This window comes from Castor canadensis, chromosome 1 (assembly GCF_047511655.1).
Source record: "Castor canadensis chromosome 1, mCasCan1.hap1v2, whole genome shotgun sequence".
Classification (NCBI taxonomy): domain Eukaryota; kingdom Metazoa; phylum Chordata; class Mammalia; order Rodentia; family Castoridae; genus Castor; species Castor canadensis.
The window spans coordinates 30,958,686-31,030,774 of record NC_133386.1 but is presented as its reverse complement, the minus strand read 5'-3'; the positions used below and the strand labels follow the sequence as shown (position 1 = coordinate 31,030,774).

The 72,089-nt window shown below is 37.3% G+C and overlaps 4 protein-coding genes and 4 pseudogenes across 4 annotated transcripts; 4 read left to right on the top strand and 4 right to left on the bottom strand.

The window, feature by feature from the left end:
* Positions 1-1,273: 1,273 nt before the first annotated feature.
* Positions 1,274-2,305, bottom strand: LOC109686899 (trace amine-associated receptor 7a-like). The gene has a single exon (XM_020164455.2). The coding sequence runs from the start codon at positions 2,303-2,305 to the stop codon at positions 1,274-1,276; it is 1,032 nt and encodes a 343-aa protein (XP_020020044.2).
* Positions 2,306-5,494: 3,189 nt separating this feature from the next.
* Positions 5,495-6,529, bottom strand: LOC109686898 (trace amine-associated receptor 8b). Its single transcript, XM_020164454.2, has one exon. It carries the CDS (start codon positions 6,527-6,529, stop codon positions 5,495-5,497), a length of 1,035 nt encoding a protein of 344 aa, XP_020020043.2.
* A 3,862-nt stretch (positions 6,530-10,391) lies between these two features.
* LOC109687525 (trace amine-associated receptor 6-like) lies at positions 10,392-14,265 on the bottom strand (annotated as a pseudogene).
* Positions 14,266-16,104: 1,839 nt separating this feature from the next.
* LOC109687512 (trace amine-associated receptor 7a-like) lies at positions 16,105-17,447 on the bottom strand (annotated as a pseudogene).
* Positions 17,448-25,335: 7,888 nt separating this feature from the next.
* Positions 25,336-39,477, top strand: LOC109687524 (trace amine-associated receptor 6-like; annotated as a pseudogene).
* Positions 39,478-45,308: 5,831 nt separating this feature from the next.
* On the top strand, positions 45,309-46,689 carry LOC109687511 (trace amine-associated receptor 7a-like). The gene has a single exon (XM_020165417.2). The coding sequence runs from the start codon at positions 45,309-45,311 to the stop codon at positions 46,338-46,340; it is 1,032 nt and encodes a 343-aa protein (XP_020021006.2). The 3' UTR covers positions 46,341-46,689.
* Positions 46,690-48,528: 1,839 nt separating this feature from the next.
* LOC109687523 (trace amine-associated receptor 6-like) lies at positions 48,529-52,402 on the top strand (annotated as a pseudogene).
* Positions 52,403-56,142: 3,740 nt separating this feature from the next.
* Positions 56,143-57,298, top strand: LOC109687510 (trace amine-associated receptor 8b). Its single transcript, XM_020165416.2, has one exon. It carries the CDS (start codon positions 56,264-56,266, stop codon positions 57,296-57,298), a length of 1,035 nt encoding a protein of 344 aa, XP_020021005.2. The 5' UTR covers positions 56,143-56,263.
* The last annotated feature ends 14,791 nt before the right edge of the window (positions 57,299-72,089 follow it).

The window sequence follows — 72,089 nt, the reverse complement described above, 5'->3', positions numbered from 1 at the left end:
AGCACACCACCTGCCTCAGCTGCCCTGTAAGATACAGGAGCTACTAAAAGTGCAACTATTCAAAATCATGATAATGTTACTATTCATAGTAATTAACTGGCATCCATGGAAAAAAGCAGAGTGCAATTGGCAATCTCAAAAATGTTTCAGTGAATGAGTGAATTTGAATTGCCTTCTCTTGTAGGGAATGGCTCAAAGGAACGAAGCCGTGAAATAGAATAAAATAACAAGATCACAGTTTTGCTGGGTACGTGGACCAATCCTGCCTTAGCAGTTAAAATGTAGTTTATCTGAATGACCCTGTGATCCTCAAGAGAAAAACTTGCACAAAAAAAGCACTATTTTTAATGAAGAAGTATATGGATGAGTGGGAATTTTTAGAATAATATTGAATCATACCAAATCCATTATTCTCTCCCACATCTACATCTCCCTAAAGAATGTTATTTATACTTTTATTTAGGACAATTGTATTGTTCCTCTGAAATAACATATTAAAATTCGTGTTCTAAATATCTCTAAGCAACTAGACGGCAGTGACTGGGCCTCATTCTCCTTTGTAAGGGGAGGAATATTTAGGGGTAATCTCACTTACTCTCTGATTGTCACGGTGTGGATACCCATTCCATGATTAGTAAATATGTGACTGGGTGTTGTTTTTCATTCCCAGTGCAAATAATCAATCTGATATTATAGTTAATATACACATATTTCTTCATTTATTTTTATGAAATTGAAATTACACTTTGGGACCCAGAAATCTGAATGCAGTACAGACTCTCTCTGGCCCCCTCTGAACAAAGAATCATCATGTCTCTAAGTTTCTGATAGTTCTTTTGCATTTTTAAGAAAGATATCAGAGAAAAATTAACATATGATATTTCCAGGGACTGAAGTATCATAAAGAAATAAATACCAGGATTTAGAATTTAAAAGGACTACACTGTAAGTGAGAAAATTCCCTTGAATTTTCTCAAAGATACTATAAGAAAAGGTTTACCAAGCAGACAAATAGAAGGAAGCTCAAGGAAAACAAATCAGTCCAGGAGCACAGTGATAAATGCTAAGTTGGTACTGGAATCTGTTTTCATTATAACTGGATTTTAATGTGATATTTACCAAAGTAATTTGCACCTGAATTTAAGTGTCTGATTCAAAGTTTCAGTATAATTCATTCTTTTACATTAGGATATCTTGCACATGTAGGATTTATTCTATTCCCACTGATATGTCCTTATGGCCTTTTTCATTTACCCCAATGTAACACAAGAAACTACTCAGGAAACAAGTTTATTGATGAGGAGTTATCGCTCAAGATTTTGCCAGTGACAATCAGTTTGATGGCCTTTCGAAACCAAGGGTAAAAGAAAGCATAGATCAAGGGGTTCATTGCTGAGTTGTAGTAAGCAATCCAAACTAAGATTTCATACACGCGTGGGGGTGTGATGAAACCCAGGAAGGCATCAACGATGGAATCAATGAAGTACGGCAGCTGTGAAATGAAAAACGCCACCACCGCAATTCCCAGCGTTTGTGCTGCTTTCCTCTCCCTCTTGGCTACTCTGTCTTTGTGGCTGTCTGATGACTTTGCAGTCTTATTGCTCAGACTTTCAATTTTCCTAGCCTGTTTTTTGGCGATGAGGAAAATCTTGGAGTAAACAGTTATCATCACAAGAGTGGGAATGAGAAATATTAGGAAATTTACCAAGACCCAACTTTGATTCACCGCAATTTGACAGCCCCCCACACAGGTGAGGGCACTCACCAGTTCCTCCAGCCCAGCTTCATTTGCCCCAGTGTAAAGGAGGGAAAAGCTATAGGTAATGGAAAGGAGCCAGGAGAAGGCGATGCAGGTGGCAGAAGCAGAGGCAGTGAGCCTGGTTGGGTAGATCAGGGGGACAGTGACAGCCATGTATCTGTCGATGGAGATGAAGCACAAGTGGTAGATGGAAGCACAACAAAATGACCCTTCAAAACAAGAGTGAAATTTACAGTAGCTCACCCCAAAGTACCAGCAGCTCTCCACAGACATGACCATGCTGAAGGGCATCACTGTCGCCCCCACCAAGAAGTCAGCACAGGCCAGAGAGGCGATGAGGGAGTTGGCTGGAGAACGCAGCTGCTTGAAGTGGAGGATGGAGGTCATCACCAGGAGGTTTCCAAACACTGCCAGCACAGCCCCAAAGCCAAACACTGCATAGAGCAGCAGGCGGGGGCCTGAGGAGTAGGAGGTTTTGACACAGGATCCATTCAGGTTCTTGTAGCACAGTTGGACAGCAGCAGGAGAGGTCAGATCACCACTCATGATTCTCTGATTTGATTGTTGAGAAAACTGTCATTCTCTGTGGTCTAATATATTATTCCTCTTTTCAAAAATCCTGAGAAAAGATACAAAATATGTTAGTAATTGGTACCACAACTTGTACCTTTGCTTTCATTCCTATATTTAGAATCTTATCCATAGCCTCAGTGTATCTGGGGTGCTCATGTTTAAGAAAGACTATCTTGAAAGATGTGGAATACTGCAATCTCCTATCTTCTCTCTTTTACGTAAAGTTCAACATATACACAACATGTTCCAAACAAACGCTCTATTTAGAATTCCACTGGAGTTTTGGGGCATTATTCATAACAAAGTATTTTGCTTGCCTACATGATAAATTTCAAAATCTTTTTATTTACCTTTGTGCTGTAATATTCACAATTTAACTTATCAACAGTTCAATTCTAGAGGACATTTATTGAATGGGACTCTTACCCATCTCTTGCACTTAGTACTTTTGTTTCTACTACATACTTTAAAGATAGAGAGTATGATATCCTTTTCTTAATCCACCAGATCTATTGAATAGAGGTGATAGTATAAAAATTACTTATTGTCATGCTATTAACATACTCATTGCTTATACTTTGCCAGGCTCAATCTTCCACTTATGAAAATTAAGTTTGGAACTCTAAACATGCTTCTAGACTCATCAAAAACCTTTCTACTCAAAAAGCTTCCTTTAAGTTCTTCTTAGACCCCTGGGCCAGGGGGCCACATGTGGGTGAAAGGACAGTGTTACAGAAGTGACCAGCATGAGGTTCCAGCCTTACAGGTGTAATTGGGCCTCTGCTCATAGCACTTGACATCCAGACATTTTTATGGCCTTCTTTGATACAATTTTGAGTGTTTGTCCATATTTCCCTTTAAATTATTTTTGTTAAAGAAAACAGCAAATTTAATAACTTTTTTATCCTTAGCCTTTCCTGTCACAGTTAATTACACATAATTATATTCAAAATTTTTTAGCAAAGAATTAAGAGCCTAATTGGAAACCAATGAGAAAAAAAATTACTCAATAATTTCAATTAGGGACTCCACAGATAAACATAATTTTTAAAAAAGGGAAAAATTTATCTGTAACTACTGCAGCACAATTTTTTTCACTATACAAAATATTCTAAATTCCAAGATGACTTTCACTGAATCAACAGTATAAAATATTCCAGAAAGCAAAATGTACAATTATAATATGATGTTTGTACTGTTTTCTATTAATACAGTGCAAATTTTTTTTTATAGAATTGACAGAATTTTACAGCCTATAACATTCTGGGAAAATAAAAATTCAGTAGTTACTCCACCCCTACGCCTCACCCATGTTTTACATTTTTCAGTTTCAATTAACAACTGCAAACTTCAGTCATAAAATATTAAATGAAAAATTCCAGAAATAAAAAAAGTCATGTTTGAAATTGAGCACCATCATGAGCAACATGAGTCATCCCCTGTCCTCCGTGTACACAGTGTATACTTTACATCCCCATTAGGCATTTCAAAGCCAACTTGGCTTTCAGACCTGCTTGTGTTAGCACAGTACTTGTGTTCAAATAACCTTTATTTCCTTAATAATGGTGCCCGGGCATATGAGCAGTGATGCTGGCAATTTGGGCATGCCAAAGAGGACACTTGAAGTACTTCCTTTAAATAAAAAGGTAAAAGTTCTCCACTTTATGAGGAAAGAAAAAAAATTGTATGCTGAAGATACTTAAATCTATGGTAACTGTAAACCTATGAAGTTGTGAAAGAAAAAGAAATTTGTTCTGGCTTTGTTGTTCTTCAGACTCCAAAAGTTACATCCACAGTGCCTGATAAGTGCTTATTTATTCATATCTCTTTATCTCTTCACATAGGTGTGGCATGATCTTGCATAATCACAAGAAAAAAAGTGAATAGATTACAATAAGGTATTTTGAGAGACAAAGTATATTCACATAACTTTTATTACACTATATTTCTATAATTTTTAGCTTGTTATTAGTAATTGCTTTTAATTTCTTACCATGCCTAATTTACAAATCAAACTTTCTCATGGGACCATGTGTATAGGAAAAACACAACATACGCAGGGTTCAGTATCATGCTTGATTTTGGACATCTACTGGGTGTCATGGGTGCATTTCTAAGGATCAGAGGGAATTATGGTGCACACTATTTTTAGGCAAGAAAAACTGTTGAGAAAAATTGCAGATGTGAATGAATTATGCACTTAAGGTGATAACAGTTGGTGTGGGATGACCAGTCTTTTTTGTGGCAGGTTTTCCACTTCCAAAATTTCTGGGCAATGTCAGTAGTTACTATGTGATCCCAAGGCTGAATTGCTGATCCCACAATATTGTAAGGGAACATTCCAAGATTCTGACCTCCCATTAGGCACAAAAGCTTAGTCTGCAGCCCCCAAAACACCTGGGAGGTACAAAAATTGAAGGAGGGGACAGGAATAGTCATAGAAGAACAGCAATAAACAGCCTCCTTGGGAGTGTTACAGGTTGCATAGTGTAAGCCAAATTTATATGTTAAGGTGATAAACCCCAGTGTTTAAAGAAGTCAGTTTAAATGAAGTATCTGAGGAGTGCTGTAATCCAATATGACAGCTGTTTTTGTAAAAAGAAAAAACCAGGACTAGACACATACAGATGAAGGATATGTGAAAAAAAAAAGCCACCTGCCAGTCTAGGAGAGAGTCCCTCAAAAGAAAGCAATGCTAAAGTCTCTTGTGTAATTTGCAGCCTCTTAGAATTGTGAGGAAGTAGGTTTCTCTTGTGTAACCCACCTGGTGTGTGTTAGCTTCCTATGGCAGCCCTACCAAACTAATGAATTATTGCCAAAGACAGGAAAGTCATTTGAAGGTAAAAGAGAGTTGAGCCTAAAAGAGAAGATGAGTAGAGATTTCACATAAAAAAATGAGATTTAGAATTCAGGAAACTGGAAAATAAGTGCATGAGGCAAAAACATGCACAAAGCATTTATACAAGTGACATAAGTAAAAAATTTTGTTCTTTTTTTTTTACTACAGTATGTCGCTTTACAACATTTAATTTTCCTAAAATTTTTTCCTAATTTTAAAAATACTGTGGTTCCACAGTTTTGACAGGTTGTATTCATTTCTTCCATTTAATCATAAATTCTTAAATTTAAAAATGTCAAAACTTCTCAACTTAGTGCTTCCACTTATTCTGAAAATAAACTCATAGTAGATGAACTATTCTTGAAAACTTCCCCACTTAAAATAAGTTTCATGGCTTTCCTAAACCAAGGATAAAATAAAGCATAAATCAATGGATTCATGGCTGAGTTATAATAGGCAATCCAGCAACAAATTTCATAAATATAAGCAGGGGTGATAAATCCCATAAAAGCATCAACTAATGAATCAATGGTATAAGGTAACCATGAGGCCATAAATGCTACCACTGTGACTCCCAGGGTCTTAGCTGCTTTTCTCTCTCTTTTGGCCACCCTGGCTTTGTAACTCTCTGAGGATGATTCTGTTTTCCTACTCCCTGTAGTAGTTTCAATTTTTATAGCTTGCTGTTTAGCTACTAAGAAAATCTTACTATAAAGAATGATCATAACAAGAGTAGGTATGAAGAATAATAGGAAATCTACCAAAACCCAATCTCGATTGACAACTATTTGACAGCCACCTACACAATTGAGGGCAATTACTAAGTTTTCCATCCCATCATCACTGATACCTGTGGAGAACACAGCAGCGCTGTACACCAGGGGCAGGATCCAGGAGATGCCAATGCAAATTCCTGACACAGACACCGTGAGCTTGGTGGGATAGACCAGAGGGTCAGTGACAGCAATGTACCTGTCAATGGAGATGAAGCACAGGTGGAAGAGAGAAGAGTAGCAAAATGCTGCATCACAGCAACTGTGAATGGTGCAAAATATAGCTCCAAAGTACCAGCAGCTCTCCACAGACCTGACCATACTGAAGGGCATCACTGTCACTCCCACACAGAAGTCAGCACAAGCCAGAGAGGCGATGAGAAAATTGGCGGGAGAATGCAACTGCTTGAAATGCAGGATGGAGATCATCACCAGGAGGTTCCCACACACAGCCAGCACAGCCCCAAAGCCAAACACCATGTACAGGACCACCCGGGGCCCAGGGGAGTAAGGAGTTTTAATACATGATCCATTCACATTCTCATAGCAAAGCTGCAAAATTGGCTGGGAGAAGTTGCTGGTCATGGTTCTGCTGTGCAATCCTTGATCTATTTCTGTACTTCTTTGTGGTAGGCAATAATGATATTGAGTTCTGAAAATAAAAAAAAATTGTACTACATATCTGAGCAACTACTTTTAAATGTTTCCTGAATCATACCCATTTTCTATTTTAGTCATTTAAAAACTTAAAAGAAACTTAAATCCTCAGAAAACCATTCTCCCTTTTTTAACCAAATAATTATTTCTATAATTACATCTAAGCCTCAAGTAAATGTACTGACTTTTCATCATCCCAGGGATCACATTACCTGAATAACTGAAGAAATTTTATTTAAATTCCTGGTTCTTTTCAACTGTGACGTTCTTCCTTGCAAAGGATGACTTATAAGTAAGTATTGAGGGGTTGTGTTTTAATAGGCTCTTGCCTGCTTGTATGTTTTAGGAAGCCAGCCAATCCATTTCACCCATTATAAATTCCTCACAAGGAATCCCTACAGCATGAGGTATGAATCATGGAAGGAAAGTTACTTTTCATAATTACAATTAATGAGCTCTATCCAAAATATGTTTCTCTGTGCTCTGCTACTTTGTAGAATCACTCATGCTTTTTATAAAAAGACATTTCCTTAAATTCAACTGTGCTGGAATAACCTAGTCCAATATTTGACAATTATATTACCTATTCCCTATCTATAAGACTGCCTACATAATTTACAAGGCCCAACACAAAATTAAAATGAGCAAGAGATGGGACCCTTGTTCAAAAATGTAGGGAAAAAATCATCATGAAAGGTTTTACAGTACAAAGTTTCTCTTTTGTTTTACAGTCTCTCCCTTAATCTATTGTGGACATTATTACATGAGGTTTCACTTCTTGGGTCAAAGGTTTTCACAGGGCAAGTGAAGACAGTCCCATGTTGTCTGCGTGCTCTTCTCTGAAGCTCAGTATTCATGTGGCCCACCCATTGCTAGGTTCCCCTCCTGCAAGCTGCTGGATCGGTAATCCCTAGATGATGACAAGGAAGCTGACCCAGACACCTGCCCTAGTCATAGGCCTGTTGCCTCAACCAAAGGTGGACAGGAGAACTCCAAGGGATTATAGCCTCTACCCCAGGAGGCACTTGATACCTGGAATGGGGATTTGGAGGCTTGACTCACCATGTAGCTCACTGATATGCTGTGACTTCACCAGCCTGGGATGAGGACAACAAGTTATGCCCAGACCTGAGGGAATGTAATACAGACATTTTCAAGGGCAGGAAGACAATGGCAGGTGTTCAGGATGGGAGGGGAAGTTTGGATGGGGTCCAAGGCATTAGAAAGTGAGGAAGCTGGTGGCTGACCTGTGAGGAAGAAGTACATGAGGTGTAATCTAGAATGACAAGTAATTCAAGGTTTCAAACAGCTAGTATATATTCCATTGACCCTTTGGGCTCATTTAACAGAAGTTAACTTCAAAGGTAAAATCATCAAGAAATTTACGGCAACAGCTATAGGTGTCAAACCCCAATGCAAGCCCATAGATCAACCTGGCCTTTTGCTCACAGAATTTAGCATCGCTGAAATTTTTCAGACTTCAATAATATAATTTGAAATGCATTGTCCATATGCCCCTCAAAATTTTTTTTCTTTAAGGAAAATACTATATAATGCTCAACTATTCCTGAAACAGGTACATGCAGATAATTGTGATGAAATTTTCTTTGAAAAAATTAAAAAGACTCATTGTGAACAAGGTGCAAAAAGTATATCAATATTTCAATGAATGATTCTACAGATAAATCTACAAAAAAATAAGTTTTTATACCACTACTCCACTATGATTTAGCTTTCTTAAACAAAATATCCTAGATATGAATTCCAAAATGACTTTATTGTGCAAAATGTTCTAGAGACAAAAATGCAAAATTATAGCACATATCATTTATACTCCTAATGCAGGATTCAGTTTGGGGTTTTTTTGGTTTTTTGCACACACAACTTTCTATGGAAGGGAAATTCAGTAGTTCTCCTTTCTTCAGTTCAACTTTGGTCATGCAACATTAAGAGGAAAATTACAGAAATAAAAACTACATAAGCTTCAAAGCTCACCACCATTCTGAGCAGCGTGGGTCATTCCTTTGTCTATGCAAAACCTGCTCCCCCACCCGTTATTTACTTAACAGCCACTGTAATCATCAGATAAAGTGTCCTGATAGTGCTTGCACTCACATAATCCTTTACTTAAAAATGTCCCCAAAGCACAAGAGAAATGATGCTTCACTTAAGACATGCCAAAGTTAGGTCATAAATTACCTCCTTTAAATGAAAATGTGGAGGTTCCACAGTTTAAGAAGGATAGAAAAGAAATTATATGGTGAGGTTGCTAAGGAAGAACAAGTCTTCCTTCAGTGAATTGCAAAGAGGAAAAGAGAAATTCAAACTAGTTTTTCTGTCACATTTCAAAGTGCCAAAGTTAAGGCCAAAGTGCTTGACAGGTGCTCAGTCAACCATTTCACTTTATCTCATAATACAGGTCATCTCACATTGTCAGAAGATCAAACAGGACAAGTACAGTACAATAAAAAATATTGAGAGAGGCCACATTCACATAATTTTTGTTTCATGTATTGTTACACCTTTCCTAGTTTATTACTAGCAGTCTTTTATTGTTAACTTCTTACTGTGCCTAACTTATAAATGAAACTTTATTATGTGTATATATGCATAGGATAAAATACAGTGTGTATGTATTATTCACAGTTTCAGGTATCCATTGGGGAGTATCTTTGAACCTACCCTCCAAGGATAAGAGGAGGATTATTGTATGCACTATTTTTAGATGAGAAAAAATATTCAGAAAAGTTGCAGAAGTTAATTATACAGTATTTCATGTGATAAAAGTTGTAGAAATGACATCTGCTAGTGATAATTGATGCTTTATCTGCAGTTTCCAGTTTCTAATGATCATTGTGCCTGCCTTTTTCTGGTAGATTATTCTAACAACAAAATTTCTGGACAATATCAGTAGTTTTTACGTAATCCCAAGGCTGAATTATTTATCCCATATTATTGTGGGTTAAAGTTTCAAGATTCTCGCCCACAATTAGGCACAAGTAGCTTATATGCTGCCCTCCAGACTCATGGGAGGTAGAAACATCAAAAGATGAGTGAAAAATAGTTATAGAATAGCAGCAACAAACAGCCTCTTGGATAGTGTCATCACACCTGAATTGAGTCTATTAAGGGCTGCATTGTGTGCCACAAATTTATATCCTAAAACCCTAACCCCTGCTACCCCAGTCTTTTAGGAGATAATTAAGTTAAAATGAGGTATTTGGGGTGGTTGCTAATCCGTTATGACAGATGTCCTTGTAAGAAGAGACCAGGACACAGACACACACAGGGAGGCACCTGCCAGCCTAGGAGGAGAGAGTGCTCAAGAAAGCAATGCTGGGTCCCTTGGTGTTTGACTTGCATCCTCTGTTGTTAGCCCACCTGGTATATGGCACTTTGTTATGGAAGCTAGCAACTGACACAATGTCACAGAAAACAAGGTAAGAAAGACAACTGGAAGAAAAGTGAGAGTTGAGCACAGAAGTGAACATGAATCAGAGATTTCACACATGAAAAAAGGACTCAGAATTCAGGAAATTGGAAGAAACTAGTGGGTGTGGCAAGGATGTACACAAAATACTGAAACAGTTGACATATTCAAACTATTTTATTATTACTGTAGTGTTATAAATATTACAATGGTTTAATAGTTTAAAATTCCTATGACTTTTCCCTGGATAATATGAAAATTAATGTATTTCACCAGTTTTTAAAAATTACATTCATTTCTTATATTTAATTTCATCATAAATTCCTAATTCCAAAAAATACTTAATCTGCCAATTGGTGGTTATACTTGTTCTGAAATCAAATTTAGAGTTGAACTAATTTTTAGAAGTTTCCCATCTAAAATTTTATGGCTTTCCCAAACTGAGGATAAAATGAAGTATAAGTTGAAAGAGTCACAGCTGAATTCTACTAAGTTCCCCAGTAACAAATGAATAGGTAGGTAGATAAATCCCATAACAGTTTCAATTAATGCGTTAATTGTACAGGGTAACCAAGAAATAATAAATGTGCGACCCACAGAGTTTTAGCTGCTTTTTCCTTTCTCTTTTAGCCATACTGGCTTTGAAATTCCTTGAGAATAATACCAGTTTTTTAATATTTTCAATTTTTATCCTCTTTTCTAACCACAAGAAATTTTATCAAAAGTAGGTATGAAAAAATTGAAAATTTATGAAAATTCAATCTTGATTTACAACTACCTGCAACTGGATAATTCCTCCAGCCCATCATTATAGACACCTGTGTAGAACACAGAATCACTGTACACCAGAGGCAGGACCCAGGAGATGACAATGCAAATTCCTGACACAAACACCGTGAACTTGGTGGGATAGACCAGAGGATCAGTGACAGCAATATACCTGTCGATAGAGATGAAGCACAGATGGAAGAGAGAAGAGTAGCAAAATGCCACATCACAGCATGTGTGGAAAGCGCAGAAACTTCTCCCAAAGTACCAGCAGCTCTCCACAGACCTGACCATGCTGAAGGGCATCACAGCCACTCCCACACAGAAGTCAGCACAGGCCAGAGAGGCTATGAGGAAATTGGCTGGTGATTGCAGCTGCTTGAAATGGAGGATTGAGGTCATCACCAGGAGGTTCCCAAACACAGCCAGCACAGTCCCAAAGCCAAACACTGCATATACCAGATCACCCTGTTCAGAAGTTCTGCTAATTTTCAATACTGCTTGGGGAAGAAGTCCCAATCAATCCAGTAGGATGCCAGAGGGTATTATCAGATATAATCTCTAATACAATTTTTCAATTTTCCATTTTTATAATAAATTACAAAGGCTTATTAGAACAACAATAATTATACTGCACTGCTTTACTAGGGACTGCCTTCAAGTAGCAAAACACCCATTTCTTATTTGATAATATTCCATTGTGGACATAAGTATCTTTTATTTTTTTTTAACTTCTAAACTCCTGTCACATAATTATCATTATGTATTTTTGGACAAAGAATTCTTTTTCCTTTGTGTATACACTTGAACTACTCCTCTGTTCCCAATCATGACTTAACTACCTTACTGAGTTTTTAATTTTTTTTTACAAAGATGCAAAAGGATGCAAACTTTAAATCAACTTGTCTCTTCCTATCTTGTTAAGAGTCATTTTAGCATCTCTTGTGGTTGCCAACAAGCAGAAAAGACAACATGCAATCGTGGATACTTGACATTGATGAAATATGTTTCAGAAAAGCATTAAAGAACTGCAAGTGTTATGACCCACCAGCATTTCTGAGTTGCTGATAGGAAGGAGATTGTTTCTTTTCTCAGAACATTGTCACTGAGAGTCCGTATGAAATATCTCTCCACCAACATGGCACATGGGCAGTGGACACTGACTACACATTCACTTGTGGATCTTGGTGATTGGTTTTACTGTCCGCTGTGTTTGAAAAAAGTGCCAAATATGACTAATTAGCAGAAAGTAGGAACATGGGAATTTGGTTGCACTACCAACTCTGGAATGGTGGAAAACTGTAGAAAAAGGAAAAGCACCCCAGCCTTTCTGAAGGAAAATTCAGGAGTCTTAGCAGTACAGTGCAGTGAACTTGAGTGAGAGGAATTTTTATTAATCCAACTGGCCATTAAATCACTAATAAATAAAATTAATATTCTTAACCATATATTTCAGATTCCTCCAATTTTTTGTGGAATTTTGTGAAATGATGTCAATTGTTTATGTAGGCAAAACCCTATAGGAGGATTTCTGAACCTCCTCTCTATTGACATTTGAGTTCTGATAATGCATAGGGATGGGAAATTGTCTTGTAGGTTCTGTGGCATTTATAAGCATCCCTGCTGCTACATAGCAGTAAAATGCTCCCTGTTAAAACACCCTAAAATGTCTCCAGACATTGATGACATTTTTGGACAAAATCAACTCCCTTCTCCCATCAAGATCATTGCTTTAGGTGACAAAAAACATACTCATTGATACCTGCCACTTTTGTTAGCGAAATAACTTTGTATCTCCCTCCATCATTCTGAGATTTATTCACTAATTCACCTACTCAAAACATTTAGTAAATGTCTGTAACTGGGTATAAAGTAATGAATAAAACACCTGTGATCTGCCTGCTCATAAACATGATGTCTTGAGAGGAAAAGAGTCCTGAAACAAATAAGTAGAGACATGGATATATGAGTACAAATGGTAGTAAGCGCTATAAAGGTGAAAGACAACACCTGTGATAGTACAGTAAGCACAATGACAGGCAGATCCAGAAAAAGGACTCTCTAAAATTAGGACAGACAAAATGTTGCCTCAATATTTGTAGAATTTTAACTATTTTGCGTTTTTATTATTTCATCTAGGTTCAATAGAGGAATCCAAGTTAATTTCTACTTTCTTATTTGGACTTAGTTAATAAAGAGCACCTCACCCAGTGCTGAGATGAGATATAGTTGGAAGCTCTTCCCAAGGCCTCTAAAATTCTTGACATTCGACTCATGTACTGTTGTTCATGAGATCATCTTCAGTAAATGGCTTTGTAGCATGTCAGATCAAGATTTGTCTGATTTCCTCTTTTCCTGTGGTTTATGATTTTTAACACCCAGGACAGGATTCACGGGGAAACTTTTGATTCTTGCTTCAACTAAAGTTTTCACTGTCATTTCTGCAGTAGACTCTTACTTTGTAGGTTACTAACTCCTCAAAGACATCCCTAAAATAAAAGTCCACTTACTAGACCATCCCCCCAGTGACTAAAAGTATGAAACCTTCCTCATTATGACCAGTGTTAGAAAAGAATGTGATAATGACACCTTGTGGTTTGCAGTGCACAAACTCAGACTGTTAATGAGAATAAAGGGAGATATGTGTCTTGTAACTTGCCCCTGTGGATTAGAGGCTAGAGGTAAGCAAACACAAGGCAGGGACAAAGTATTCATAAGTGAAAGGCAGTAAGTGTTGATTACATACAATCAATTTATCTAAGTAATGGTCTGTGCAATTCTTAAAGTCTATCAATAAGTGAATCAAGGTCACAACTTTTATTCCTTAAGGAGAAGAGAGTGGAAGAAAAAGAACAAAATACCAGATTTAATCCTTCACATAAAAATTCAGAAATAAATTCATTAGACATTTTAATAGAGCAGGGAATAGACAGCCATGGATCTATAAGAACAGGCCAGTCTGATCCAAGGGAGCAAAGTTGAGCCAGTGCTTAGAAAGGAGAAGTTACATCATCACAGATATTGGAGCAGATGTGGGGGAAGCTCCAGGATGACCCTGCAAGGCCCAGGCTGGCCCTGTGGAGAGTCAGACACTGCAGGAAGAGGACCAATACCTTACATGTATTCAGAAGAATGATTCACATTACTTAAAATACGTCCATTAAACTAAAACATAAAAACACTGGTTTTGATCATTCTAAAGGTAATTTTTGTCTAATACTTTGTGAGTTTACCATTGCAGTTTAATGGTTGGGTGGTAAGGAGAATGTAGAAAAATATAACATTTATAGTTTGTGAAATTTTCTGCCTTTGAATTCAATAACCAACATCCTACAGTTAGAGACAGTCCAAATAAAACTCATTCCCATGAAAGCTTACACAGAAATACCACAAAACTATCACGTGCAATGTCTTCACCTTTGATAATGATAACCACCTTGATGCACAACGATCCACACAGAATCATATTTACTTAAAGTGACTATGGACATTTTTTCCCATTTTTATTAATACATATTGATTGTATGAATTAATGGATAAATTTACATACATGTGTATATCATGCCATGAACAATCTTATACAAACTCATTAAAATATTTTTATTCTTAAAGGAAACACTTATTTTTTCAGCTAACATTTATTGACTAAACGTTATGTTCTATGCATAGTGGAAGGTCTGGCTGGAGGCATAAGGAAGAAAGGACATTCGCCTGAAGAATAATTTTTGAAGGAAATAAATATGCAAATCAGATCAATCATTAGAAAGTAATGTGATAGGTGGCTCCTAAAAAGAGGGCAACTACATAGAAATACATTTACAATTTTTATGTTTTAAACTGTTGTACATGGAAAAATAAAGGAAAATTACCATTACCATTAAATACATGAGCTACTAAAAGTACATGCAATTTATAAACATGATCACATTGTTAATTATAATAATTAACTTGCATCCATGGAAAAACACGATTGCAATTTGTAATCTCAACAATGCCTATGTGAATGGAGGGATTTGAATATGCCAGTCTTATTTGAAAGAAGAGGCAAAAATGAACCAAATGATCAATTGCATGGTTTGTACACTTGAAAGACTACTAAAAAAGAGGAATTACTACTACAAGTAAATTGAACTGCAGATTAGAGGTACTTATTTGAATCTAGAAGCTTTGTAATATTAATCAGATATCTTAAACACTTTTGTTTCAGCTACATTGTCATTAAAATGAGGCAGTATGACTATTCTAGTATAATAGGATTAGAAAAAGTTCCTCTTCCTGAAATCACTAGAGTCAAAATAAATTAATTTATGGTGTTTAATGTCTGAACCAAAGAACTGTGAATAAAAATTACTAATTAGATCAGGATGCCTTTAATCATCTTTTTTTTTTTCATGGTATGGGGTTTGAACTCCAAGCCTCCTGCTTGACTAGGCAGGCTCTCTACCACTTGAGCCATTCCACCAGCCCAAATTTAATTATGTATAAGTCACATAAAGACAGTTTCTCACAAACACTTTAAAATCAGAAATAATACAGTGTCTAGGGAAAGCTTTGCCATTTCAAAGCATCTGTTTTATGATAAAAGGAATCCTGAGTATTTCAAAATAAAAATTAGAGAAAATAGAAAGAACATTTTGGTATGTGTCTGTTCCTTTGCCAAGAGCAATTCATCTCTGAAAGGCCAGCTGATTTTATCCACTGTGAAATTGTATAACTAGTTAAATTCTCTGTTTTTCCTTGGAAATTACTTTTGGGGCTCCAACTTTTGTGGTGGCTTCATAGTATGCCTTTCATTTAATGGTTCTTTTAGCATTTGAACATATCTTTAATTTAAACTTTCATTTGTACCCTTGAAAACTTTTGTAAATTTTTAGAACAATTAACAAAATTAATTGAATAAGTTAATTTAGAAATAATGTTAAATGATGAATGATAATCTTAAAATCTCTGATTATATGGCAACTTATAAAGTTTCTGAGCTTTAATTTATCTTATGAGTGTGCTTATTCACCAGGAAGTAGTTCATTGAATGAATCAATGTTGTTATTTATGACACTAATCTTCTTTTCCATTGTAGACAATTGAACTGATATTATTTAATAGATTTATCTCTTGATTTATTTTTCCTGATCCTGAAGTCAGCTCAGGACACAGTGCAGACTCACATTTTGGCCCTCTGTGAGCAGAGCCAGTACCTCTCTAAAATTCTCTTAGTTTCTCTTAGATTTTATTCAGAAAAAATTACACATGAATAGAGAGAATGTATGCCCAAGGATTCAATTAATATAAAGTAATAAAAGCCAGGAATCAGAATTTTAAAATACTAGAGTATAGCCTTATATATATTTTCTCAAGTATATTACAAGAAAAGTGCTATTAATTAGACACACAGAAGAGCTAAGAGAAAACTAAACAGACCAAGATCACAGATATAAATGACTATTGGCATCAGGTTCATGGTGTTTCAATTACAATGGGGATTTAATTTCATAATTATCAAAGTAAATTACACCTGAATTCAAGTGTTTAGGTCAGGTTGAAATACAAGTCAGTAATTTTACAAAAGGAGATCTTGCCCGTGTATAATCAGTTCCTTCCCCAATCATGAGTCTACTGTGACTTTCTTTTCATTTCCCTCAGTGTAAATCAAGACCCTACTCCAGAAACAAGTTTATTGATGTGGAATCATCTCCCAAGATTTTGCCAGTGACAATCAGTTTGATGGCCTTTCGAAACCAAGGGTAAAAGAAAGCATAGATCAAGGGGTTCATTGCTGAGTTGTAGTAAGCAATCCAAACTAAGATTTCATACACGCGTGGGGGTGTGATGAAACCCAGGAAGGCATCAACTATGGAATCAATGAAGTACGGCAGCCATGAAATGAAAAACGCCACCACCGCAATTCCCAGCGTTTTTGCTGCTTTCCTCTCCCTCTTGGCTACTCTGTCTTTGTGGCTGTCTGATGACTTTGCAGTCTTATTGCTCAGACTTTCAATTTTCCTAGCCTGTTGTTTGGCGATGAGGAAAATCTTGGAGTAAACAGTTATCATCACAAAAGTGGGAATGAGAAATTTACCAAGACCCAACTTTGATTCACTGCAATTTGACAGCCCCCCACACAGGTGAGGGCACTCACCAGTTCCTCCAGCCCAGCTTCATTTGCCCCAGTGTAAAGGAGGGAAAAGCTATAGGTAATGGAAAGGAGCCAGGAGAAGGCGATGCAGGTGGCAGAAACAGAGGCAGTGAACCTGGTTGGGTAGATCAGGGGGTCAGTGACAGCCATGTATCTGTCGATGGAGATGAAGCACAAGTGGTAGATGGAAGCACACAAAATGACCCTTCAAAACAAGAGTGAAATTTACAGTAGCTCTCCCCAAAGTACCAGCAGCTCTCCACAGACCTGACCATGCTGAAGGGCATCACTGTCGCCCCCACCAAGAAGTCAGCACAGGCCAGAGAGGCAATGAGGGAGTTGGCTTGAGAATGCAGCTGCTTGAAGTGGAGGATGGAGGTCATCACCAGGAGGTTTCCAAACACTGCATAGAGCAGCAGGCGGGGGCCTGAGGAGTAGGAGGTTTTGACACAGGATCCATTCAGGTTCTTGTAGCACAGTTGGACAGCAGCAGGAGAGGTCAGGTCACCACTCATGATTCTCTGATTTGATTGTTGAGAAAACTGTCATTCTCTGTGGTCTAATATATTATTCCTCTTTTCAAAAATCCTGAGAAAAGATACAAAATATTTTAGTAATTGGTACCACAACTTGTACCTTTGCTTTCATTCCTATATTTAGAATCTTATCCATAGCCTCATCTCAAAATTATTTCCTTCCCAGCACATAAACAATGAACTTCCATTATTTCACAAATGGTATCTACTTCTATTTAAATATTTTTCTGAATTTCCTTCTTCCTCATACTGAGAAGTTTGAGGAGTTTGTCCTCAATAGCAGTGGTCTTTTGTGATGCGTGTTCAAATGGCACCTTTTATTAGTGTTTTTATCCTAATTATACAAAACTAAAGCAATACCCCACGCAATCTTCCCCTCAGGATGCAGCTTAATGTTCCCAATACCTAAAGCCCCTTAGACCGAACCCCTTAGTGCCAGGAGAGGCTTGCAAGAAACTTTTGCATAACAATTTTGTTTATGGAAAATCCAAATATATGCTGTTCTGATTTGCAAATAACATTTGACTTTTTAAAGAAAGGGAAATGAAAATGATACCTGTTCTAGCAAACCTTTAGAATTTGAAAGCCATATTGTTTTATCTTATTAATTGGTGGAAATTGCCTTTTCATTTTGTGAGAATTATTTACTAATGATCATCATATTGCCTGTCATTAGAACTCCTCAGAGAAGCTCTTTATGCCTCCTGTCATTGATTTGTGTCAAAGAAAAAAATGCAAATCCATATATCAGTAACTATAACATTCCAGGTTTAGTTTTAATAGCCGTGGTTTTGGAACAGTGGGAGGGTTGAAGATAAGGTGTTTTCCTCATGGAATCAAAGAAAGGAAGTGTAAGTAGAAATAAAGTCGTCTCTCTTATAAGGTTTGTTTGTTAGTTTTTAAGGGAATTATTGGAAAGATATTTTAAAAATAAAATGTGACTCCAGGCCTTATGCTTGCTAGGGAAATGCTCTACCACTTGAGCCATTCTGCCAGCTCTAAAAATAAAATGTAGAAGAATATTCTAATATATGAGTGCATTTTTACATTTGAAAATTTTCCTTTTCCCCTTTAACTCTAGAAAAGGATCCATATTTGACTTTTTTTTTTGTTTTTGGAGACAGTCTGTCTAGGTTGTTCAGGCTGGTCTCCAAATCCTGGGCTCAAGCTGTGATCACCTGGGATCCTGGGATAATGGATGCAAGACACTGCATCCATCTCTTATTAGTCCTTGATAAGATTCTTTTGATGAGTAACTTATGCTCATTTTTCTTAAATCAGTTCTTTTTCTTTCATTTTTTTTTCTTGACACTACTAAGATTTGAATTCAGGGCCTCACACTTGCTAGACAGGTGCTCTGTCATTTGACCCATGTACCAGTCCCTGAAGTCAGTTTTTAATGTGGAGATATAATTTACATTTGAAAATTTCTCAACTTAAAATTTCTATATTAGAGAATTTAAAATGGTTTTCATTTTCATCAGCATCTTTATCCATAGCATTCCCTTTTATTTAGTCAACTCAGCATATTGTTATTTTTTCATACTTGTCAAATTTTTAGAGTAGAAAAGGTAACATGCTTTTGGATTGCATACATGGACTTATGAAGACAGGGAATGTATTTTCACATTCATACAAGTAATATTTTATTTTTTATTTAATTAAAAATTATCCACTTTACTATTGAAGACATTTTTCTTTTTAATTCGGATTTTTTCAAGAGCATTTGACTGGTAGGATTTTTGTTTTTGTACCTTTTTAAACAATTATTTGGCAGTACTGGGGTTTGAATTCAGGGCCTCACACTTGCGAGGCAGGCACTCTTACCACTTGAGGGAAAGTAAAAGAAGGAAATTAAGAAGGTGAATATGGTTGATGCACTTTCTATACAAAAATGAATATAGAATTTTTAATCCATTGAAATCACCATAAGAAGAGGACTAAGATAGAAAGGAGAGAAATAGAGGAGATGAACCAAGTCAGATTATGAAATACATATATATATATGGAAATGTTACTAGGAAACTCCCTGTATAGCTCTCTTAAACAAACAAAAATGTCATTTTTTTTCTTTTACAAAATCAGAGAACAGGAGGGCAGAACAGGTCTTGTCTGGGGGTTGGTACCAGTGGGAGGGAGGAGGACATAAGGAAAGGTGTAAGAGGGTGAATGTGGTGGAAATATTGTGTACTCACGTATGAAAATGGAAAAATGAGACCGTTGAAACTATTCCTGGAATGGGGAGGGAGGATAAGGGAGAATGATGGAGGGGGTGAATCCAACTATAATATATTTGACATATTGTAAGATCTTTTACAAATGCCACACATTACCCTTAGCAGAACAATAAAAAATATTTGAAAATGAAAAAGAACCCAACCTGAAAAATTACAGTTATTAACATTAATATTAATATTAATTGCAGCATTCCATTTCTACACATGCACGTCAGACACTGATTATGACCCCTGACCTTTGCTCTGCCTTCTTTCACACTCCCCTCTCTCCCTAACTCCTGACCCCCTGGAAAGTTCCTAATAGTCCCTCTTCTACTCAAGTCAGCTTTTCTTTTTCTTTCTTAAGATTCTATACATGAGAGAAAACATGCCATAATTGTCTTTGTGTCTCAGTCATTTTGCATAGCCTGATGTTTTCCAGTTCCATTTATTTTCCTGCAAACAACAGGGTTTTATTAACCTATACACTCCATTGTGTGTACGTGTACATATATATATATATATAATTTTCTTTATTCATCTGTTGATATACACCTATGCTGATTCCGTATCTTGGCTGTTGTGAATGGTGCTCTAATAAACATGGTCATATGTGTAAGTCTTTTATATTCTGACTTTACTTCTTTTGGATATATATAGTAATGAGATAGCAAGATTGTATGGAAGTTCTAGTTTTAGTTTTCTGAGGAACTTCCATATTTTTCTATGCTGTTAATTTACATTCCCAACAATAGTGAGTAAGGATCCTTTTTTTCCAGATCCTAGCCAGCATTTGCTATTTTTTGTACTAGCTATTCTACCTAGGTGAAATGGAATCTCAATGTAATTTTTATTGTATTTCCCTGGTGGCTAAAAACAGTGAGCATTTTTCATATACTTATTTGCATTTGTAGTTCCTCTTTTGAGAAGACCCTAATCAGATCAATTACTCATTCTTCAAATTTAATTACTTTGTGGTTTTTCTGGATATTATTCCTCTGACAGATGAATAGTTGGCAAAGATTTTCTCCCATTATGTGGATCATTCTATCAATTTTTTCCTTTGCTTTGCAGAAACTTTTTAATCTGATGCAATCCCTCTTGTCAATTCTTGCTTCTGTTTCCTGGGCTTCTGGAGTCCTATCCATGGAATCATTTCCTGTGCCAGTATTTAAAATGTTTTCTTTATGTGTTCCTCTAGTAGTTTCAGAGTTTCAAGTTTTACAGTATGGTGTTTGATTCACTTGAGATAATTTTTGTACAGGGGGAGAGATACTTTTTGGCTTCTATATGTGAGCACCCAGTTTTCCCAGAACCATTTATTAAAGAGATTCTTTTTTTCTACAATGTATATATTTGGCACTCTGTGGAGAATCCTTTGGCTGAAGATGTATGGATTTATGTTGGGGTCCTCTATTCTATTCTACTGGGCTCTGTGTCTGATTTTAATACTATGCTGTTTTTGTTACTATGACTTTCTAGTTATTTCCAAATCAAGTGTCATGATGCCTCTAGCATGGGTCATTTTGCTCAGAATTGCTTTGGCTATTCAGAGTCTTTTGTGCTTCCATATGAATTTTTTAATTCAGTTTTTTTTTATTGTTGTGCTGGGTAGGGGTTACTTTTAAGATTTTTTTCTGGTTCTGCGAAGAATATCTGGCAGTTTTATTTGGATTGATTCTGAAGATAGCTTAGAGGAGTGTGAGTGTGGCTATTTTAACAATATTAATTCTCCCAATCCATGGTCATAGAGAACTTTCCACCTTTCAGTATCTTCTTCAGTTCCTTCAGTGTTTTGAAATTTTCCTTGTAGAGGTATTAGAGGTATCAGAGGTTAAGTTTATTCCTGTTTGTGTGCGTATGTATGTGTGTGTCTTTTGTGAATGGGTTTGCTTTTCTAATTTCTTTCTTAGAAAATACATTATTGATGTATATAAAAGTCACTGATGTTTGTGTCCTGCTAAGTTACTGAATTATCAGTTCTAATAGTCTTTGGTGAAGTCTTTAGGACTTTCTATGAATAAAACAATATCATCTGAAAACAGGGATAGTGTGACTTCCTCCTTTGCTACTTGTATTCCTTTTCTTTCTTTTTGTTGCCTAATTGCTCTGACTAAATTTTCTAATACTATACTGAATTAGAATGATGAGAGTTAAGATACTCTTGTTTTGTTCCTGACCTTACAGTAAACACTCAATTTTTCCCTATTCTGCATGATGTTGGCTATGGGTTTGTCATATACAGCCTTTACTATATAAAAATATGAGTTGTTCTGTACATAATTTATCCAAAGATTTTATTATGAAGTGATTTTCAATTTTATTAAATGCTTTTTCTGCATGTATTGAGATGCTCATATGATTTATATTCCTGATTCTATTTTTGTGGTGTATTATGTTTATTAATTTGTGTATGTTGAATCATCCTTGCTCTATAGGTTTTTTTATTGTATAAATTTAAGATGCACAATATGATACTTTAATATACATATCTAAATTGAAGTATCTCCTTTAGGTAATAATTTAAAATATTATCACCCTCCCTAGTTACCTTTTGCCTTTATAGTGGTCAGAATATCTAAAATATATTTGTATTTTTTAAATGATGTTACTATTTTGCCTGATCCTGAAAATATTTTCTCATTGTTTTAATGGCACTGTAAGTAATGATGTCAATTATCACACATTTAAATGCAACACTGGCTTCTAGGCAACTTATATTAAAAATTATGAGCTACTATGAATGAATAATTTTCAGGTAAAGGAAAATCCTTTTATTTAATCTTCTCAGCTGACTAAAGAAGAACCAGTCGGAACCAGGAATCATCATTATTTAAACCTACTTCATTGACCTACAGTCTTCTGAGATCCTTCCGATTATTGGTGAGAATCCCAATAGATTAAGTTTCAATGTGTGATCAGCTTCCCAGACCCACATCCATAATCTACTATCTCCTCACAGATCCTAACACTGACACCACATCCCCCCAAACCTTTAGATTGTGGTCAAGTCCCTGCTGTCTGTTTCCTACCTGGGCCCTGGTGTTTCTGACTTTTCCTATTTTCCACAAGGCTCAGATTGGGTTTTGGTTCATTTCCTTTCTCTTCCACACTCTGTTTCTTCTACTGAGCTGAGCATCCCTCTTGTCCTCTTCTTGCAAAATCAGGGCCTATGGAGACACAAACTCTGTACCTATATTCCCTCTTAGCCAGAAGAAAAAAGTCCAAGCAGAAAAAAATTCTCTTTGTGGTCGTTCAAATACTTCTGACCATAAGAACGGTGACTAGCAAACAAAATAAGTAGCAAGAAAGTTATTAGGTAAATAGCAACAGATCTGTTATTGAGAACATATCACCTTACAGATCTAGTTCTTACAGCAATCATGCTTTCCCTGACATAAAAATAGAGATTACAAAACATGTTTATTTAGTTTACTTAAATATAAACATACTTAGTGATTTAAGGTTATGCTACATGTCACCCAAGATTATTTTCCTACTGTGTTTATTAAAATTTTTTCATATGGGACATCTGCTGTGAATACTGGTGAGATAGGTTATGTACACCATTCCTCCTACTCAAAAGATCTGGAAAAAGTGTCTTGAAATCTGGGAAGCCTATTTTAAAAATATTTTAAATATCAGAGAGATATAAATGAAGCAAGAAATTTCTCAAAATCCATGATAAAAAAGGAAATTTTTTCTTTGTGAATTTAAAATTTAATGCAACCTTTAAAAACAGTATTAGCCAATTCTGGAAGAAGCATCTTGGAGGATGAGGAGTCCAGCAGAGCTTTGCCAACCTCATCAGGTGGATGGGAATCAATTAGATTTTAGATCCTGATGAGAAAGATGAGCCCAGGTCACCATCCATCACAGTATTTCTATGAAACCCTGGAATACTACTATTCATCTTGGTAAGCTTTCCCTCCAAATTGCCTTAGTTTCTATGAAGGAGATTAGTTAGAATGGTGCAAGATTGCTCATTCTGCTATCTACATGCTGGAAACAAATGCAAATTGTCTTTGAGGAAGATCCTATCATCTCAGTCCTCAAATTATTAAACCAATTTTTCACGTAGATGGTCTCAACTTCAATATTAGTGACCAGGAACCAAAGGAACAAGACAACACTGTGGAAAGCAGCAGTAAGAATGGACTATCAAGTATATATTTAAAAAGTCATGTTATACTTTACAATAACTAAGTTGAATCCCTTTGATAATTTTTAATATTAATATGTTTATCATATTCAAGAAAATAATAACCAAGTTTGGAAGCTTCAGGAGAAAAGTGTAAACCAGTTTTTTAAATGGCTGTTGTTTGTCTGCTTCTCAAGCCATGAAGGATCCAAACATTTGGCATATGGAAGTCTATAGACAGGATGAAAGAAAATTTGATCTTGTGCTGACTGTCCACTGACCACTGCCTCCCATGGGTCAAAACTTATGCCACAGAAATTTTTTTTTCCTAAACTTCAAGGGACCTCCTTTGGTCACTTCAACATCTCTGGATATTGACCACAGACAGTGGAACTGCATGGTACTGATGGTTTTGATGGGCTTGGTGGTGATTTAGAGTAAATATTAAGTGTGAGACTGAGAGAATCTGAAGACAGAGAAATGATAGTCTAACACAGAAGTCCATGGGACAAGGAAAGAATCAACATGAAAATTACAACATTTTATTAACTGAATTGTGACATGATGAAAATATGACAAATATAATGAAATAAAAATTGTGGGATTCAAGGGGAAAATTTCTGAACTGGGTTATAATAAAAGAGCTGGTATTAAACTATTCCTCCACAGAGAACAGTGATGAAAGTGCATTTGAACACATAGAGCAATGTTTAAAGCACTGGAGAGCAACCAAGGCAGCTGAGAAATGATGGACGGCTCATGCAGAAGGGAGATGTTAAAATGAGCTGGACCTTCTCCAAAGACTCCTGTATTCACAGCAGCATCTGTTCCTGCTGTGACCCACAGAGACTAAGCTGAAAGTGGTGGCCTGTCTGTGTCTACAGTTTCAAGAAGTTTTGGGGGATGGTTTGTGGAAATTGTATTTTAGGGAGCAGAGAAGCCAGTGTGTGGGAGGCCAAGAGACAGGGGAAGAGCAGAGAAGCCAGTGCAGCAAGCTGATGCTTTTGCCTTTGAGGCTTTTTCTGAATTCTGAGTTGCTCTGTGGTTAGCGCCTAAGAAACGAATAATGCAATTGCTGGGTTTCTGAGAAGAGGCCTGGCAGTCTTACATGACTGGCATGGCAAAAACTGTAACTCAGGGTCTGCTGAAGAGGGAGGATCAAGATAAACATCCCAAGATTTCAGTGGAAACCTCTGAGAAAACACAATCAGAAATACACTGTTGGGGACAAGGCATGACCCTGGACTGGGAATATTGGAGTTTGCACAGCCTCTCCATGTAGAAGTTTGCACAGCCTCTTCTACCATAATTTGACCCAGCACCTGGAGTCTTGACCTTTATTCTCACATCTCCTTGAAGAATACAACCTGCTGTGTCCGCATACCAGCCCCCTGATGCAAAACTAGATAAAGTACCAGAACTGTTAGGAGACTCTCTGATGCCAGGTTAATCAATACCTTAGATAAGGTGTCCTGTGTGCCTTGATGATTCCAGAACTGTTGTGTTGTAATTAAGCTTCATTAGCCTTAGGAAAATTAGCCCACCAAACCTCATTCCTTTTACCTTGCATCAAGAATTGTTAAAGCTTGATTTTTACCTGAGTCTTTTCCTTGTACTGACCTATTAAAATAAACACTCTGGCTCAGGTAGGCGCTCATGTTTCCCACTAGGAACGTGTAGCCCTCCTGACAGCAGCATTCTGTTTTATGTTGTATGACTGTAAGTCTGTGTGTGTTTTGTTTCTCATTCCCCATTGCTCTTAGTCAGGCTCACACAGCATACTCATGCAGGCCAGGGCAAGAGGCGCCCATCCTTGGGGCCTGACTACAAGAGAACTTACTGGATAAGGCAAGGGAATGCTCTCAGAAGGACATGTCCACAAGGAAAATAAGGTAAGGGGAGAGCGAAATTCTGAATATAGTCGGGAGTAATAAATATGGGACAAACTAGATCTAAAGAAAGAGATCGCTATGTATGTATGTTTAAAACTAGACGTAAATGTTAAGTCTTCGATGTCTAAGAGTGCACTAGAAATTAATGTAATTGTTTTGTGTTTCATTGTGTAAATTTTGTGTATATTAATGTATTTGTGTGAGTTTTGTGTATGTCTATTGTGCGATTAACTTATTAGAGACAAAAAACTGATAGCTATGGCAACAGTCTTACTAAAAACTGGGATTGACCTAAAACACTTTCCTAAAATTGATTCTTGCCTCAGCTGTTAAGCTGCCCAAAATGAGTCCTAAAAGAACAGAATGGGACACTTCTCAATCTGCTCTTAAAAAAAATTTGAAAAAATAAGTAATCAATGTACTTGTGGCAACTTAGTTAATTTTTACATGTTCTTGAGCTCTTGAATCTATGCATGCTTAAATGAACATTTATGACATGCATACTTTAAAACCTTTTTTACATATGCATATATTTAAACATCTTTAGGAGGATTTTTATTATAAAATTATTGTAAAGAAAAACAATAACTTCTGTTCTCTTCTCTCCCCTACATCTTCTGCTTCTACTTTTAAGAAAAACCAGGTTTTTTTTAAATTCATATTTGCATACAATGTTTGGGTCATTTCTCCCCCCTTCCCCCACCCCCTCTGTTACCCCTGTCCCTTCCCCCATCCTTCTTCCCCCCAACCCCTTGCTACCCAGCAGAAACTATTTTGCCCTTATCTCTAATATTGTTGAAGAGAGCATGTAAGCAATAATAGGAAGGACCAAGGGTTTTTGCTAGTTGAGATAAGGATAGCTATACAGGGAGTTGACTCACATTGATTTCCTGTGCATGTGTGTTACCTTCTAGGTTAATTCTTCTTGATCTAACCTTTTCTCTAGTTCCTGGTTCCCTTCTCCTATTGGCCTCAGTTGCTTTAAAGTATCTGCTTTAGTTTCTTTGTGTTGAGGGCAACAAATGCTACCTAGTTTTTTAGGTGTCTTACTTATCCTCATACCTCCCTTGTGTGCTCTCGCTTTATCATGTGATCAAAGTCCAATTCCCTTATTGTGTTTGCCCTTGATCTAATGTCCGCATATGAGGGAGAACATACGACTTTTGGTCTTTTGGGCCAGGCTAACCTCACTCAGAATGATGTTCTCCAATTCCATCCATTTACCAGCGAATGATAACATTTTATTCTTCTTCATGGCTGCATAAAATGTGTATAAATACTACATTTTCTTAATCCATTCATCAGTGGTGGGGCATCTTGGCTGTTTCCATAACTTGGCTATTGTGAATCGTGCTGCAATAAACATGGGTGTGCAGGTGCCTCTGGAGTAACCTGTGTCACAGTCTTTTGGGTATATCCCCAAGAGTGGTATTGCTGGATCAAATGGTAGATCAATGTTTAGCTTTTTAAGTAGCCTACAAATTTTGGTTGTACTAGTTTACATTCCCACCAACAGTGTTAAGAGGGTTTCTTTTTCTCCACATCCTCGCCAACACCTGTTGTTGGTGGTGTTGCTGATGATGGCTATTCTAACAGGGGTGAGGTGGAATCTTAGTGTGGTTTTAATTTGCATTTCCTTTATTGCTAGAGATGGTGAGCATTTTTTCATGTGTTTTCTGGCCATTTGAATTTCTTCTTTTGAGAAAGTTCTGTTTAGTTCACTTATCCATTTCTTTATTGGTTCATTAGTTTTGGGAGAATTTAGTTTTTTAAGTTCCCTATATATTCTGGTTATCAGTCCTTTGTCTGTTGTGTAGCTGGCAAATATTTTCTCCCACTCTGTGGGTGTTCTCTTCAGTTTAGAGACCATTTCTTTTGTTGTGCAGAAGCTTTTTAGTTTTATGAGGTCCCATTTATCTATGCTATCTCTTAGTTGCTGAGCTGCTGGGGTTCCATCGAGAAAGTTCTTACTTATACCTAAGAGTATTTCCTACTCTTTCCTGTACTAACTTTAGAGTTTGTGGTCTGATATTAAGATCCTTGATCCATTTTGAGTTAATCTTGGTATAGGGTGATATACTTGGATCTAGTTTCAGTATTTTGCAGACTGCTAACCAGTTTCCCCAGCAGTTTTTGTTGAAGAGGCTGTCTTTTCTCCATCTTGTCAAAGACAAGTTGGTTATAGCTGTGTGGCTTCATACCTGGGTCCTCTATTCTGTTCCACTGGTCTTCATGTCTGTGAAAAACCAGTTTTTTAAAGGCTATGTTAATCAGGTTTAACTAGTTACAGGCATTATTTTATGGACAGTAACCTTAATCTGTTTCATTTTGTCATAGGTATAATTTACATTCAATTATTTTATAATTAGATTTATTAACAAAAGGTGTCTTTAAAACTAAGGCTTATTGAAAAAACAATTTTATTTAAATTTAAAATTCTTATAAAAGTTATTTTAAAATACAAGTTACAAAGTGAACAAGCAAAAAGGATATAGATAGGTATTGAGTGTATATTTTGGGAAAAAGTTAAAGGAAAAAAGGTACATTTTTAGATGAGAAAGGATTTTGTAAAGAAGGGTTTATCCTAAAGATTGTTTCAAATATGGAGAGGAAGGATAAGGATAAACCATCAAAGGGGTTAGTATGTTGTATGAAGGTCTGAGCAAGTTTTAAAAGTGTATAATAAAAAGCTTCGGTGTGTGATAAAGTTAAAGTTGACTATAATCTAAGAGTTGCCTAAAAGAATGTTTTTAGGGTCATGTCAGACTAAAATCTAATTCTCTATGTCCATAAAATAACAAGGCTATTTTAACATTGTTCTGCTCCGAGTGACATCTACAAAAAAATTGTTATAGGGAAAGATTTTTATCAAAGTAACTACTTGTGTTTTCTGTTGATCTTGTCAAGCTTTAGTACTACTAAATCAGAGTTCATTTACATATTTGCTCATGCAAAGGTTTCTTAAATGACCACCTTATAACTGTGTTCTGTGTCTAGACTTTATCTAAATATGGTACAAACATTTGCAAAGTTATAAGTGTCAGTTTACGTAAAATGGTGAGCTAAAGCTCTCTTTTATCCAAAAGTGTCACATTTAACTGACCAGCTAAAGTTGTTTATCCAAAAGCATTACATCTAAGCCTTTGACATATAAAATGCTTAATGAAACTTTTGGCAGGTGTGCTGTTTATAATCAGTAACATTCAGAAAAACCGTGCCATTTGAGCAATCCTGCTACTTCAGACCTGGCCTATATTACTTTTAGTCAAATAAGTGTTACTGTATATGTATAAAATGTAACTACACATCAAAAAATAAGGCTATTTGGGATCACAGGCATTGGCTTCATTATTTAAAGAGATCTAAAGTTAACAATGCCAGACTTTTACAAGCTTGTATCCACGTGTTCCTAATTGTAACAAGGAGCATTAGTGCTGCTGTTTTAATATATCAGTCATAATTATTCTCCTAAAAATACAGTCTGCAATGAAAATAACTAAATGTTCTGACAATTCCCAAACTGCTTTTCAGTATTTTAACCATGGCTATTCTAAGTCTTTTCATTCTCAGTCTTGGTCCTTCAGAGCATTTGCAATTACCCGGTACCTATTTTCAATTGAGTCAGCCTTCTAAATATTTATTTTTGTTGGCTTTTTTCAAAACCTTTAACTGTTGTCTGTTGACATTCTGCAGCATTTTTAAATTATCAGTATATCATCTATAGTCCAGGTAAGCCCACTTCTTCTAAACTTCTTTTGTTGTATTTAATTTGGCCAGATGGACCTTATTGTAGTTCCAGATAAGGGACAAAAACAATCTCCCTTTTCATAGTTGTGACAGCTTATTGAGGGACGTATATCCACCCCCAAAAAATAGAAATCCATAAAGATAATTTAAAAACCTTAAATGATTTTCAAACAGTATTAGGTGATATAAATTGGCTACATCCTGCCTTAAAACTTATCCCCTGAGAACAAGCTCATCAGATTGGTAAGTCGTGTTCAAAATGTGCTCCTTATTTGCCTGTGTCCAGTGAGGGAATTAACCCTCGTGGTCTTCGTCCTCTATCACTATGGCAGATGGATGTTACTCACATTCCATCTTTTGGATGACAGCGTTACGGCCATGTTGTCATTGATACTTACTATGGTTTTGTTTTTGCCTCTCCAAGATCAGGAGAAGCAGCACACCATGTCATAGATCACTGTTTGGCCACTTTTGCTGTATTGAGCAAGTCGTTCCATATTAAAACTGATAATGGTCCAAGCTATACATCTACTACCTTCAAGGCTTTTTGTTCCTCCTGCAAAATTCTTCATACCACAGGCATACCCTACAATCCCCAAGGCCAAGCTATAGTGGAACAAGCTCACCAAACTTTAAAAGTTCAATTACAAAAACAAGAAGGGGGAGACAGCTCCCCGGCCACTCAAATTAACAAAGCTCTTTTTACTTTAAAATTTTTAAATTGCTCTGAATATGGCCTTACTCCAGCTAAGAAACATTGGGAACATCGTAATAAACAACATTTGCCACAGGTATTGTGGAAAGATGTAATGACTGGGTCCTGGCAAGGCCCTAGCCCAGTCTTGTTATGGGGCCGAGGCTATGCTTGTGTTTTTCCTGAAGGTGCAGAAAGCCAAATTTGGGTATCCTCACGGTTTGTGAAGATGCATGGAACCCATCAGCCATCAGATGCAGAAGTTCCACCTGATGGAGGAGGAGAAGAGCCCAGGCCCTCCGAAAACCAAAGCGAAGGAGATCCTATCACTGAAAGCAATAAGGAACCACCCTTATAGGTCCTACAAGAGATAACTTCATCACCTTGACAAACACAGTAAAACAACTGGGTTATCTACCCCCCCAACTTGGGGTCAAATAAAATGCTTGGTGAATATGGCCAAGAATGTATTAAGGGTTGGGGACAGGAAGAAACTCCTGCTGTTCTGCTAGCTATGATTAGTGTCATTAGTCAACAGGTGAATGCTGCAGAGGCTCAGAACTTACTACAATGGGCTTTTGTGCCTCATCCACCTCTGCTTCATGGGGTTACCTGGAAAAGTCCTTCTATATCAGTTTTTACTAATGACTCTGAGTTGGTAGGAGGTCACTCTAGCGAACACCTGGTTCCTACTTTCACTAATTATAATTTTACATTTACCCATATGTCTGGGGAATTTGCCTTATTGTCTCCCTCTCATGCCTATTTGGAAAAATGCTCCATTATGGAATGGTACTCAGTTTCTTGATTAAAAAAAACTAGAAGTTTTTGGCTTTAATGCCACTGAGTCATGTAATGCTACACATTGACCTCACATTCCCCACTGTCATGACAAACACAATCCCTAGTGCCCCTATAAGGGAGCCTCATGGGAACAATGCATATTTGCTTCTCCAATGGCTATTAATATTACAGGATATAAGCCTGTGTATTGGTCTTATAATGGCACTTCTGAAACTATATTATGGGGTATTGGACCTCCCCTCTTGTGGGATCAGACGGAGGAACCATTCAATTGGATATATGAAAACTAGGAGCTGCTACTGCTAATATCAATCTAGCTATCCATTCAGGCAGCTCTGTTATTAAAAGCTTGCGAGCTTGTGTTCACCATCCTTTTGCTTAATTGGCTGGATCAATCAACATTTCTAAAAATAGAACTATTTCTGATATCTCTTGTTCTAATTGCAATTTAACTTCTTGTGTGGATAATTACATAAATGGCAGCCTACTTATAGTAAAAGAAAGCCCCTATATCTTGGTACCTACAAATTTCACAGGATCATGGTATCATGATAGAGGACTACAGGTTGTCAAAGAAATAAAATCATTATTAGTAAGAGAAAAAAGATTTGTAGGGCTCTTGATAGCAGGCATTGTGGCAGCCATCACTGCTATTGCTACCATGGCTACTGTTGCAGTAGCCCTCTCCCAAAGCATTCAAAATGCTCATTAAGTTAATACCTTACCACAAATGTCAGTTATGCCTTTCAACAACAAGTTTATATAGATGAAAAAATTGATACCTGGTTAAATTCTCTAGAAGCTGCTTTGCTGGCTATGGGAGATGAAATTCTGTTACTGTATCATGCAGGCTTCCAACATATCTGTGTCACTGCAGCACCTACCATGCCGCAGACTTCCCATGGAAACTCTTTAGAGCACATGTCATGGGAGCCTGGGAAAATAACAACAATTACCTTAACCACAGCCTTAAGACAACAAATTTCAGCCATGCAGCGAGCACACGATCAAACGACTGCTCCTGCAAATATAGCAAAAACTATATTAGATGAATTGCAAGGATTTAACCCTTTTAATACTCTAAAATATTCCTTTTGGTATTTCATTGACATTGTGTTATTAATGATTTGTTGTTTTTGCTTACTTTCAGTCGGAACTCAAAAGATCAAAAGGCAACTCCTCGGATTAAACATAGAAATGCATCAGGAGCTTTTAAGATATAGAGTAGGGGCAGATGTTGGGGACCAGGCATGACCCTGGACTGGGAATATTGGAGTTTGCACAGCCTCTCCATGTAGAAGTTTGCACAGCCTCTTCTACCATAATTTGCCCAGCACCTGGAGTCTTGACCTTTGTTCTCACATCTCCTTGAAGAATACAACCTGCTGTGTCCGCATACCAGCCCCCTGATGCAAAACTAGATAAAGTACCAGAACTGTTAGGAGACTCTGATGCCAGGTTAATCAATACCTTAGATAAGGTGTCCTGTGTGCCTTGATGATTCCAGAGCTGATGTGCTGTAACTAAGCTTTATTAGCCTTAGGAAAATTAGCCCACCAAACCTCATTCCTTTCACCTTGCATCAAGAATTGTTAAAGCTTGATTTTTACCTGAGTCTTTTCTTTGTACTGACCTATTAAAATAAACACTCTGGCTCAGGCAGGCGTTCATGTTTCCCACCAGGAACGTGCAGCCCTCCCGACACCAGTGTTCTATTTTATGTTCTATGTCTGTATGTCTGTGTGTGTTGCTGGGTGGGTTTCTGAGAAGAGGCCTGGAAGTCTTACATGACTGGCATGGCAAAAACTTTAACTCAGGGTCTGCTGCAGAGGGAGGATCAAGATAAACATCCCAGGATTTTGGTGGAAACCTCTGAGAAAGCACAATCAGAAATAGACCGTGTTCACAAAGAGAAATCCAACCTGGATCTGCTTACACTTGGCCAAGGTGAAGGAAACTAAATCTTGTCTGGAAGTAATCAATGGCATTCAGTTTTATACCTCATTACCATTAGCTACTGGCAAAAAAATCATTTCATGAAAGAGGACTAAATAATTGAACACTAAGTAGAAAGAATGACCTGCAAGTGTTCTTGGTGTTCGAGTAACAGATAATGGATCTTTTAAGAGAAGTTGCAGCAGAAAATTGAAATCTATAAGGAATAAGTTGAAAATTCTAGAACTTAAAAATATAATACTTAAGAGTTTGGGGTCTGATATTAAGATCCTTGATCCATTTTGAGTTAATCTTGGTATAGGGTGATATACATGGATCTAGTTTCAGTTTTTTGCAGACTGCTAACCGGTTTTCCCAGCAGTTTTTGTTGAAGAGGCTGCTATTTCTCCATCGTATATTTTTAGCTCCTTTGTCAAAGATAAGTTGCTCATAGTTGTGTGGCTTCATATCTGGATCCTCTATTCTGTTCCACTGGTCTTCATGTCTGTTTTTGTGCCAGTACCATGCTGTTTTTATTGTTATTGCTTTGTAATATAGTTTGAAGTCAGGTATTGTGATACCTCCTGCATTGTTCTTTTGACTGAGTATTGCCTTGGCTATTCGTGGCCTCTTGTGTTTCCATATAAATTTAACAGTAGATTTTTCAATCTCTTTAGTGAATGTCATTGGAATTTTGATGGGAATTGCATTAAACATGTAGATTACTTTGGGGAGTATTGACATTTTTACTATGTTGATTCTACCAATCCATGAGCATGGGAGATCTCTCCACTTTCAATAGTCTTCCTCAATCTCTTTCTTCAGAAGTGTATAGTTTTCCTTGTAGAGGTCTTTCACATCTTTTGTTAGGTTTACACCTAGGTATTTGATTTTGTTTGAGGCTATTGTAAATGGAATTGTTTTCATACGTTCTTTTTCCGTTTGCTCATTGTTAGTGTATAGAAATGCTAATGATTTTTCTATGTTGATTTTATATCGTATGTTCTCCCTCATATGTGGACATTAGATCAAGGGCAAACACAACAAGGGGATTGGACTATGAGCACATGATAAAAGCGAGAGCACACAAGGGAGGGGTGAGGATAGGTAAGACACCTAAAAAACTAGCTAGCATTTGTTGCCCTTAACGCAGAGAAACTAAAGCAGATACCTTAAAGCAACTGAGGCCAATAGGAAAAGGGGACCAGGAACTAGAGAAAAGGTTAGAGCAAAAAGAATTAACCTAGAAGGTAACACCCACGCACAGAAATCAATGTGAGTCAATGCCCTGTATAGCTATCCTTATCTCAACCAGCAAAACCCCTTGTTCCTTCCTATTATTGCTTATACTCTCTCTACAACAAAATTAGAGATAAGGGCAAAATAGTTACTGCTGGGTATTGAGGGGGGGGAGCAGGAGGGGGTGGAGTGGGTGGTAAGGGAGGGGGTGGGGCAGGGGGGAGAAATGAACCAAGCCTTGTATGCACATATGAATAATAAAAGAAAAATGAAAAAAAAAAAGAACCCATCTCAACCAATAAAAAAATAAATAAATAAATAAATTTTGGTAAGGATTGCAAAAAAAAAATAATACTGACATAGAGTTCAAATTAAGTTTGACAGCAGATTAAAAACTGTAAAAGAGGATTAGTTTACTAAAAATAGTAAAAAATGTCCAGATAAAAACTCCAGAACAAAAGTTTGGAAAATCAAGAAAAATAGTGTGAGTCTTATGGGAAATAATGAAATGGTCTAAATGATTCCAACATGAATCCCAAAAGTGTAGAGTTGAAGGAATAAGCAGAAGTTGTATTGAGAATGACTGACAATATTCCAGTATGCAACTAGATTCAAGAGCTGGTCAAATCTTTTTGGTACTGTGAAGATGTTGGTTGCATTAAAAACAGATGTCTTCTTGATCTACCATTTGATCCAGCAATACCACTCTTGGGGATATACCCAAAAGACTGTGACACAGGTTACTCCAGAGGCACCTGCACACCCATGTTTATTGCGGCACTATTCACAATAGCCAAGTTATGGAAACAGCCAAGATGCCCCACCACTGATGAATGGATTAAGAAAATGTGGTATCTCTACACAATGGAATTTTATGCAGCCATGAAGAAGAATGAAATGTTATCATTCGCTGGTAAATGGATGGAATTGGAGAACATCATTCTGAGTGAGTTTAGTCTGGCCCAAAAGACCAAAAATCGTATGTTCTCCCTCATATGTGGACATTAGATCAAGGGCAAACACAACAATGGGATTGGACTTTGAGCACATGATAAAAGCTTTAGCACACAAGGAAGGGGTGAGGATAGGTAAGACACCTAAAAAACTAGCTAGCATTTGTTGCCCTTAACACAGAGAAACTAAAGCAGATACCTTAAAAGCAACTGAGGCCAATAGGAAAAGGGGACCAGGAGCTGGAGAAAAGGTTAGATCAAAAAGAATTAACCTAGAAGGTAACACACACGCACAGGAAATTAATGTGAGTAAACTCCCTGTATAGCTATCCTTATCTCAACCAGCAAAAACCCTTGTTCCTTCCTATTATTGCTTATACTCTCTCTACAACAAAATTAGAGATAAGGGCAAAATAGTTTCTGCTGGGTATTGAGGGGGTGGGGGGGAGAGGGAGGGGGCGGAGTGGGTGGTAAGGGAGGGGGTGGGGGCAGGGGGGAGAAATGACCCAAGCCTTGTATGCACATATGAATAAAAAAAAAAAAAGATGTCTTCTTTGTTCACTTGAATGTGCATTGTGATTTATAGGTGCTACCTGTATGCTTTGGGATTCCCACCATGTTTTAGGCAGCATGTATCTGTAAAATAGGTAGATGAAAAGCTGTTAGATATGAACTATGACCAAGATTGTAAGAAAATTGGTGTAAAATGTCAGTTGGACCCTCTGATGTCATATTGATTCAGAAATATCAAGACACTGCGAAGAGACAGAGTTTGAAGGACTGCAGAATGTTTCAGTTTCCTGGACAGACACAGAGTAATTAGCAGGAACTGAGGAAGAAGAAGGCATGAAAAGAGTGAGAGGAAATTGGCAAAAAAAAGTTTAGAGCAGAATCTCTAAACTTTCACAGAAAATGAAGGGCCCTGAAAAGCAAAATTAAGAATGCTCAATTAGAGGGAAGATTGATTATGACAGGTCACTGATTCTGAAATCTGAAAAGGCCAAACCAGCGAACTCCTAAATAGCCACATAGAGGGCTCTGGACTACATGCAAAAGAGGTTACCCTTTCAAGGTGACCATTGCCCTTCCAAGGCCTAGAGCAGGTATATTAAGCACATCCACAAAGTTTAGGGAACTGTGAAAATCCTTTTCATATTGCAATAAATGTGGCCATTTCAGAGGAGATGGAGATGGAACTTATAGACCATCTACATCTACTCATATGAAGCCAGAAGACCATACCTCATCCTGGAAGTCAGATGCATCCCTGGGGGAAAAGAGTGGGACACCAAATCCTCTGAGCTTAAGATTGTTGTCTCCCATGAGACAGGGGTTTGTAAGAAAATTCAGGATAAGCTACAGAAAAATCAAGAAAATTATATATTTGTGGCCCACCTGAGTTTATGGAAGATGAGATTTCACTTGCAATGAAGATATTTTCTCTGTTTCCAAGCACTAAGCATAGGATGAAATCTAAAGTGATTGATAAGATGTAAAAAACTGCATAACTTTGAAACTTCTCCCTATTTTTTTTACCTTAATACCTTCCATCCATCCTTCTAAACATGGCTCCAATTTAATATCTTCAGTGAAGTCTTTTCATGTACCCCAGATATTCATTGTCCTGTGTCATTTCTCACCTTACTTTTTTTTAAACATGTATTTAGTTTGAAGTACATCATACTGTTATTGTCAGATCAGTCTCCTGTCATAAGGAGAAGAGCATGCCCAGTTAGGAGTTCTGTACATTGCTTTAAGTTAGAATGTCCTCTCATTTTCGTTTCTCATATTCCCCTGTTGGATTTACCACTGAGGCTATCTACACAGGACATTACATTTTCAGTGGAAATTATCAAACTTCAGTTTCTTCTCATCATTCACACCTTACACTTCAGGGACTCCACTTTAGGAAGGCTGTGTGTGTGTGTGTGAATTGGCTGGGCTTCCTGGGAGTTTTGTCTCTGCTTACACAGCCATGGGGGTGGAAGTTGTGCATTCTGAGTTATAAATAACAAATCCAATCAGATATCAGAACTTTGTCTAAGAGGAAGATGCCAGGCAACAAGACCAGGTAATAAAAGACACTGAGGAATTGCAAGGTGAGACATCATTTGTGGGAATAGCAAGTCTGCAGATTTCCTTGAAGTTAAATTCTTATTGATTTAGAGAATTTGTTTCTCAGTTATATCCTGAAAAATAGGAATAATAATGACAACAAGTACTAATATGTATAGAATCTTTAAAATAAATACCCAATTATTTCATTGGTTCAAAGGTTAAAATTGAAATAGATATGTGAGAGGGAATAAGATTTGATGACTATAGAATGGGTATCCAGTTTAAAGAATCTTTTCTCTCTCTTCAGGAAATATAAAATTGTTCTGTTTTATGTGACTGGCAAAAGGGCAGAACTTCTGCACATGCAAGCAGCCTCACTATGAGGAACAACTCAATGCCATCTGCAACCCTGCAGCTCTGCTACGAGAATGTGAACGGGTCCTGTGTGAAAACTCCCTATTCCCCTGGGCCCTACTCCGTACTCCTGGATGATCCTGTATGCAGTGTTTCGCTTTGGGGCTGTGCTGGCTGTGTTTGGGAACCTCCTGGTGATGACCTCCATCCTCCATTTCAAGCAGCTGCATTCTCCCACCAGTTTCCTCACAGCCTCTCTGGCCTGTGCTGACTTCTGTGTGGGAGTGACAGTGATGCCCTTCAGCATGGTCAGGTCTGTGGAGAGCTGCTGGTACTTTGGGAGGAGTTTCTGTACTTTCCATACATGCTGTGATGTGGCATTTTGCTACTCTTCTCTTCCATCTGTGCTTCATCTCTATCGACAGGTATATTGCTGTCACTGACCCTCTGGTCTATCCTACCAAGTTCACAGTGTCTGTGTCAGGAATTTGCATTGTCATCTCCTGGGTCCTGCCTCTGGTGTACAGTGGTGCTGTGTTCTGCACAAGTATCTATGAAGATGGGCTGGAGGAATTATCCAATGCCCTCAACTGTGTAGGAGATTGTCAGCCTGTAATAAATCAAGACTGGATTTTCATAGATTTTCTATTATTTTTCATACCTACCTCTGTTATGATAATTCTGTATAGTAATATTTTTCTAGCTGCTAAAAAACAGGCTAAAAGGATTGAAAATATTAGTAGCAAAGCAGAGTATATAAAACTAGAGTGTCCAGGAGAGAGAGAAAAGCAGCTAAAACCCTGGGAATCACTGTGGTAGCATTTTTGCTCTCATGGTTACCATATGTGATTGATTCAATCACTGATACTTTTTGGGGTTTTATAACACCTTCCTGTGTTTATGAGATATTTTGTTGGTTTGGCTACTATATTTTTGCTCTAAATCCTTTGATTTATGCTTTATTTTATCCTTGCTTTAGGAAAGTAATAAATCATATCATAACTAGCAGGAACTAAAAGAAAACTTGTCAGCCATAAATTTATCTTTTAAATCAGGCTAAATTTGAAGTTGAGCAATTTGTTGATATAATGATAATTTCCCATTCGTTACATCAGTTATTATATAGTGCATGAATAAGAGACATTAAATTGGAGAGGAGAGTAGTACTTGAATTCCAGGGCATAACCTTAATTCTAGTAGCTTCCTGGTGAAATGAACATCTTGAAGCATTGAATAGAAACATTATTTAGCAAATGACAGTCCACACAAGTTTCTATTTCCCAGTTGTCTGGAATCTGCTCACTTTCTGCTTTGTGAGTGGTTAATTATTTTCCCCTCCACAACCTCCATTTATGCTTCACTTTTGAGTCTTGCAAAGGTCTGGCTCTCCTTTCCCTGCCAATGTCTTACCCCTGTGTCTTCCTCAGGACTGGTTTACGTACCTTTTGCTTCCAGCAGTTTGTTGCCCAGGATCTAGTCTTTCTGTATCTCCTGTTCCTAACTCAACTCTGAGCTTCATACACCAGCCATTTCAGGCTCGGGACAGGACTCATATTGTATGTTTTGGAGTTTTTCAAACTCCAAATTTGTTCTGTACAAATTGATGTAGAAAGATGGTCCTAATATATCTTTTGATTATAAACAAAACAAAACAAAATGACTCTAATATGAATTACAAAAGATGCTAAGTTATTTGGCTCCCACATATGAATATTCATATATATATGTTTGCAAAGTCCAATTTTATGTATAACAGACAGTGTGTGGAAGGGGGCAGATTTGCCTTGTAAATTATACCATTTAAGTGTTTGTAATAAGATAAATATATTAAAATTTGAATTGCTATTTCTTATATCTCAATTCAATCTGAGCATTGAAGCAACTGTTTTCTGTTTGCTTGTTTCAATTTAAAGGAAATATCTTTTTATTATGTAACTGTGGCATATTACTTTTCAAATAACAAAACTAACTTTCAGCCATAGTAATGTATTAGGAGCTACAACTTGAAGTGATTGATGTATCTTAAGGACTGAATCCTACTGCTATTAAAGTATTTTAAAATTGCTGTGCAGTAGGTCCTTAAGATCCTCTAGCTCTTCTTCACTAAGTATTACGTGCTGTGGTCAGGAGCTATGGAAGCTACCAAGAGCAAGTTACAAGATGCACTTGCTCCAGGAACATATCACTAAGTATTATAATAAGAATTAAAATAACTGTTTGTTAATTTGGTAAAATAAAGTCCTGAGGATTGTAGGAAGAGAAGTTTGAGAGCTCAGTAAAGGATGAGTGAAGAGGAAGGCTTTCTGCAGACAGTGGAGTTCATCTTGAGTGCCACAATTCTTATTAGCACAGAGAACTGGGATTATACCCAAGAGTCATCTTGACCAGATGTGGAGGCCATTCTGACATTTTCGCAGATGCTTCATACTGTAAATATCTGTACTGTATGCTGATAGAAAGCCCCAGATATTTGGTCATAACCATGAGAGAGTCATTTGAGATTTGAAATGGTGTTGCAAGAGTCACCACCAATTTCAGAAACATCAGAGGATGACGAAGGAGTATGTTTGGAAGAAGTCTATCTAATGTCTTTCATTACATGAATAGAAACAGGCATGGTGATTGGCAAAAGAAATTAGAACACAAGAACAAAGTGGGTGTATTAAAGTCACTGACTGGCAGAAAAGGCCTTAGAAAGAAGAGAAGATTTTGAAGGTCTCCAGTCTTAAACATCACGTCTCCTTTAAAATTTAATGCTTTTACAGCAGTAGGAAGAAGACATAGCACAGCACATCAGCAACAGTCCAGGATGCAGAGGCCTGTGGCATTTGGGCTGAAAGAGGAAACTTCAGTTCACAAGGCCACAAGAGGCACCTCTCTTTCTGTCTTTCTCCCAGGGGAAATGCTGCTAAGTCTTCACTTCTTAGAGTTAGAAAAATGCATCCCAGAGACAGACCACAGGGAGAATCCACAGCTACTAACATGGCGGCCGTGAGCATGGGAACATGCTCCCGTGCTTTCCTAGGGAAAAGGGGAACACTGTAAATTTCTTGAGGTTAATTTCCTACACTTGGGAGTATACGCGCTTATAATCAAATTTAAGTGATTGCAGAAAAACAAACTCCATTTATAGCAAACCTGAGTGTGATAGCTAGCATTCACACCTGTCTCCAAGTATATTTTTGTCCTCTCCCCTCCCACACACTGACCTCTGCATAAACCCAAACTACTTGGCAAGATGAACTGAGGTGTGGTCAGCCTTAACCCTCTGTTCACCTCACTTTCATCACATGCTATGCCATACATGATGCTCAGGCCACAGCATCTCAACACCTCTTACCAATGCTGGTGATCCCTTGCATCAACTCATGTCCAAGGCTTGGCACACTCTTTCTTCTCTTTCTGGATATCCCTGCCCTGGTTCACCTTCCATCTCTTGCCTCAACTCACTGGACCCAACACTAAGGGCACCTCATTGGTATACTTTCCCTGTATGTCCTTGGGTAAAAGGAATTGTTCCATATTGTTTGTCCACTGCCATCTATACATGTGTCCATCATAGCAATCATCACTTTGTTCATGTTATTCATTTTATGTTGGTGTCCCATAACAAAGTTGGAGAAGCAAAATCAAATATTATGGATAAGATTTTATTCATTTGAACATTTTATTAAGATATAGGCAATCAATCAGGATGAAAAATAAGAGAGAAACTTAGTTTGAGTCCCCAGCAACTCACCCAAAGAAAATAAATCCCAATGAATGAAGTTCCCTTATGAAATGAAGGAGTGTGGGAGAGAGAGCTTTGGAAGGGAAAGAGCCAGTAAAAGTCGCTCCCAGCAGGGGAGAGATCAGGGGGCTTTCTGCGGGGTGACACTGGCCACAAGAGTGAGCACAGACTTTCCAGTCATCCTGCCTGCTTCAGAACAGACCTGGGAGTTCATACATCAGCTGGTAGAACTATCAGCTTTGCAGATCTCACCACCTACGTTGTACTTGTAATGTTGGCTCAAAGTATAAGAGAAAGACCTCAGGCAAAAACATTCTGTTGCTGGTTGTTGGAAGTCAGCCAATGTGGAGCACAGCACAAAGAGCAAGAGGGTGAGACAGCCAGGGGAGGAGCCCTGACAGCATCTGCTCTGAGGAACAAGAAGATGGCACTCCTAATGAACCATACTGATATGGATTTTTACAGAGTCAGTGGGCAGAAGGCATGGTGAGTGAACACATAGACACTAGGACTCAGAAAGAAAGGTTTGCCAGTGGCACAGGGTCTGAGTGATAACAGAAATGGGAGCTTGCAAATTCTTTCAGATTCACTGGGTTTTCTGAGCACTAGTCTTCTGGAAACTTTAACTTTGTTCAGATCTGTTCTCAATAAACAACCCCCTTCCTCATTACTTACCTTGTTTATTAGTCACTGTTCTTTGGTCAGGAGTATTTGGGAGATGGAAAAGGAAATATTTTCTGTTTGGCTTTTTCTCTTGGAAAGGAAGGAGAGAGGTAGGCACAGATCCTGTGTCTGGACAATTCTGTAAGAAGAGGACAAAGGGGGTGTCCAGCTCAGGGTTAGGAACAGTGTGTGGAAGAGACAGAAGACCAGGAAGAACCCAACCTGAGCCTTGTGGAATCTAGGAACACAGGCAAAGTCAGAAGTGCCAGGGCCCAGGCAGGAAATAGACAGCAGTGACTTGACCTCAATCCAAGGGGTTGGGAGTAGGAAACGGTGTCAGTGCTAGGAACTGTGAAGAAAGAGTACATTAGAGCTGGTGATTTGGGAAGCTGGACCACACATTAAATTTATTTCATTGGAATCCTACACAATAAGCTGAAGGCTCTAAGACAACTGCAGGTCATTGAGGCAGATTGAAAAGGATGCTTTCAGGCTTCTGATGGGTTTTTCTTGAGTCAACTAGAGGATCAAATGAAATGACTAGGATACCCGAAATTTTCCTTTCCTGACAAATATCCATCAACATTAGCTCTGATTATTTTACATAATTGGCTTTAGAAATCTGTGTTGCATTTAAAAGTATGAAGATCTAAAATATGATTTACAGAATTGCCAATCACTAAAGGCTTAGAAAAATATTTACAGTATTGAACAATGTATTAATATTATTACAAATAAAAATACATTTTCATGTTCTAGTCACAAAAAAGGAAACTAGGAAAGGTAAAGGATACTTTCATTGTTACCTAAACAAACTACATTACTTTGAATATGTATATTAAACCATATGTTGTCCATCATACTCATATAGTAAAAAAAGCTATAAATAAAATCCTCTTGAGGTTCCAAAATATAAAGAAAATGTCTCCAATGATAAAGTAGAACATTTTCAATTAATAGAAAAAGGAAAAGTTACTAGAATGATTATGAAAGTATGTTATTTTTTCATTGGGCCAAAATATAATTCAAAACATATTACCTTTTGACATAATAGGCAGATATTAAAGATAATAACACACTGTGTTGACTAGTTTTTGACTAAAGGGAATGTATATGCTCATATGTTAGAGATAGTGAAAAATTTTTAATTCTCTGGCATAGACTCAAAAAGCAAGGGAATTTCATACATAAATTATATCTCAATACCAAAAAGTCAATTTTTCATTCATCAGACAAATTTGTGCAGAGCTTAAAATGATTCTGTTCTAGGGTTTTAAGAGGAAAGGAAAATTTATCCAAGGTGAAAAGGAGTCAAATATTGGAATCTTCATATTCTGAAGATCCTTTCTATCCTGTATTAAAAAAAAAAAACTCTTTCCAATTGTTCCCATTAAAGCAAAGAAACTAACATTAGAAGGCATTACTTTTATTGTACTTACTATTCCCTTGTTTAATTTTATAAGGAACACCTTCTAGTCTATTCCCATACTTTACCAAATTAGTATTATTGAAATCAAGCCTGGATAATTATAGGTATAAACATGACTATATTTTATTTATTTAACACAGATCAATGCTAGAAGGGATAAGGAGCTTTTTAAATTTTTAATAGGATATATTTGTTGTATGGTGGGGGGGAGTTCATTGTGATAGTTCTAAATAGGCTTACATTGTACATTGGTATATAGAAATGCTAATGATTTTTCTATGTTGATTTTATATCCTGCTACCTTGCTGTAGCTATTGATGGTGTCTAGAAGCTTCTGAGTAGAGTTTTTTTGGGTCTTTAAGGTATAGGATCATGTCATCTGCAAATAGGGATATTTTGACAGTTTCTTTACCTATTTGTATTCCTTTTATTCCTTCTTCTTGCCTAATTGCTCTGGCTAGGAATTCCAGTACTATGTTGAATAGGAGTGGAGACAGTGGGCATCCTTGTCTGGTTCCTGATTTTAGAGGGAATGGTTTCAGTTTTTCTCCATTTAGTATAATGCTGGCTGTAGGTTTGTCCTATATAGCTTTTATAATGTTGAGGTACTTTCCTTCTATTAGGAGAAGGGGACCAGGAACTAGACAAAAGATTAGATCAAAAAGAATTAACCTAGAAGTTAACACACATGCACAGAAAATTAATGTGAGTCAACTCCCTGTATAGCTATCCTTATCTCAACTAGCAAAAACCCTTGTTCCTTCCTATTATTGCTTATACTCTCTCTTCAACAAAATTAGAGATAAGGGCAAAATAGTTTCTGCCGGGTAGCAAGGGGGTGGGGAGGAGAGGGAGGGGGTGGAGTGGGTGGTAAGGGAGGGGGTGGGGGCAGGGGGGAGAAATGACCCAAGCATTGTATGCACATATGAATAATAAAAAAATAAAATAAAAACACCTGATGAGCAGAAAAAAAAATTGTACATTGGTTAGATCACCCACACCATCTCTTCCCCTCGACCCCCTCCAGCACTAATTAAAGCAATTACAAGGTTTCATTTTTCTATTTTGTGTAAGTATATGAAATCTATCAACCATTAATCTCCATCTTTCACCCTCCACCCTCCCACATGTACCCACATACACACTGTACCTATCTTTCATTATTAATTTCTAAGTCAATGTTCAAAGGGGTTTCTTCATGTATTCCCACTGTAAGTACTTCAGTTTGGTCAGTTCAACCCCTTCCATTGCTGATAAAGAGCCTTTTTGAAATATTTTTAATGATGTTCAATATTGAGAATCATTAATAAGCAGTTCTCACAAAAATAAGAAAGCAATAATGTCCAATAATAAGAACAATGGTATGGTTCTCAAATTACAATCAATGGTCTGTCAGGATAGGAATCATTACCATTCCTATCTCATAAGAAGGTCAAATGTCATCAGCAATAGGACATAAACTTGCTTTTGGAATAAACATGGTAGTTAAGGAAAAGTTTCTTACTAGCCTCACCTGGCACTTTGGGGATTCACTCTTAGGGGCTTTAGGTATTGGGAGTCATTAAGCTGCATCCTGAGGGAAAGGGGTACTTTGGGCCTTAGGCTTGTCAAATTAGGTAGGAGCACTAATAAAAGGTGGTGTTCAAACATGCATCACAGAATAAACCACTGCTTTTGAGCAAAAATACTTCTCGGACTTAAAAAAGTAAGTAATGCAGAGATATATTTTGAGTAGAACTAAATAGCATTTTACATAATAATTAAAATTGATTGCTTGTGAATTAAGAAGGAAATCACTTAATGAGATGAGGATATTAATATTCTAACACAGGAATAAGAACTATAGGTACAAGAAAAAGAAACAAAATGTGGTACCAATTATTGACATGTCTTTTCTGAGGATTTTTGAAAACCAGAATAAAATATTTGGCCACATTGAATGTTGGCCAATTGAATTGTTTTCTCAACAATCAAATCAGAGAATCATGAGTGGTAACCTGACCTCTCCTGCTGCTGTCCAACTGTGCTACAAGAACCTGAATGGATCCTGTGTCAAAACCTCCTACTCCTCAGGCCCCCGCCTGCTGCTCTATGCAGTGTTTGGCTTTGGGGCTGTGCTGGCAGTGTTTGGAAACCTCCTGGTGATGACCTCCATCCTCCACTTCAAGCAGCTGCGTTCTCCAGCCAACTCCCTCATTGCCTCTCTGGCCTGTGCTGACTTCTTGGTGGGAGCGACAGTGATGCCCTTCAGCATGGTCAGGTCTGTGGAGAGCTGCTGGTACTTTGGGGAGAGCTACTGTAAATTTCACTCTTGTTTTGAAGGGTCATTTTGTTATGCTTCTATCTACCACTTGTGCTTCATCTCCATCGACAGATACATGGCTGTCACTGACCCCCTGATCTACCCAACCAGGTTCACTGCCTCTGTTTCTGCCACCTGCATCGCCTTCTCCTGGCTCCTTTCCATTACCTATAGCTTTTCCCTCCTTTACACTGGGGCAAATGAAGCTGGGCTGGAGGAACTGGTGAGTGCCCTCACCTGTGTGGGGGGCTGTCAAATTGCGGTGAATCAAAGTTGGGTCTTGGTAAATTTCCTAATATTTCTCATTCCCACTTTTGTGATGATAACTGTTTACTCCAAGATTTTCCTCATCGCCAAACAACAGGCTAGGAAAATTGAAAGTCTGAGCAATAAGACTGCAAAGTCATCAGACAGCCACAAAGACAGAGTAGCCAAGAGGGAGAGGAAAGCAGCAAAAACGCTGGGAATTGCGGTGGTGGCGTTTTTCATTTCATGGCTGCCGTACTTCATTGATTCCATAGTTGATGCCTTCCTGGGTTTCATCACACCCCCACGCGTGTATGAAATCTTAGTTTGGATTGCTTACTACAACTCAGCAATGAACCCCTTGATCTATGCTTTCTTTTACCCTTGGTTTCGAAAGGCCATCAAACTGATTGTCACTGGCAAAATCTTGGGAGATGATTCCACATCAATAAACTTGTTTCTGGAGTAGGGTCTTGATTTACACTGAGGGAAATGAAAAGAAAGTCACAGTAGACTCATGATTGGGGAAGGAACTGATTATACACGGGCAAGATCTCCTTTTGTAAAATTACTGACTTGTATTTCAACCTGACCTAAACACTTGAATTCAGGTGTAATTTACTTTGATAATTATGAAATTAAATCCCCATTGTAATTGAAACACCATGAACCTGATGCCAATAGTCATTTATATCTGTGATCTTGGTCTGTTTAGTTTTCTCTTAGCTCTTCTGTGTGTCTAATTAATAGCACTTTTCTTGTAATATACTTGAGAAAATATATATAAGGCTATACTCTAGTATTTTAAAATTCTGATTCCTGGCTTTTATTACTTTATATTAATTGAATCCTTGGGCATACATTCTCTCTATTCATGTGTAATTTTTTCTGAATAAAATCTAAGAGAAACTAAGAGAATTTTAGAGAGGTACTGGCTCTGCTCACAGAGGGCCAAAATGTGAGTCTGCACTGTGTCCTGAGCTGACTTCAGGATCAGGAAAAATAAATCAAGAGATAAATCTATTAAATAATATCAGTTCAATTGTCTACAATGGAAAAGAAGATTAGTGTCATAAATAACAACATTGATTCATTCAATGAACTACTTCCTGGTGAATAAGCACACTCATAAGATAAATTAAAGCTCAGAAACTTTATAAGTTGCCATATAATCAGAGATTTTAAGATTATCATTCATCATTTAACATTATTTCTAAATTAACTTATTCAATTAATTTTGTTAATTGTTCTAAAAATTTACAAAAGTTTTCAAGGGTACAAATGAAAGTTTAAATTAAAGATATGTTCAAATGCTAAAAGAACCATTAAATGAAAGGCATACTATGAAGCCACCACAAAAGTTGGAGCCCCAAAAGTAATTTCCAAGGAAAAACAGAGAATTTAACTAGTTATACAATTTCACAGTGGATAAAATCAGCTGGCCTTTCAGAGATGAATTGCTCTTGGCAAAGGAACAGACACATACCAAAATGTTCTTTCTATTTTCTCTAATTTTTATTTTGAAATACTCAGGATTCCTTTTATCATAAAACAGATGCTTTGAAATGGCAAAGCTTTCCCTAGACACTGTATTATTTCTGATTTTAAAGTGTTTGTGAGAAACTGTCTTTATGTGACTTATACATAATTAAATTTGGGCTGGTGGAATGGCTCAAGTGGTAGAGAGCCTGCCTAGTCAAGCAGGAGGCTTGGAGTTCAAACCCCATACCATGAAAAAAAAAAAGATGATTAAAGGCATCCTGATCTAATTAGTAATTTTTATTCACAGTTCTTTGGTTCAGACATTAAACACCATAAATTAATTTATTTTGACTCTAGTGATTTCAGGAAGAGGAACTTTTTCTAATCCTATTATACTAGAATAGTCATACTGCCTCATTTTAATGACAATGTAGCTGAAACAAAAGTGTTTAAGATATCTGATTAATATTACAAAGCTTCTAGATTCAAATAAGTACCTCTAATCTGCAGTTCAATTTACTTGTAGTAGTAATTCCTCTTTTTTAGTAGTCTTTCAAGTGTACAAACCATGCAATTGATCATTTGGTTCATTTTTGCCTCTTCTTTCAAATAAGACTGGCATATTCAAATCCCTCCATTCACATAGGCATTGTTGAGATTACAAATTGCAATCGTGTTTTTCCATGGATGCAAGTTAATTATTATAATTAACAATGTGATCATGTTTATAAATTGCATGTACTTTTAGTAGCTCATGTATTTAATGGTAATGGTAATTTTCCTTTATTTTTCCATGTACAACAGTTTAAAACATAAAAATTGTAAATGTATTTCTATGTAGTTGCCCTCTTTTTAGGAGCCACCTATCACATTACTTTCTAATGATTGATCTGATTTGCATATTTATTTCCTTCAAAAATTATTCTTCAGGCGAATGTCCTTTCTTCCTTATGCCTCCAGCCAGACCTTCCACTATGCATAGAACATAACGTTTAGTCAATAAATGTTAGCTGAAAAAATAAGTGTTTCCTTTAAGAATAAAAATATTTTAATGAGTTTGTATAAGATTGTTCATGGCATGATATACACATGTATGTAAATTTATCCATTAATTCATACAATCAATATGTATTAATAAAAATGGGAAAAAATGTCCATAGTCACTTTAAGTAAATATGATTCTGTGTGGATCGTTGTGCATCAAGGTGGTTATCATTATCAAAGGTGAAGACATTGCACGTGATAGTTTTGTGGTATTTCTGTGTAAGCTTTCATGGGAATGAGTTTTATTTGGACTGTCTCTAACTGTAGGATGTTGGTTATTGAATTCAAAGGCAGAAAATTTCACAAACTATAAATGTTATATTTTTCTACATTCTCCTTACCACCCAACCATTAAACTGCAATGGTAAACTCACAAAGTATTAGACAAAAATTACCTTTAGAATGATCAAAACCAGTGTTTTTATGTTTTAGTTTAATGGACGTATTTTAAGTAATGTGAATCATTCTTCTGAATACATGTAAGGTATTGGTCCTCTTCCTGCAGTGTCTGACTCTCCACAGGGCCAGCCTGGGCCTTGCAGGGTCATCCTGGAGCTTCCCCCACATCTGCTCCAATATCTGTGATGATGTAACTTCTCCTTTCTAAGCACTGGCTCAACTTTGCTCCCTTGGATCAGACTGGCCTGTTCTTATAGATCCATGGCTGTCTATTCCCTGCTCTATTAAAATGTCTAATGAATTTATTTCTGAATTTTTATGTGAAGGATTAAATCTGGTATTTTGTTCTTTTTCTTCCACTCTCTTCTCCTTAAGGAATAAAAGTTGTGACCTTGATTCACTTATTGATAGACTTTAAGAATTGCACAGACCATTACTTAGATAAATTGATTGTATGTAATCAACACTTACTGCCTTTCACTTATGAATACTTTGTCCCTGCCTTGTGTTTGCTTACCTCTAGCCTCTAATCCACAGGGGCAAGTTACAAGACACATATCTCCCTTTATTCTCATTAACAGTCTGAGTTTGTGCACTGCAAACCACAAGGTGTCATTATCACATTCTTTTCTAACACTGGTCATAATGAGGAAGGTTTCATACTTTTAGTCACTGGGGGGATGGTCTAGTAAGTGGACTTTTATTTTAGGGATGTCTTTGAGGAGTTAGTAACCTACAAAGTAAGAGTCTACTGCAGAAATGACAGTGAAAACTTTAGTTGAAGCAAGAATCAAAAGTTTCCCCGTGAATCCTGTCCTGGGTGTTAAAAATCATAAACCACAGGAAAAGAGGAAATCAGACAAATCTTGATCTGACATGCTACAAAGCCATTTACTGAAGATGATCTCATGAACAACAGTACATGAGTCGAATGTCAAGAATTTTAGAGGCCTTGGGAAGAGCTTCCAACTATATCTCATCTCAGCACTGGGTGAGGTGCTCTTTATTAACTAAGTCCAAATAAGAAAGTAGAAATTAACTTGGATTCCTCTATTGAACCTAGATGAAATAATAAAAACGCAAAATAGTTAAAATTCTACAAATATTGAGGCAACATTTTGTCTGTCCTAATTTTAGAGAGTCCTTTTTCTGGATCTGCCTGTCATTGTGCTTACTGTACTATCACAGGTGTTGTCTTTCACCTTTATAGCGCTTACTACCATTTGTACTCATATATCCATGTCTCTACTTATTTGTTTCAGGACTCTTTTCCTCTCAAGACATCATGTTTATGAGCAGGCAGATCACAGGTGTTTTATTCATTACTTTATACCCAGTTACAGACATTTACTAAATGTTTTGAGTAGGTGAATTAGTGAATAAATCTCAGAATGATGGAGGGAGATACAAAGTTATTTCGCTAACAAAAGTGGCAGGTATCAATGAGTATGTTTTTTGTCACCTAAAGCAATGATCTTGATGGGAGAAGGGAGTTGATTTTGTCCAAAAATGTCATCAATGTCTGGAGACATTTTAGGGTGTTTTAACAGGGAGCATTTTACTGCTATGTAGCAGCAGGGATGCTTATAAATGCCACAGAACCTACAAGACAATTTCCCATCCCTATGCATTATCAGAACTCAAATGTCAATAGAGAGGAGGTTCAGAAATCCTCCTATAGGGTTTTGCCTACATAAACAATTGACATCATTTCACAAAATTCCACAAAAAATTGGAGGAATCTGAAATATATGGTTAAGAATATTAATTTTATTTATTAGTGATTTAATGGCCAGTTGGATTAATAAAAATTCCTCTCACTCAAGTTCACTGCACTGTACTGCTAAGACTCCTGAATTTTCCTTCAGAAAGGCTGGGGTGCTTTTCCTTTTTCTACAGTTTTCCACCATTCCAGAGTTGGTAGTGCAACCAAATTCCCATGTTCCTACTTTCTGCTAATTAGTCATATTTGGCACTTTTTTCAAACACAGCGGACAGTAAAACCAATCACCAAGATCCACAAGTGAATGTGTAGTCAGTGTCCACTGCCCATGTGCCATGTTGGTGGAGAGATATTTCATACGGACTCTCAGTGACAATGTTCTGAGAAAAGAAACAATCTCCTTCCTATCAGCAACTCAGAAATGCTGGTGGGTCATAACACTTGCAGTTCTTTAATGCTTTTCTGAAACATATTTCATCAATGTCAAGTATCCACGATTGCATGTTGTCTTTTCTGCTTGTTGGCAACCACAAGAGATGCTAAAATGACTCTTAACAAGATAGGAAGAGACAAGTTGATTTAAAGTTTGCATCCTTTTGCATCTTTGTAAAAAAAAATTAAAAACTCAGTAAGGTAGTTAAGTCATGATTGGGAACAGAGGAGTAGTTCAAGTGTATACACAAAGGAAAAAGAATTCTTTGTCCAAAAATACATAATGATAATTATGTGACAGGAGTTTAGAAGTTAAAAAAAAATAAAAGATACTTATGTCCACAATGGAATATTATCAAATAAGAAATGGGTGTTTTGCTACTTGAAGGCAGTCCCTAGTAAAGCAGTGCAGTATAATTATTGTTGTTCTAATAAGCCTTTGTAATTTATTATAAAAATGGAAAATTGAAAAATTGTATTAGAGATTATATCTGATAATACCCTCTGGCATCCTACTGGATTGATTGGGACTTCTTCCCCAAGCAGTATTGAAAATTAGCAGAACTTCTGAACAGGGTGATCTGGTATATGCAGTGTTTGGCTTTGGGACTGTGCTGGCTGTGTTTGGGAACCTCCTGGTGATGACCTCAATCCTCCATTTCAAGCAGCTGCAATCACCAGCCAATTTCCTCATAGCCTCTCTGGCCTGTGCTGACTTCTGTGTGGGAGTGGCTGTGATGCCCTTCAGCATGGTCAGGTCTGTGGAGAGCTGCTGGTACTTTGGGAGAAGTTTCTGCGCTTTCCACACATGCTGTGATGTGGCATTTTGCTACTCTTCTCTCTTCCATCTGTGCTTCATCTCTATCGACAGGTATATTGCTGTCACTGATCCTCTGGTCTATCCCACCAAGTTCACGGTGTTTGTGTCAGGAATTTGCATTGTCATCTCCTGGGTCCTGCCTCTGGTGTACAGTGATTCTGTGTTCTACACAGGTGTCTATAATGATGGGCTGGAGGAATTATCCAGTTGCAGGTAGTTGTAAATCAAGATTGAATTTTCATAAATTTTCAATTTTTTCATACCTACTTTTGATAAAATTTCTTGTGGTTAGAAAAGAGGATAAAAATTGAAAATATTAAAAAACTGGTATTATTCTCAAGGAATTTCAAAGCCAGTATGGCTAAAAGAGAAAGGAAAAAGCAGCTAAAACTCTGTGGGTCGCACATTTATTATTTCTTGGTTACCCTGTACAATTAACGCATTAATTGAAACTGTTATGGGATTTATCTACCTACCTATTCATTTGTTACTGGGGAACTTAGTAGAATTCAGCTGTGACTCTTTCAACTTATACTTCATTTTATCCTCAGTTTGGGAAAGCCATAAAATTTTAGATGGGAAACTTCTAAAAATTAGTTCAACTCTAAATTTGATTTCAGAACAAGTATAACCACCAATTGGCAGATTAAGTATTTTTTGGAATTAGGAATTTATGATGAAATTAAATATAAGAAATGAATGTAATTTTTAAAAACTGGTGAAATACATTAATTTTCATATTATCCAGGGAAAAGTCATAGGAATTTTAAACTATTAAACCATTGTAATATTTATAACACTACAGTAATAATAAAATAGTTTGAATATGTCAACTGTTTCAGTATTTTGTGTACATCCTTGCCACACCCACTAGTTTCTTCCAATTTCCTGAATTCTGAGTCCTTTTTTCATGTGTGAAATCTCTGATTCATGTTCACTTCTGTGCTCAACTCTCACTTTTCTTCCAGTTGTCTTTCTTACCTTGTTTTCTGTGACATTGTGTCAGTTGCTAGCTTCCATAACAAAGTGCCATATACCAGGTGGGCTAACAACAGAGGATGCAAGTCAAACACCAAGGGACCCAGCATTGCTTTCTTGAGCACTCTCTCCTCCTAGGCTGGCAGGTGCCTCCCTGTGTGTGTCTGTGTCCTGGTCTCTTCTTACAAGGACATCTGTCATAACGGATTAGCAACCACCCCAAATACCTCATTTTAACTTAATTATCTCCTAAAAGACTGGGGTAGCAGGGGTTAGGGTTTTAGGATATAAATTTGTGGCACACAATGCAGCCCTTAATAGACTCAATTCAGGTGTGATGACACTATCCAAGAGGCTGTTTGTTGCTGCTATTCTATAACTATTTTTCACTCATCTTTTGATGTTTCTACCTCCCATGAGTCTGGAGGGCAGCATATAAGCTACTTGTGCCTAATTGTGGGCGAGAATCTTGAAACTTTAACCCACAATAATATGGGATAAATAATTCAGCCTTGGGATTACGTAAAAACTACTGATATTGTCCAGAAATTTTGTTGTTAGAATAATCTACCAGAAAAAGGCAGGCACAATGATCATTAGAAACTGGAAACTGCAGATAAAGCATCAATTATCACTAGCAGATGTCATTTCTACAACTTTTATCACATGAAATACTGTATAATTAACTTCTGCAACTTTTCTGAATATTTTTTCTCATCTAAAAATAGTGCATACAATAATCCTCCTCTTATCCTTGGAGGGTAGGTTCAAAGATACTCCCCAATGGATACCTGAAACTGTGAATAATACATACACACTGTATTTTATCCTATGCATATATACACATAATAAAGTTTCATTTATAAGTTAGGCACAGTAAGAAGTTAACAATAAAAGACTGCTAGTAATAAACTAGGAAAGGTGTAACAATACATGAAACAAAAATTATGTGAATGTGGCCTCTCTCAATATTTTTTATTGTACTGTACTTGTCCTGTTTGATCTTCTGACAATGTGAGATGACCTGTATTATGAGATAAAGTGAAATGGTTGACTGAGCACCTGTCAAGCACTTTGGCCTTAACTTTGGCACTTTGAAATGTGACAGAAAAACTAGTTTGAATTTCTCTTTTCCTCTTTGCAATTCACTGAAGGAAGACTTGTTCTTCCTTAGCAACCTCACCATATAATTTCTTTTCTATCCTTCTTAAACTGTGGAACCTCCACATTTTCATTTAAAGGAGGTAATTTATGACCTAACTTTGGCATGTCTTAAGTGAAGCATCATTTCTCTTGTGCTTTGGGGACATTTTTAAGTAAAGGATTATGTGAGTGCAAGCACTATCAGGACACTTTATCTGATGATTACAGTGGCTGTTAAGTAAATAACGGGTGGGGGAGCAGGTTTTGCATAGACAAAGGAATGACCCACGCTGCTCAGAATGGTGGTGAGCTTTGAAGCTTATGTAGTTTTTATTTCTGTAATTTTCCTCTTAATGTTGCATGACCAAAGTTGAACTGAAGAAAGGAGAACTACTGAATTTCCCTTCCATAGAAAGTTGTGTGTGCAAAAAACCAAAAAAACCCCAAACTGAATCCTGCATTAGGAGTATAAATGATATGTGCTATAATTTTGCATTTTTGTCTCTAGAACATTTTGCACAATAAAGTCATTTTGGAATTCATATCTAGGATATTTTGTTTAAGAAAGCTAAATCATAGTGGAGTAGTGGTATAAAAACTTATTTTTTTGTAGATTTATCTGTAGAATCATTCATTGAAATATTGATATACTTTTTGCACCTTGTTCACAATGAGTCTTTTTAATTTTTTCAAAGAAAATTTCATCACAATTATCTGCATGTACCTGTTTCAGGAATAGTTGAGCATTATATAGTATTTTCCTTAAAGAAAAAAAATTTTGAGGGGCATATGGACAATGCATTTCAAATTATATTATTGAAGTCTGAAAAATTTCAGCGATGCTAAATTCTGTGAGCAAAAGGCCAGGTTGATCTATGGGCTTGCATTGGGGTTTGACACCTATAGCTGTTGCCGTAAATTTCTTGATGATTTTACCTTTGAAGTTAACTTCTGTTAAATGAGCCCAAAGGGTCAATGGAATATATACTAGCTGTTTGAAACCTTGAATTACTTGTCATTCTAGATTACACCTCATGTACTTCTTCCTCACAGGTCAGCCACCAGCTTCCTCACTTTCTAATGCCTTGGACCCCATCCAAACTTCCCCTCCCATCCTGAACACCTGCCATTGTCTTCCTGCCCTTGAAAATGTCTGTATTACATTCCCTCAGGTCTGGGCATAACTTGTTGTCCTCATCCCAGGCTGGTGAAGTCACAGCATATCAGTGAGCTACATGGTGAGTCAAGCCTCCAAATCCCCATTCCAGGTATCAAGTGCCTCCTGGGGTAGAGGCTATAATCCCTTGGAGTTCTCCTGTCCACCTTTGGTTGAGGCAACAGGCCTATGACTAGGGCAGGTGTCTGGGTCAGCTTCCTTGTCATCATCTAGGGATTACCGATCCAGCAGCTTGCAGGAGGGGAACCTAGCAATGGGTGGGCCACATGAATACTGAGCTTCAGAGAAGAGCACGCAGACAACATGGGACTGTCTTCACTTGCCCTGTGAAAACCTTTGACCCAAGAAGTGAAACCTCATGTAATAATGTCCACAATAGATTAAGGGAGAGACTGTAAAACAAAAGAGAAACTTTGTACTGTAAAACCTTTCATGATGATTTTTTCCCTACATTTTTGAACAAGGGTCCCATCTCTTGCTCATTTTAATTTTGTGTTGGGCCTTGTAAATTATGTAGGCAGTCTTATAGATAGGGAATAGGTAATATAATTGTCAAATATTGGACTAGGTTATTCCAGCACAGTTGAATTTAAGGAAATGTCTTTTTATAAAAAGCATGAGTGATTCTACAAAGTAGCAGAGCACAGAGAAACATATTTTGGATAGAGCTCATTAATTGTAATTATGAAAAGTAACTTTCCTTCCATGATTCATACCTCATGCTGTAGGGATTCCTTGTGAGGAATTTATAATGGGTGAAATGGATTGGCTGGCTTCCTAAAACATACAAGCAGGCAAGAGCCTATTAAAACACAACCCCTCAATACTTACTTATAAGTCATCCTTTGCAAGGAAGAACGTCACAGTTGAAAAGAACCAGGAATTTAAATAAAATTTCTTCAGTTATTCAGGTAATGTGATCCCTGGGATGATGAAAAGTCAGTACATTTACTTGAGGCTTAGATGTAATTATAGAAATAATTATTTGGTTAAAAAAGGGAGAATGGTTTTCTGAGGATTTAAGTTTCTTTTAAGTTTTTAAATGACTAAAATAGAAAATGGGTATGATTCAGGAAACATTTAAAAGTAGTTGCTCAGATATGTAGTACAATTTTTTTTATTTTCAGAACTCAATATCATTATTGCCTACCACAAAGAAGTACAGAAATAGATCAAGGATTGCACAGCAGAACCATGACCAGCAACTTCTCCCAGCCAATTTTGCAGCTTTGCTATGAGAATGTGAATGGATCATGTATTAAAACTCCTTACTCCCCTGGGCCCCGGGTGGTCCTGTACATGGTGTTTGGCTTTGGGGCTGTGCTGGCTGTGTGTGGGAACCTCCTGGTGATGATCTCCATCCTGCATTTCAAGCAGTTGCATTCTCCCGCCAATTTTCTCATCGCCTCTCTGGCTTGTGCTGACTTCTGTGTGGGAGTGACAGTGATGCCCTTCAGTATGGTCAGGTCTGTGGAGAGCTGCTGGTACTTTGGAGCTATATTTTGCACCATTCACAGTTGCTGTGATGCAGCATTTTGCTACTCTTCTCTCTTCCACCTGTGCTTCATCTCCATTGACAGGTACATTGCTGTCACTGACCCTCTGGTCTATCCCACCAAGCTCACGGTGTCCGTGTCAGGAATTTGCATTGGCATCTCCTGGATCCTGCCCCTGGTGTACAGCGCTGCTGTGTTCTCCACAGGTATCAGTGATGATGGGATGGAAAACTTAGTAATTGCCCTCAATTGTGTAGGTGGCTGTCAAATAGTTGTCAATCGAGATTGGGTTTTGGTAGATTTCCTATTATTCTTCATACCTACTCTTGTTATGATCATTCTTTATAGTAAGATTTTCTTAGTAGCTAAACAGCAAGCTATAAAAATTGAAACTACTACAGGGAGTAGGAAAACAGAATCATCCTCAGAGAGTTATAAAGCCAGGGTGGCCAAAAGAGAGAGAAAAGCAGCTAAGACCCTGGGAGTCACAGTGGTAGCATTTATGGCCTCATGGTTACCTTATACCATTGATTCATTAGTTGATGCTTTTATGGGATTTATCACCCCTGCTTATATTTATGAAATTTGTTGCTGGATTGCCTATTATAACTCAGCCATGAATCCATTGATTTATGCTTTATTTTATCCTTGGTTTAGGAAAGCCATGAAACTTATTTTAAGTGGGGAAGTTTTCAAGAATAGTTCATCTACTATGAGTTTATTTTCAGAATAAGTGGAAGCACTAAGTTGAGAAGTTTTGACATTTTTAAATTTAAGAATTTATGATTAAATGGAAGAAATGAATACAACCTGTCAAAACTGTGGAACCACAGTATTTTTAAAATTAGGAAAAAATTTTAGGAAAATTAAATGTTGTAAAGCGACATACTGTAGTAAAAAAAAAAGAACAAAATTTTTTACTTATGTCACTTGTATAAATGCTTTGTGCATGTTTTTGCCTCATGCACTTATTTTCCAGTTTCCTGAATTCTAAATCTCATTTTTTTATGTGAAATCTCTACTCATCTTCTCTTTTAGGCTCAACTCTCTTTTACCTTCAAATGACTTTCCTGTCTTTGGCAATAATTCATTAGTTTGGTAGGGCTGCCATAGGAAGCTAACACACACCAGGTGGGTTACACAAGAGAAACCTACTTCCTCACAATTCTAAGAGGCTGCAAATTACACAAGAGACTTTAGCATTGCTTTCTTTTGAGGGACTCTCTCCTAGACTGGCAGGTGGCTTTTTTTTTTCACATATCCTTCATCTGTATGTGTCTAGTCCTGGTTTTTTCTTTTTACAAAAACAGCTGTCATATTGGATTACAGCACTCCTCAGATACTTCATTTAAACTGACTTCTTTAAACACTGGGGTTTATCACCTTAACATATAAATTTGGCTTACACTATGCAACCTGTAACACTCCCAAGGAGGCTGTTTATTGCTGTTCTTCTATGACTATTCCTGTCCCCTCCTTCAATTTTTGTACCTCCCAGGTGTTTTGGGGGCTGCAGACTAAGCTTTTGTGCCTAATGGGAGGTCAGAATCTTGGAATGTTCCCTTACAATATTGTGGGATCAGCAATTCAGCCTTGGGATCACATAGTAACTACTGACATTGCCCAGAAATTTTGGAAGTGGAAAACCTGCCACAAAAAAGACTGGTCATCCCACACCAACTGTTATCACCTTAAGTGCATAATTCATTCACATCTGCAATTTTTCTCAACAGTTTTTCTTGCCTAAAAATAGTGTGCACCATAATTCCCTCTGATCCTTAGAAATGCACCCATGACACCCAGTAGATGTCCAAAATCAAGCATGATACTGAACCCTGCGTATGTTGTGTTTTTCCTATACACATGGTCCCATGAGAAAGTTTGATTTGTAAATTAGGCATGGTAAGAAATTAAAAGCAATTACTAATAACAAGCTAAAAATTATAGAAATATAGTGTAATAAAAGTTATGTGAATATACTTTGTCTCTCAAAATACCTTATTGTAATCTATTCACTTTTTTTCTTGTGATTATGCAAGATCATGCCACACCTATGTGAAGAGATAAAGAGATATGAATAAATAAGCACTTATCAGGCACTGTGGATGTAACTTTTGGAGTCTGAAGAACAACAAAGCCAGAACAAATTTCTTTTTCTTTCACAACTTCATAGGTTTACAGTTACCATAGATTTAAGTATCTTCAGCATACAATTTTTTTTCTTTCCTCATAAAGTGGAGAACTTTTACCTTTTTATTTAAAGGAAGTACTTCAAGTGTCCTCTTTGGCATGCCCAAATTGCCAGCATCACTGCTCATATGCCCGGGCACCATTATTAAGGAAATAAAGGTTATTTGAACACAAGTACTGTGCTAACACAAGCAGGTCTGAAAGCCAAGTTGGCTTTGAAATGCCTAATGGGGATGTAAAGTATACACTGTGTACACGGAGGACAGGGGATGATTCATGTTGCTCATGATGGTGCTCAATTTCAAACATGACTTTTTTTATTTCTGGAATTTTTCATTTAATATTTTATGACTGAAGTTTGCAGTTGTTAATTGAAACTGAAAAATGTAAAACATGGGTGAGGCGTAGGGGTGGAGTAACTACTGAATTTTTATTTTCCCAGAATGTTATAGGCTGTAAAATTCTGTCAATTCTATAAAAAAAAATTTGCACTGTATTAATAGAAAACAGTACAAACATCATATTATAATTGTACATTTTGCTTTCTGGAATATTTTATACTGTTGATTCAGTGAAAGTCATCTTGGAATTTAGAATATTTTGTATAGTGAAAAAAATTGTGCTGCAGTAGTTACAGATAAATTTTTCCCTTTTTTAAAAATTATGTTTATCTGTGGAGTCCCTAATTGAAATTATTGAGTAATTTTTTTTCTCATTGGTTTCCAATTAGGCTCTTAATTCTTTGCTAAAAAATTTTGAATATAATTATGTGTAATTAACTGTGACAGGAAAGGCTAAGGATAAAAAAGTTATTAAATTTGCTGTTTTCTTTAACAAAAATAATTTAAAGGGAAATATGGACAAACACTCAAAATTGTATCAAAGAAGGCCATAAAAATGTCTGGATGTCAAGTGCTATGAGCAGAGGCCCAATTACACCTGTAAGGCTGGAACCTCATGCTGGTCACTTCTGTAACACTGTCCTTTCACCCACATGTGGCCCCCTGGCCCAGGGGTCTAAGAAGAACTTAAAGGAAGCTTTTTGAGTAGAAAGGTTTTTGATGAGTCTAGAAGCATGTTTAGAGTTCCAAACTTAATTTTCATAAGTGGAAGATTGAGCCTGGCAAAGTATAAGCAATGAGTATGTTAATAGCATGACAATAAGTAATTTTTATACTATCACCTCTATTCAATAGATCTGGTGGATTAAGAAAAGGATATCATACTCTCTATCTTTAAAGTATGTAGTAGAAACAAAAGTACTAAGTGCAAGAGATGGGTAAGAGTCCCATTCAATAAATGTCCTCTAGAATTGAACTGTTGATAAGTTAAATTGTGAATATTACAGCACAAAGGTAAATAAAAAGATTTTGAAATTTATCATGTAGGCAAGCAAAATACTTTGTTATGAATAATGCCCCAAAACTCCAGTGGAATTCTAAATAGAGCGTTTGTTTGGAACATGTTGTGTATATGTTGAACTTTACGTAAAAGAGAGAAGATAGGAGATTGCAGTATTCCACATCTTTCAAGATAGTCTTTCTTAAAGATAGTCTTTCTTAAACATGAGCACCCCAGATACACTGATCATGGCTTTCTGGTTACACAAGAAATAGGCTTGTTGGCACCACAAGATTATCTCCCTGGCTATAGATGAATGAGTAGGGCTGGATACATGATTCCAGGAAAAATCATCAGTAGGATTGAGGACTGGGGATATAGCTCTGAGGTAATATGTTTGAGCATGCATTAGACCCTGGATTCAATCCCTAGCACTGCAGAAAAAAAAAAAATCTAAAGTAGTGGTTAAGGCTGATATTGCCCAAGAGAATATAAACAAGGAGACCAGATTATGTTAATATTGAACATTAGAATGAAGGTTTCTGGATTTGCCTGTGATCTAGTTCTCTAAGTTCTCTTTGCTTGCTGTTTCCTTATTAATATAATACAAAATACTTATCAAAACTCAGCACATAGTCAGAGGTAAAACATCAGAAGCACTCTGTGTAGGATCCAGACAAAAACAAAACAACCTAATATTATCACATTGTATAAATGTTGTTTTAGAAGTACTGATTAACACAATGTGATGAGAAAAAGAATAAATATATAAATTCATAATTCAGAAGTTGTAATACCATTATTTGCATATGATATCAGTGAAAATAAATTTGCGTGCTGGCTGACCTCCAACAGCTAACACCAGAATGTTTTGCCTGAGGTCTTTCTCTTACACCTTGAGACATTACAAGCACAATGCAGGTGGTTAGATCTATAGAATTGAGTTCTTAGCAGCTGCCCCTAGACAGTGAGTGACAGAAACTGATGCAAACCTCCAGCTCCATTGTCAAGCAGTGCACTCACGCTGGTGGCCTGTGTCTCCCAGCAGGAACTCCTTTCTCTCTTCCCTGCTGGGAGCATCTTGTGCTGGCTCTTTCTCTTCCATAGCTCTCAAACCCACACTCCTGCTACTCTCCTTCATTTTCCAAGTGAACTTCATTCATGGGAATATTTTCTTGCTTGGGTCAGTTTCTGAGTGACCCAAACTTTCAGTCTCCCTCATTTCTTCCTAGTTAACTGATCTGAGCCATGAAATTAGTTTTGTCTGTCTATTTTCTTGTTTTAATTTAAGGATGTATCTACTGAATATACACTTACAACATGTTAATTTTTAATGATATAGGAAGAGCAGACATACAAAAAAGAAAAAATATATACACCAAAGTTGATAAACAAGATAATGTTCTCTGTGTACAAGAAAAGAAACAAAATAGCACATGAGCATATCTGAAAATGACAATTGGATGATTTGTAGGTTTAGAAGCAGCAGTGAATCCCAGGATTTTGACTCTTTTAAAGGGGTCAAAGGGGATCTAAAAGTGCCCCCATGCAGACAGGAAATAATACAAGATCATGGCTTAAAGTCAGGGGCCAGTGTAGCACTCTTCACACAGCACACGTGGAAAGATGCTAAAACAATGTGAGTGTGCCCCGGTTCCACTTAAAACTATGGATTATGGAAAGCTGTTCATCCAGAAAGATCTAAGGACATTATAAACATAGGTTTCAGCCAGGAGAATTGGACTGACGCTCACTGGCTGATTTCTGAATCATGTCATTTCTGATACAATAGAAGAACAAAACCCCAAAGCACCATTGTAGAGTCTGATTGTAATTTGGAGCAGTTCTGGGCTGAATGGAAACAATGTCAAAACCACCAGACACTAAATATATACTTTGCTGAGGGGGTGGGGAAGGGGAGTAATGCAACATCCAAGCAGGCTGAGAAGGGTTTATCTAGGCCTTTGTAAGATACAGGTTTTCTCAGAAGTTTATAGACAGTCTCTTTGAAGATTCAGGGGCTTCTGCTTCATTGAAGTAGTCAAAGATGTCCCATCCATAGAAAAGGACAAATGGCTACATCTTGTATTTCTTATAGCAAAGGAAGAAACACAATGGCTGGTTGATCTTGAGGCAACATATTCCACACTTCGGAATATCGCTTTGGCCCATATGCTGGGTAACAAGGATGTCTTCCATTTCCTGTGGGGTCTAGAGCAGGAGAAGGCCCTGCAATGGGATGGGGATGTGGTATAACAGCCAAACAAGCTAGAAATCTTCTGTTATAGGAAACATTAGACAAAGGTGCAGTGTAGATATTATGGGAGGGTCCACTGGGAGAAGAAACACAGTGCAATCCTCTGGGGTTCTTAAGCAAGGCCATGCTACTTCCAGTAGAGAACAAAATACTTTATGAAAACTGTGCTACTGAGTCCAGGTAGTGATGGAATAGTTGACAGTGAGACACCAAGTGAATATGGGTCTGATAATACCCATTATGACTTAGATCTTGTTGTATCCTCTCATGAAAATGATATACCTGACACCAAACACAAGCAAACAATGGAGGATGCACAGGAGTTGCAGGAGCCTAGAGCTCTTATTACCTACACCACTGCATCAGCCTCCCTCCATCATGTACCTCAGTGAACTGAAGAAGACATGCTGCAGATTTACAGAATTCAGGATTTTACTGACATTTCTTGCTTTTTCTGTTAGCCTTAGCATCCAGACTCCCTGTGAGTCATTCTTTCTACTTAGTGTTCAGTTATTTAGTACTCTATTGTGAAGAAGTTGGTTGTTTTCACTGACTACTGCTAATTAGGGATGAAAAATTACAGACTGTCAAAACGATATTGATATCCTACAGAGTACATTTAGTTATTTTTTTCAGCCTGGCAGAGTATATGCATAACAGATATTGGAATATGTCCAGGTTAATTTGGGTCTTTGTGACTGCTGATCTATTTTTGATTTTCCTTTACTCAGAGGAATTTGGGGCTTTTTACCCTGGTCCTCCTTCTGAGAGTTTTTGCCTCTTCAGTCATAGCCACATGAGCTGCCGAAACTCTCCTCAGCTCCTCAGCAAGCACGTCTTCTTTGTTTCTCAGGTTCTAGCCACAGAGAAGCTCAGAATTTAGAAAATGTCCCAAGGGCAAAAATAGCAGCATGGTTCATCCCATTCTCTGCTGCTCTTATCTCTGTTGAATCTTGACGTCTCAAACGCTGGCTTCTCTGCTCCCTGAAATACAATTTCCACAAACCATACCTAGAACTACTTGAAATTGTGGACCGTTAGGCACCACTTTCTGCTTAATTTCTAGGAGTCATAGCAGAAATAGAAGCTGCTGTGAATATGAGTCTTTAGGGGAAGGTCCAGATCATCTTAGCATTTCCCTTCTGTAGGAGTTGTCTGTCAGGTTTTGGCTGTCTTGGGCACTCTCCAATGCTTTAGACATTGCTTTATGAGTTTGATTGATCTTTCATAACTATTCTGCATGGGGGTGAAGACTGGACTGCAGGAGGTCCACATATTCCCAAAAGGTGTCAATCAGCCAGGTGAAAAACGCCCCTTTTCCTTTCCAAGAAACATCTGTTTGCACCAGGGAGGCACTTCTTCAACATCTGTCCATGCCAAAATCTCTGCCCTTGGGCAATAAAAATTACAATCCTTCAGCTGGTAGAAGAGAACCAGGTAGCTGGATTACAAGGCAAACAGGCAAAATAAGACAAACAGACAAAAAAAAATTATCAGGGTCACTCCAACCAGGTGGCTACAGCCAGATGTACCTAAATGTCTTCCCCATGACCTTGGCCACAGTTGGCAGTGGCAGGAGAGAGGGATACCCTCTCCCTTATAGAGGATCTCCTCACCTGGGGAAGCCTAGGGAAAAAGGAGAACATTCCTCTTAAGGTGATCAATTTTCCCTTGCTCCCTTTTTTAGATGGGGAATCAAGCTTCCAGGATCCCAGAAGGATCCCCCTCCCTTGCCTGCTTACTAAAACATTGGAAAGACCTTGATCCAGAAAGTCTTCAATAAAAGCAACTCAAATTTTACTGCACCCAGGCCTAGCCACAATATCCTCTGGGAGATGGGGAAAATGGCCAGAAAGAGGGAGCATTAATTATAATACCATTCTTACCAGTTAGATATGTAATGTAGAAAAGAGAAAAACTGGACTGAAGTCCCATGTGATCAACTTTTCATTTTTAAGAGACCACCCAGAATGGCTGAACAAATGCTACCAGACTATGGTGACACTTTGCAAGAAGCCCCCAGACTCCCTTGAGGAACCAGAACACAAAACACCATTTGATGCCCAAGGGACCCCCAACAATGTCAAAGGGGGCCTCCCCCATGACAGAAATCAAATCTCCAGGGAAACCACAGGGGATATAGTCCACCCAGAGGAAATTGCTTGATGTCCCCACAGATCCCCCTCTCTACCCCATTACCTAGCTACCTCACACCCTCGACATTGTTCCACAAGACTCTACCCCTTCCAGTTAATTCCTGGAACTGATAGGGCTCATGTTCCTTTTAGATTAAGTGAGCTTAAAGAAATAAAAAAAGATTTAGGAAGTTACACTGAAATCCCAGATCAGTACATCCAGAAATTCAGAGAAGTCACCCAAAACTTGGAACTGAGCTTGAAGGATGTAATGATATTGTTATCTCAGACTCACTTTTCTGGAGAAACAGCAAGTACTATATCAGGCAGCTACAGCTGGGGACGATTATCACTTAGATAAATGTGGCCCTACAGTCCTATCACAGACCGGGTCCTTGGAGGAAGAGGAGGGGGCAGGGGAAGAAAGACAGACACACTGGATACCTAAAAGGGAATCCTGATTAACAATTCCCAAAGGAGATCAGGCAGTGCCTATGATCCTAAGAGGGACCCTGAGAATGACAAGGATGAATGGACCCATAACACTTCATCCACTGCATTCTTGAGAGTCTAAGGAAAGCCAAGGTAAAATCCCTTAATTACTCCCAAGTCACAGCTGTACAGCAAGGACACTTACAAACCCCAGTCTCTTTCTGACAGAGACTTAAGTATACCTTACAAAAGCATACTAACATTGTACTGGAGTTATAGGAGAAAGAAATCGTCCTAAAAGATAAATTTCTAACACAGTCAGCCCCAGATATTCATAGAAAGCTTCAAAAACTGGTGGCTGATGAGTGCATATATTAAAAGGACAGAAAGATCCCAAATAAATGACCTAATGCTACTTCTCAGACTCCTAGAGAAACAAGAACAAGCAAAACCCCAATAAAGCAGAAGGAGAAAAGTAATAAAACTAAGGGCTGAAATCAATGAACTAGAGACCAAAAAAAAAAAAAAAAAATACAAGGAATCAATGAAGCAAAAACCTTGTTCTTTGAAAAAACAAACAAGATTGAAAAAACCCCTGGCAAATTTGACTAAAATGAGGAGGGAAAAGACCCAAATCAGTAAAATCAGAAACACAAAAGGGGAGATAACAACAAACACTAACAAATCCAGGGAATCATCAGAGACTACTTTTGGAAACTATATTCTAATAAATTTGAAAATCTTGAAGAAATGGACAGATTTGTATATACTTATGATCATCCAAAACTGAACCAAGAGGATATTAACCACCTAAACAGATCTATAATATAAAATGAAATTGAAGTAGCTATAAAGAGTCTCCCAAAACATAAAAGTCTGGGACCTGATAGATTCTCTGCTAAATTCTATCAGACATTTAAAGAAAAACCAATACCAACTCTCCATAAACTTTTCCATGAAATAGAAAGGGAAGTAACACTGCATAACTCATTCTATGAAGCCAGTATTATACTCAACCCCAAACCAGACAAAGACACCTCCAAAAAGGAGAACTATAGGCCAGTCTCCTTAATAAACATCAATGCAAAAATCCTCAATAAAATAATGGCAAACCAAATCCAACAACACATTAGAAAGATCATTCACCATGACCAAGTCAGCTTCATCCCAGGAATGCAGGTGTGATTCAACATACACAAATCAATAAATGTAATAAGCACATTAATAGACAATAAGCAAAGACAAAAAACACTCCTGATCATCTCTTTTCTTTTTTTTTTCATTTTTCTTTTATTATTCATATGTGCATACAAGGCTTGGTTCATTTCTCCCCCCTGCCCCCACCCCCTCCCTTACCACCCACTCCACCCCCTCCCTCTCCACCCCCCTCAATACCCAGCAGAAACTATTTTGCCCTTATTTTTTTTTTCATTTTTCTTTTATTATTCATATGTGCATACAAGGATTGGTTCATTTCTCCCCACTGCCCCCACCCCCTCCCTTACCACCCACTCCGCCCTCTCCCTCTCCCCGCCTCAATACTCAGCAGAAGCTATTTTGCCCTTATTTCTAATTTTGTTGTAGAGAGAGTATAAGCAATAATAGGAAGGAACAAGGGTTTTTGCTGGTTGAGATAAGGATAGCTATACAGGGCATTGACTCACATTGATTTCCTGTGCGTGGGTGTTACCTTCTAGGTTAATTCTTTTTGATCTAACCTTTTCTCTAGTACCTGTTCCCCTTTTCCTATTGGCCTCAGTTGCTTTAAGGTATCTGCTTTAGTTTCTCTGCATTAAGGGCAACAAATGCTAGCTAGTTTTTTAGGTGTCTTACCTATCCTCACCCCTCCCTTGTATGCTCTCGCTTTTATCATGTGCTCATAGTCCAATCCCCTTGTTGTGTTTGCCCTTGATCTAATGTCCACATATGAGGGAGAACATACGATTTTTGGTTTTTTGAGCCAGGCTAACCTCACTCAGAATGATGTTCTCCAATTCCATCCATTTACCAGCGAATGATAACATTTCGTTCTTCTTCATGGCTGCATAAAATTCCATTGTGTATAGATAACACATTTTCTTAATCCATTCGACAGTGCTGGGACATCTTGGCTGTTTCCATAACTTGGCTATTGTGAATAGTGCCGCAATAAACATGGATGTGCAGGTGCCTCTGGAGTAACCTGTGTCACAGTCTTTTGGGTATATCCCCAAGAGTGGTATTACTGGATCAAATGGTAGATCCATGTCTAGCATTTTAAGAAGCCTCCAAATTTTTTTCCAGAGTGGTTGTACTAGTCTACATTCCCACCAACAATGTAAGAGGGTTCCTTTTTCCCCGCATCCTCGCCAACACCTGTTGGTGGTGGTGTTGCTGATGATGGCTATTCTAACAGGGGTGAGGTGGAATCTTAGCGTGGTTTTAATTTGCATTTCCTTTATTGCTAGAGATGGTGAGCACTTTTTCATGTGTTTTTTGGCCATTTGAATTTCTTCTTTTGAGAAAGTTCTGTTTAGTTCACTTGCCCATTTCTTTATTGGTTCATTAGTTTTGGGAGAATTTAGTTTTTTAAGTTCCCTGTATATTCTGGTTATCAGTCCTTTGTCTGATGTATAGTTGGCAAATATTTTCTCCCACTCTGTGGGTGTTCTCTTCAGTTTAGAGACCATTTCTTTTGATGAACAGAAGCTTTTTAGTTTTATGAGGTCCCATTTATCTATGCTATCTCTTAGTTGCTGTGCTGCTGGGGTTCCATTGAGAAAATTCTTACCTATACCTACTAACTCCAGAGTATTTCCTACTCTTTCCTGTATCAACTTAAGAGTTTGGGGTCTGATATTAAGATCCTTGATCCATTTTGAGTTAATCTTGGTATAGGGTGATATACATGGATCTAGTTTCAGTTTTTTGCAGACTGCTAACCAGTTTTCCCAGCAGTTTTTGTTGAAGAGGCTGCTATTTCTCCATCGTATATTTTTAGCTCCTTTGTCAAAGATAAGTTGGTTATAGTTGTGTGGCTTCATATCTGGGTCCTCCATTCTGTTCCACTGGTCTTCATGTCTGTTTTTGTGCCAGTACCATGCTGTTTTTATTGTTATTGCTTTGTAATATAGTTTGAAGTCAGGTATTGTGATACCTCCTGCATTGTTCTTTTGACTGAGTATTGCCTTGGCTATTCGTGGCCTCTTGTGTTTCCATATAAATTTAACAGTAGATTTTTCAATCTCTTTAATGAATGTCATTGGAATTTTGATGGGAATTGCATTAAACATGTAGATTACTTTGGGGAGTATTGACATTTTTACTATGTTGATTCTACCAATCCATGAGCATGGGAGATCTCTCCACTTTCAATAGTCTTCCTCAATCTCTTTCTTCAGAAGTGTATAGTTTTCCTTGTAGAGGTCTTTCACATCTTTTGTTAGGTTTACACCTAGGTATTTGATTTTATTTGAGGCTACTGTAAATGGAATTGTTTTCATACATTCCTTTTCAGTTTGCTCATTGTTAGTGTATAAAAATGCTAATGATTTTTCTATGTTGATTTTATATCCTGCTACCTTGCTATAGCTATTGATGATGTCTAGAAGCTTCTGAGTAGAGTTTTTTGGGTCTTTAAGGTATAGGATCATGTCGTCTGCAAATAGGGATATTTTGACAGTTTCTTTACCTATTTGTGTTCCTTTTATTCCTTCTTCTTGCCTAATTGCTCTGGCTAGGAATTCCAGTACTATGTTGAATAGGAGTGGAGATAGTGGGCATCCTTGTCTAGTTCCTGATTTTAGAGGGAATGGTTTCAGTTTTTCTCTGTTAAGTATAATGCTGGCTGAAGGTTTGTCATATATAGCTTTTATAATGTTGAGGTACTTTCCTTCTATTCCTAGTTTTCTTAGAGCTTTTATCATGAAATGATGTTGGATCTTATCAAAGGCTTTTTCTGCATCTATTGAGATGATCAAATGGTTTTTGTCTTTGCTTCTGTTAATGTGGTTTATTACGTTTATTGATTTTCGTATGTTGAACCACCCCTGCATCCCTGGGATGAAGCCTACTTGGTTATGGTGAATAATCTTTTTGATGTGTTGTTGAATTCGGTTTGCCATTATTTCGTTGAGGATTTTTGCGTCAATGTTCATTAAGGAGATTGGCCTATAGTTCTCCTTTTTGGAGGTGTCTTTGCCTGGTTTTGGGATAAGAGTAATACTGGCTTCATAAAATGTGTTTGGCAGTTTTCCTTCCCTTTCTATTTCGTGGAACAGTTTAAGGAGGGTTGGTATCAGTTCTTCTTTAAAGGTCTGATAGAATTCAGCAGAGAATCCATCAGGTCCTGGACTTTTCTTTTTGGGGAGACTCTTGATTGCTGCTTCAATTTCAATTTGTGTTATAGGTGATTAATTTCCTCTTGGTTCAGTTTTGGATGATCATATGTATCTAGAAATCTGTCCATTTCTTTTAGATTTTCAAATTTATTTGAATATAGGTTCTGAAAGTAGTCTCTGATGATTTCCTGGACTTCCATGGTGTTTGTTGTTATCTCCCCTTTTGCATTCCTAATTCTACTGATTTGGGTTTTTTCTCTCCTCATTTTAGTCAGGTTTGCCAGGGGTCTATCGATCTTGTTTATTTTTTCAAAGAACCAACTTTTTGTTTCATTAATTCTTTGTATGGTTTTTTTGGTTTCTATTTCATTGATTTCAGCTCTTATTTTTATTATTTCTCTCCTTCTATTTGTTTTGGGATTTGCTTGTTCTTGTTTTTCTAGGAGTTTGAGATGTATCATTAGGTCACTGATTTGGGATCTTTCAATCTTTTTAATATATGCACTCATGGCTGTAAACTTTCCTCTCAAGACTGCCTTAGCTGTGTCCCATAGGTTCTGGTAGGTTGTGTTTTCATTTTCATTGACTTCCAGGAACTTTTTAATTTCCTCTTTTATTGTATCAATGATCCATTCTTCATTCAGTAATGAGTTATTTAGTTTCCAGCTGTTTGCATGTTTTTTGTCTTTACTTTTGTTGTTGAGTTCTACTTTGACTGCATTGTGGTCAGATAGTATGCACGGTATTATTTCTATTTTCTTGTATTTTCTGAGGCTTGCTTTGTGCCCTAGGATATGACCTATTTTGGAGAAGGTTCCATGGGCTGCTGAGAAGAATGTATATTGTGTAGAGGTTGGATGAAATGTTCTGTAGACATCTTCTAGGTCCACTTGATCTATTGCATATTTTAGATCTTGGATTTCTTTATTGATTTTTTGTTTGGATGACCTATCTATTGATGATAATGGAGTGTTAAAGTCTCCCACAACCACTGTGTTGGCGTTTACATATGCTTTTAGGTCTTTCAGGGTATGTTTGATGAAATTGGGTGCGTTGACATTGGGTGCATACAGATTGATGATTATTACTTCCTTTTGGTCTATTTCCCCTTTTATTAGTATGGAATGTCCTTCTTTATCTCATTTGATCAATGTAGGTTTGAAGTCTACTTTGTCAGAGATAAGTATTGCTACTCCTGCCTGTTTTCGGGGGCCATTGGCTGGGTAAATCTTCTTCCAGCCTTTCATCCTAAGCATATGCTTATTTCTGTCGGTGAGATGAGTCTCCTGTAAGTAACAAATTGTCGGATCTTCTTTTTTAATCCATTTTGTCAAACGGTGTCTTTTGATGGGTGAATTAAGTCCATTAACATTAAGCGTTAGTACTGATAGATATGTGGCGATTCCTGCCATTTAGTTGTCTTAGTTGTTTGAAGGTTTGATTGTGTGTACCTAACTTGATGTTACTCTCTACTGTCTTGCTTTTTCTTATCCTGTGGTTTGGTGCTGCCTGCCTTTTCATGGTTAAGTTGGGTGTCACTTTCTGTGTGCAAGATCCCTTGCAGAATCTTTTGTAATGGTGGCTTTGTGGTCACATATTGTTTTAGTTTCTGCTTATCATGGAAGACTTTTATTGCTCCATCTATTTTGAATGATAGCTTTGCTGGGTAGAGTATTCTAGGGTTGAAGTTATTTTCATTCAGTGCCCAGAAGATCTCACCCCATGCTCTTCTTGCTTTTAATGTTTCTGTTGAGAAGTCTGCTGTGATTTTGATGGGTTTACCTTTGTATGTTACTTGTTTTTTCTCTCTTACAGCCTTCAATATTCTTTCCTTAGTTTCTGAACTTGTTGTTTTAATGATAATATGTCGTGGAGTAGTTCTATTTTGATCTGGTCTGTTTGGTGTCCTGGAAGCCTCTTGCATTTGTATGGGAATATCTTTCTCTAGATTTGGGAAATTTTCCATTATTATTTTGTTGAATATATTATGCATTCCCTTCGCTTGCACCTCTTCTCCTTCTTCGATGCCCATGATTCTCAAGTTTGGTCTTTTGATGGAGTCAGTGAGTTCTTGCATTTTCTTTTCACAGATCTTGAGTTGTTTAATTAATAGTTCTTCAGTTTTTCCTTTAATTACCATTTCATCTTCAAGTTCTGAGATTCTGTCTTCTGTTTGTTCTATTCTGCTGGATTGGCCTTCTGTTTTGTTTTGCAGTTCTGTTTCATGCTTTTTTCTGAGGTTTTCCATATCCTGGCAGTTTTCCTCTTTAATGTTGTCTATTTTTGTCCTGAGTTCATTTATCCGTTTAGTCATTGTGTTTTCTCTTTCACTTTGGTGTTTATACAGTGCTTCTATGGTTTCCCTTATTTCTTCTTTTGCTTTTTCAAATTCTCTATTTTTGTTGTCTTGGAATTTCTTGAGTGTCTCCTGTACATTTTGGTTGACCCTATCCAGTATCATCTCTATAAAATTCTCATTGAGTACTTGTAGTATGTCTTCTTTTAAATTATTCTTGTGGGCTTCATTGGGTCCTTTGGCATAGTTTATCTTCATTTTGTTGGAGTCTGGATCTGAGTTTCTGTTCTCTTCATTCCCCTCTGGTTCCTCTACTAATTTTTTGCTGTGGGGAAACTGGTTTCCCTGTTTTTTCTGTCTTCCCGTCATTGTCTTTGGTGTTGTTACTGTCCCTGTACTGTGTGCAATTAAGTATTTTCTAGCTTGTAATAATAACAATGGTAATATTTAGGATGGAAGGATGAGCTGAGATGGAAAGCAAGAAGTTAAAGAAAAGGGGAAAACAAATATACAGACAAGAGGGAGAAAGCAGAACAAGGTATCAGACAAGAGAG

What these genes read in the sequence shown, in the direction of transcription:
- LOC109686899 (XM_020164455.2), bottom strand. Translation starts at nt 2,305, where the DNA reads ATGAGTGGTGATCTGACCTCTCCTGCTGCTGTCCAACTGTGCTACAAG.
- LOC109686898 (XM_020164454.2), bottom strand. Translation starts at nt 6,529, where the DNA reads ATGACCAGCAACTTCTCCCAGCCAATTTTGCAGCTTTGCTATGAGAAT.
- LOC109687511 (XM_020165417.2), top strand. Translation starts at nt 45,309, where the DNA reads ATGAGTGGTAACCTGACCTCTCCTGCTGCTGTCCAACTGTGCTACAAG.
- LOC109687510 (XM_020165416.2), top strand. Translation starts at nt 56,264, where the DNA reads ATGACCAGCAACTTCTCCCAGCCAATTTTGCAGCTTTGCTATGAGAAT.